This window comes from Netta rufina (assembly GCF_964035555.1).
Source record: "Netta rufina genome assembly, chromosome: 1".
NCBI classification, from domain to species: Eukaryota; Metazoa; Chordata; class Aves; order Anseriformes; family Anatidae; genus Netta; species Netta rufina.
In genome coordinates this window covers 115101654-115171606 of record NC_140123.1, presented here as the reverse complement: position 1 = coordinate 115171606, position 69953 = coordinate 115101654, and the positions used below count along the sequence as shown (strand labels likewise).

At 37.2% G+C, this 69953-nt stretch overlaps 2 protein-coding genes across 2 annotated transcripts; one reads left to right on the top strand and one right to left on the bottom strand.

The window, feature by feature from the left end:
* Positions 1–21093: 21093 nt before the first annotated feature.
* TRAT1 (T cell receptor associated transmembrane adaptor 1) lies at positions 21094–26898 on the top strand (the record flags this gene model as incomplete). The annotated part of the gene is made up of 5 exons (XM_084286574.1): positions 21094–21205; positions 22829–22865; positions 24760–24821; positions 25364–25422; positions 26638–26898. The coding sequence occupies exons 1-5, from the start codon at positions 21100–21102 to the stop codon at positions 26896–26898; spliced, it is 525 nt and encodes a 174-aa protein (XP_084142700.1). The 5' UTR covers positions 21094–21099.
* Positions 26899–31927: 5029 nt separating this feature from the next.
* HJURP (Holliday junction recognition protein) lies at positions 31928–51823 on the bottom strand (the record flags this gene model as incomplete). Its single annotated transcript, XM_084293817.1, has 9 exons — positions 31928–32054; positions 34186–34270; positions 35455–35518; positions 36058–37658; positions 38625–38685; positions 39446–39544; positions 40424–40485; positions 51333–51399; positions 51746–51823. The coding sequence occupies 9 exons, from the start codon at positions 51821–51823 to the stop codon at positions 31928–31930; spliced, it is 2244 nt and encodes a 747-aa protein (XP_084149943.1).
* Between the last annotated feature and the right edge of the window lie 18130 nt (positions 51824–69953).

Below are 69953 nucleotides of genomic sequence, written 5' to 3'. Positions count from 1 at the left end.
ATTTGATCAAGCGTTTCCAAAAACAAAATATCAAAGCCGTTTTTAATGAAAAGTTTAGTTTTTATTTGAAGTGACCTTTTGATGAAAAACTCTTACAGTAAATGTTGTTACAGACTCTAATTGTGAGCTTTCGAGGCAGGTTACTCAAACAGAAAGAAGTGTGTTATTTTCTTTCGCATTGTCATTGTGTAAATACTGAATTGAGAGAAAGAAGTGCCACGGTCAGCTGGGCAACCCTATACCAGAGCCCGGTGCTGAACAGTATTTATCCTGAGTCTGATAATGATCAGCAGCTAACTTCAGATGCAGACATTTCATCTCTGCTTCTTGTGCCACGGTCTCTGCCATTTCTATCGCCACCTCCTTTATGCCTGTGTATACAGAGCAGGGATACAAATAAAGAGTCAGGTCTTCCACAAACCTCATGCATGTCAGCAACCAGGAATTCTTAAAGAAAGTGCTCATGTTATCTGGATTGATTTTTTTTGACCATAGATATAAATGCAAATATCCATAAAAGTTGCCAATAAATAGGTGAGTAACATTCAAACCAAGTCAACACATGAAGTCTCGCTATCTTACTTGTGCCCATAGCTTGGCAGGACCAGACTTACAATACAACAGAAGCATTTTTTTTTTTTCAGACAACTCATGTTTCAAGACACCGTTTTAAGACTTGTAGACTGATTCGTGTAGAACAGCAGAAAAATACACAGCTACACTTTTGTATTTCTGATTAACTTTGTGTTATATCTTCTGTTCCAGTTCAAGAACAAACCCCAAAATTCTACCAAAAAAAGTGTCACGAAGCAGACTATTTTGCACTGCTGTGCCTAAAGCATAATCTGCTGAGAGACCTGCTTGAGCTTCACATTTAAAGAAGAGAGACAACCTTCAAACAGAGAGCAGAAAACCCCAAACATCTTTTTTTTTTTTTTTTAAATCTACCCACATTTGTTAGAATAATGAAAAAGTATTTAAATTAAAGCATATAATGGTTTTCTGCCAGTCACTGTGCAAAGACACAATAGTCACATTATTCATTGCAAAAAAAACCCACAATACTAATCACAAACTTTTCTATCCAATGTATAGAAAAGTTTCTAATCCTAAAAATATTTTATTGTAAAATGTTGAGCTTTTCTAGCAATGGAATTTCTCACTAATTCTCTACTTGATTTCCTTTACTGGACAATATAGTTTCTATGATCAAATTGTTTAGTATGAAAGAAAGAAGCAACAAAGTCTTCTTTCAATACACTTACTAAATGGAGAGGAAATTGAAATGAAGTCTTAAAATGAAATAAGAAAATAGCCTAGATAGAGCATAGAGAAAAGAACAGAGGTCTTTGTCTGGCTGACTTTGCCACTGTCAGATAACTGACAAACTTGGACATTTTACACAGTTCTATCTCTGCACTTCCCCAGTACTGGATAAAAACCAAAGGATGTGATGATAGCCAAAAACAGGTCCAAAGAGAGAACTATATAACCCTAAAGGCTGTTCCATAATAAGCTTTTAACTATCTTTTGGACATCCTTCCATTCACCCTGCAGTAAAAAGAGTCAGTGTTTTCATCAGCTTGATAGATTGCTATTACTAGGCTCAAGGTACATGTATGTAGGCCCTAGTCCTCCACTGACATGTGACTGCTCTGCATGCAAGTGAGATGAGCCTTTGTTTTCCCTCTACCCAATCCCAAAGATTTCGTTGTCTTTCTGCAGCTGCCACCCCTCTACACTGCTGTTTTCTACTGTACACGGGTACCGGGGCAAGGAGGGTTTTGGAGAGGACAATGAAGATCATTCATGCTCATTTGCAATCAAAATTTTTGGACATTGTCCAAATATCTAGAACCTTGTGTGCCACAAGGACCACTTTCCACTTCCTAGCTTTATATAGCAGAGCTCCATTAAGGTGGTCTGTGCGCAGTCTTTCAGTCTTGCTTTGGGGGACAGCTCTTTGCAAGGAAGCATTAGCAGATCAGTATTTGGACAAGAAGCAACCACCAAATGCTATCTGTGACAATGAAGGAAACATCCTGAGTGTGTATTCAAAGTGTCATTTTTAAATATGTAAGGCAACAGAGTTGTTGCCTGGTATAAGGTTATGATGCACAAAAATCTTGCAAGCTTCCTTCTGCTCATGTTTGGTTTTGAGAACCAGTAAGGAGTAGTTTCATTTGTTTCTTACATTCCCCTGACATCCAAAAGAACATATTGAGAATAGCTGAATGGTTCAGACTAGCTTTATTTATGTCTTTTCCCCCTTTCCTCCTAGGAAAGGAGGAGCTTGATATTGTTATGATTCTAGATCTGATTTTTTCCCTAGTTAAGGGAATCAGAAATAAATATAAGCAGTAAAAAAAATGAAAACAAAACAGTTTATCTCTCCAAGTTCCTCTCTTGTGAAACATCTGCACTAAACTGAACCCAAAAGACTGGCCTTGTTCTGTAAAACAGGGTTTGTAAGAGGAAAATCCCCATGACTAAATGAGCTAACTGGTAGAGGGGAAAAAACTACAAGCATGTAGCATTTCACTATCTAAAAGCTGAAGAAAAGAAGTTAACTCCCCATCTCCCCCCCAGATATTTTCTTTTCCTTGATCATCTTCTGACTTTATTCACCCTGTGCATATGCATTAGAGTTCACAGAAACTTAGAGAAGTAGAACACCCAGAATCCTTAAATTTTAACTGTGACATTTGCTGAATCCATAACTTTGGTAGTTACTGGCTGATGGCTGGCAAAAGGTGGCCAAGAAATGATTCTTGTCCTAGATTCCAGTGCATAAACTGCGCACTTGACAGATGTACTGCTACAGTAGGAATTGCTGCTGCAAGCTGTATAAGTTCAAGAGAAAAAAAAAAAAGGAGAGAAGAAAAAAATAGTTGGGAGATCCCACAAACTAACATGTAACAGAAATACTTAAACAAACAAACAAAAACCTTGGGCTTCACTTAGAAATTGAATACCATGATGTATAAACTTATTTTTCCATTAGTGACCTCTGACACATCTCAGCACTAAGTGGTGCTGGTGTACAACAAAAGAGGCAGACTTGTATTTCTGTAAAATTGGAAGCTAGGCAAAGCTCCTCGTTCACATATCATCAGGCAGTAACAGGATAAAGAAGTTACAATGGATGAGACCCAAGTAGTTGTGAAGGTCTCATTGTTAGTCTCCAAACTGACTTAAGGTAAGCTTCTAAATCAGAAAGATTAAGGAAGCATCTAGCATCTTCAAATGTGATTTATTTATTTTTAATTATTTAAAGATCAAAGGTGATGTGCTCACCCTTGTCCCCTCCAAAAAGAGTACTCAAGCAAATGCTTTTAATTCATGAATTATGGATTCTGAAAAATTCAATTTCATGCCTATTCTGGTACCGAACAAGAAGCACTTATGATAGAGAATCAGAGATGGAGACCCAATGCTTAAAATACTTCTCCAAATACAGATACTCCTTCAAAACAGAGGGTGTCAGGTCAGGCTGACCTACAGCCAGCAAAGTGAAGAGTACCCTAAGCACACTTTCCTCCTTTTAAGACAATGCTAAATTTCTAAGATGAACACAGTGTGGTCTATCTGGGAGCTGACAACAAGAATACCCTCGTGATCCATTCCCCCACACAGCAAACCATGTCAGTATAAAGTCCCGGAGGTTTGTGGAGTGTTTCCAGCAAGAAGCACATAAAGCTGTTGGGTAAGGTTATTACAAACCACTCAGCTTTCAGTCAGGGGGCTGAGTGGAGCTGGCACTGGAAAGGACCCATGACAGTCCATGGAAGCTTGACAGCCTGTTCTAAGCTGGTACTGAAATAAACTGCTATATTCAGCAGGCATATCGATGCACATTATGGATGTTACCTATGCCCCTTCTTTGCTGGCATCACTGAGGGACAGAATAGACTGATAAACTGATAAAACACACAATATTATCTATCAGCATATTTAGCAAGGGTAGTTAATAAATCAACCATATTGTTACTGACAAGCAAAATCCAGATTAAGACCCGCATTCAGAACACCAACAATGGTTTTACTATGGGGAAGGAAAAGAAAGGAAAAAGTATAACAATTGCTCATTTTCTTCTGCATCAGTAGATGGTGCTCTTTATATTAGGTATCACAGGCTACTTCTGAGAAACAGTGCTTGCTTGCCTTGGGGAGAAAACTCTAAGTGCTTTTTCCATAGGCCCCTCTTAATCTCCTTAAATTGCCAGACCTTCTTCCCTCTAAAATGGCTAGACAATAATCATATTAGCTCTCAGTGTGTTCAACCAGGATCTTCAGATTAATCTCTTCCAGTAAATAACCAAACAAGCCAAAAACCATGCAGGATTTCTATGCCTCCCTGGAAGGCTACCACTCAGTAAATACTAAAGTGATCCTTCCTTTGAAAGTGCCACAAAAGGCATCTCACCATACTTCTGTCTATGGTTGCCTTGGTAGGAATTTGCTGAGCAGCAGAGTGACACCAGATCTGACAACGCCCAAACACAGTACATGTTGGTGCAGACCATGTTTAGAGTCAGTGTGTAAGTTTGACACATCGCAGACACAGCAAAACCATCTTGCATGTTCCTGTAACATCACTTTCTCCTATTAGACTACTAGAATCCCAAACACCCCAATCACGTTCACATTGAGATAAAATGTCCAAGTGAAGAGTGAAGAAAGCTGAGAAACCCACACAAATACCAGCCTCTTTTACTGATTCCAGAACAGAGGAATTCATGGTGCAGACTGTGGCAGAACCAGATATCCTCACACCCACAGCCAGGCACATAAGTCCTTGTCCTCTGGAAACAGAGCATTTGGACATCTGTTCCAGCGTAACTCAGGAAGGTAACAGAATATCACGCAGCTTTTAAACAGCCTCAGAGCCACGACAAAACAGAACCTGATTCTGGGATAATAGGAGGAAAATAAGTCTAAGTATACACACACACATAAATCAAGCAAGTTGGCACACTTACATAAAAGCGACGCAGTACTGTGCAGGACTCTTTGTCCTTTCCTAGTTGCCTTTTAAGTCTATAGATTTCTACAACTGGCATTAATTTTTTCATGTCTTCTTACTAAGTCTGGCACTACAGGCTGCTTTGAAGTTAATGTGTTATATGAAGTGACCTGGATTTATAAAAAAAGAAATTAACCCATACCAAAAAATGCATCCAACCCATGACAATAACGGCAAGCCCACAAACCACAAACAGTGCCACTGACAGCACTAAAACAGAAAAAAAAATAAAAGAAGAAAAAAAAAAAAAAAAGAGTGCTTTTCAAGCTCTCTCTGCCATCAGAAAATAAAAATAACAAGGTGATGCCTTTTACACTACTGACTTCTTAATTCCTTATCAAACTTTGTTGGGGCCTTATTCTCCAGAGGTCAGAGATCAAGTTCCTTCATCTCTGGTGGGGGAGTTAACCCACAACGAATGGGGGGAGAACAAAGGCTTCCTCAAGAATTGGCTCCTGCACAGCTGATACCTTTTTAAACTTAGAAAAACTCCCCTATTTGTTTTGTTCTGAGTCTTCTGCTCATGTGTACAGAGCCTTCTCTTTGCCCTTCTCAGGAGGTGGAGTATTTCCCCAGAGCAGGCGAGGGAGAGAAGCAAGTAGCTGGACGTGAGGCTATTTAAGCTTCAACACTTTCATAGATTTTTCCAGATAAATAGATAGGCCTTATTTGTCCATTGTCCACTTCCAAGTCCCTGGTCCCCCAGCAGGCCCCCTAGAGATTTTGAGGAGGACATATTAGCTCCATCATCCAAAGCTGTATCCCTCTGGCTATTTTAAAGAAGCATACCACACTTTAAGAACCTTTGCTATCTGTCCTTTATAGAAACAATTTCTGTTCTGCCCTATGTCTTTCTCCCATATCTCTTCTTTATTTCTTATCTTTTCTTCATCTTACATCTTCCCTCTGTTTGCCCAGCAGTATCCCCCATTTGCCCTTTCTAGCAAGGCCTATGCTCCCATTCAACCTTTGATGTAGCAGGCTCATTGTTAAACTCAAACACCAATAACCTGAGGAATTTCTTGAGAGCAAAGGAATTTATCTCCAAAATGTGCTGTTGAAAAGCATACATAGAGACTTAGAAACTCACTGTCTCTGTCTATATTTTCACCAATTCTTTCTGAGTGGGAATATTCACCTCGAGATAGCACCTAATACTGCATAAATAAACAGCTTTGACACCCAGTCCTTTCAACTTCTTTTGTTTGTCATTCTAATGAAAAAACATAACCCCTCAGTACTTTTCTTCCAACATAAACCATGTTTCTGAATGGTGTTTAAGGTACAGAAAAGGATATTACATTTGTGCTGTCTCAGAAATGCCACTCTGCTGTGGTAAACTGAATTATATATCTTGACCTGACATTTTCCAAATGTGTATATGGACTTGTTTTCACTCTGTGCTCTGCTCTCTCAACATAAGCCACCCTTTGAACATAGGAGGAGGAAAGGGAGACAAAAGAGGATGAGAAAAATTCATTGGCACTGCGACAAGCCTCTAGCTCCTGCTGACTGCACAGTGCTAGTTCTGTGCTTAAAGCAGAAAGATGAGAACAACAAAACAGAGTTGGCCCCAAAAGAAAGCATCACTTGAAGAGCTCTCCAAATTAACACAGGTGTCTGCTGAAAGGATCTGAAGTTCTGGCTACTGAGCTTATCGTTACAAGAAAGTCTTCACACACAACAGATGGATGCATCGACTGTTTTAAAATCCTCTAATTAAATAGTAGTTTGGGTTAAAATAGCAGAAAAGTCCTAATGTTTGCCAGAAACCAGACATTGGAAGAAAAGCAGCAGCTATTGATCCCCCTCCAGGATAACAAACATCTTCATCTCTGAGCTGCAGCAAGGCAGCTGCCAATTAACTGGCAGCCTTGGTGAGAGGAATATGGCTGATCTGTAAAAATAAACCCCACAGCTCAATAATACGGGATCACAGGACCTCTCTGACCACTGAAGAAGCCAATTTGCTCTAAGAAGGGTTAATGGCATAGGTAACATCTCAATACTTGCATTTTCTAAGTCTTAAGGATTTGCACACCCTTCCCCCTACCTCCTAAAAGGAGGCATCGGTGACATGCTACTAAAGTCTGGTGTGCTTGGACAAGCCTCTGGTTTTAGCCTGCTGTCAGGTCTCTCACAAAGAGAAGAATAACCTGACCCAACTTTCCCCCATCACTTGCTGCACAGCTTATACCTTGTGAGCTTAACCTCATGAAGTAATGCAGAAGAGAGGCTCCAGGCCCACACAGGAGGCAGGACAGACCGGGGAAGACAGTGCTCAGGACATAGGCTGCCAGTAGCAAACTACTAACTGTGTGTAAGCCCAGGGCAGGAATCCTTCACTCACCTCACAGCCAGGATGGTGGAAACAGGAGGAGTCACATCAGGAAAGCAGAGATGTAGAAGGATGGTACTGTAAGTACTGCATGGGATGCATCAGTTAAGTTCATGTTAATAGTTTTCTGCTCCCCTCCTTTGCTGTTTCAAACTTGAAATGAAACTATCTTAATCACTTCTACTACTATAAAAACACTGGCATCAAAGGGACTAGCACAGGTAGTATCTCAGACTTTGTCGGGCTCTCCACAAACATGGGGTAGTGTTGCTGAGTTGATACATTAGTCATGTTATAAAACACAAGCCTGACAGGTAGGGTAGAAACTCCCTTGCTCCAGATATACTGGAAATCCTAGTACAATGCCCCTTCCTGAAAACCTGGACATATTTAGCTTTTAAATGCATTAAATTACCAGATTTCTCCTGTGCTTAAATTAGATGTGAATTAGTGCTTTCAGCAAGTCATTTAAGGCCTGAAATTGCAAATATAGTAAAGCTCAGGGGAAATACAGGCCCAAGACTCTGAGCATACAACACTTCAAAGGTAGTATAGGTTCACAAAAAGAGAAAAAATTACTCCAGCATATGGAGGAAATTGTGTGTTATTACCCTCTAATCAGGAGTAGCTAGTCTGCATTTCTCATTTGATGGCATCCTTCCATCATGGCCTTAAACAATCTCACAGAGCTGCTGCTGAATAAGAGAGATATTCTATATCAGAACTGACTGCAGTTCTGAGTTGGGTGTACAATCGTGTTGTTCACGATGCACACAGCATTCATTGATTTCAGTTTATGAAGTATTTTTATTGGTTTCAAGGATAGACACTACAGTCCTGCAAGAAGTCTCTTCTATATGATGCCTTAAAAAGGAGTTGAGTACAGATTCCATTCTGTATAGCTTCCCTCTGGATTTCAGCATTGCCTAAGCTGAAAGCATGGGCACATTAAAATACAGAATTCCATTATATTATAGCAGCAAAAAAAAGTTAGTCCAAGTCACAGCATTAGAGTATGAATCATGCATGCAATTATACATGCTTAAGCAGTGAAATAAAAATCTTCTGTGAGCTACAAATGACCTCAGAGGTTCTTTTCTCTCAATTAAAAAAAAAAAAAGAAAAAAAATCAACAGCTTCTTTAAAAGAACTTCCTTAGCCTCTAGCTATAGAGAAAAAAAACACTCTGGTGTTTGCATGTCAATCAAAACCTGCACTTTTGTTCATAAGTGTATTCAGTGCAAACTTTTGATGTACTCTGAAAGTCAGTAATTTTAAAAGAAAAGCAGTCTTCCATACACATGAAGAAAATTCCAGCTTTTCTTCAGACTCCTCAGTCTTGTTACTGCTAATGAGTTGTAGCAGAACTCCAGGAAAGCTGCTTGTCGGGAAAATCAGAACCTGACATCTCTGTCTCACAAAAAATGACCCTCTGTAACTGTTCCACGATGTAAAGCCATTATGTGCACATTTCAAACACTAAATAAAAGCACTCAGTAGGAGAAAGCCACAAACCAGAATGGTCAGCCTTTACCACATTTTTTTTTTCTTTCACCACGTAGCTGCATCACCCAGATTGTGACTGTTCAGCTGAAATAGATAAGTGTTTCCAAGGATTACAGAAAACTATTTGTGCCCTCCTCTCCATTTTAGCGTGGTGCCATCCTCCTAAAATACTGCTTCACTTCAGGTAGAGTGAGGTATAAAACTGATGCTTTATCCAAGATGCTATAGCTCACAGCAAAGATTAACTTTTTCAAGCATATATTTAGTCTTCTATTAAGAAGGAAATAAAGCTTAGTGCACAAAGATCAAATAGTAATACCATTCCCTTTCTTGCCTCACTTCATTTTTAAGCTTCAGGGGTACTTTTTTTCCCCCACTGTCATGTGTATTTCAGGTGTACAGCATATAAACTACCTCAGTATACCTCTCCACCCCCTTTACTACTTAGTAATATGCCTGCTCTGCATCAGGGAGGTTCAGGTAAGGTTAGAAAATGGCTTGCTCTACCTGCCTCCTTGTCTTGTAGGAAATGTTGTCAAGTTTCTGAATTCTATTTATGAATGCCTTTCTTTCCAGCAGCTGCAGAGCATGGCCTAAAGCATTATTCTATGAGTTACTTAGTTTTAAAACACTTTTTGCTAAAACCTCACAGAGTTTTAAAGACAGAAATGTTATATATTTCTGCAGTGCTCACACAGAGGGATAGTATGTCTGGCTGAAACCGAGCCCAGTCACAATACCTTTGCTCTATATGGTCACATCAACTCTCTGATAGAGAGCTGAACCTAAATATATACATCAATGGTGAAGTAGAAGGATGTGAGGCTTTTATTTATCAGTTAAATCAACATCTGAACAGAAGTTTCTAAATAGCAATAAAATCATATGTTGCCTGTCACCTTTAAATACTATGCAATTTTGTTCTTTAGATTACAGAAGGAGAAGAGCAACTCATACAAACATTTCCTACATCCTTGGACAGTACTACAAATAAAGTACTAAGCCATGCAGCAATAAGTTGTTGGCATCAATAATCGCCCATAGGGTAAGTCTTTCCTAAGCATCAACTATGGAAAAAGGAGCTGCACACATACAAAAAGTTGGAAAAATACTTATAAGTAGGATCTTTTCAAGAAAGAGAAAAGCACTTAACTAGTCAAATAGATTCAACAGAAGAGATACTAAGCACTAAACATGAATAGAAAGACTGCAGTGCCCTGGATTAGAAGCTAAGCCAAAACCAAAATCATAGGATTATTCTTGATTGATAGGATATAAATCTGAATTGAAAAGCACAGAGCTTGCTTAAAGCTCATCAGTTTTCCAGCAACGCCATACTTCTGAAATGAAATTACTTTGTTAGACACGGACCTTAGTGGAATGCGTCATGACACTTTTCTTGGGAAAGTTTACTTCCACTGAGGACACAACCTTTGTTTGTGACAGGACAAAGCTGCCAACACCACCTAACTAGTGCCCATGACTACACTTTTCAGTAGTCACATGGAGACATGCTCAAGTCCACATCCTGACTACTTCATCCAAAAACTTTAACCCAAGACACAAAGAAAACACCTTAAACATATAATACTTTCTCTGGCCTCTGAGAAACGTCAAAACGTGTGTGTCAAATATAGAACAATCACTCTACAGCCTTACAACGCTTTGTGGGATGAGAGAAACCTTTTCTGCACACCTGTGCTCTTACTTTCTGCAAACGCTAACAAGTCCCTAGCAGTTTTTGCTATGAGGAAACTAGCACGCATTACTCTGTAGCCAAATCCACTGCTGAGCAGGAAGTAGTAAGAAAACAATGTTTTTAACAGGCGTGTACATGGTGAGACAAGTGGTTTTATCTGCTTACCAGATACTACTTTAAACAGAAAGATGGAACCACAACGTTGTTAAGCTGAAAGCTTTAGAAGTTGAGTGATTCAGACCAAACTCACTACTCCAATGCATCACTGACCACTTTTAAAGAATTATCTTTATAACCACTATTTCAGGTCTTCATCAGAATTTACACGCACATGGGTTGGATCTAAGATGTCTCACGAGTGCTCAGCGGCACTGCAGAGTAGTTGGCTTATTGGCAAACGTGTAACCACAGAGATTAAGTTGAGACAGGCTCATGCTTTTTTTTTTTTTTTTTTTCTTCTAAATTATTTCCTCCTTAATGCCTCTGACTTTACAGACTTAGGTCCATGAACATGCCCCTTGACTCCCAATGCTGTGGTACTCCTACAACTCCAGCAACTGTGTCATAACAGGGGAACAGCATCCCTCAAGGATAAAAAGCAGGTAGGATATTAGAGGAGAAAACAAGGGGGCTCAAATGCATTTACCTGCATTGTCATGGCAAGGAGAGGTGGGAGAAGCAGCGTATACAGTGGAGTCTGACTTCTAAAACATACCCCCAACCAGACAGCCTACCTTAGGTCTCCAGCAGCTTTTAAAGAGCTCAGAAGTTTTGCTGTGTCCAAAAGAGGGATTAGGCCAAAGCCCAGTTAAGAGCCAACATTAGTCATGCTGTGATAACAAAAGGTTGTATGTCAAGGGAGAATTACAAAAATCCTAAAACCAGGTAAGTGGATTATAGCAACTTTACTAGGAAATTCGTTCTTCTTGTGCCTATTGAAAGAAACACCACCAGAGATTACATCTCTCTCAGAATACAGCAGCTGTCTGAGCAGAAAATAAAATCCACTGAACTCAGTGAAAAGGCCACACTTCTGCAGGTTTTGGATGAAGGGGCATCTGTTCTATTTGCTCTGAGCTAGTCATGCAGACTCTGCTCAGCAATTTCACATCACGCAACACAAAAAACCCCACCCAAAGCTGCACAAGTGTGCAGTGTTAGCTTTCAATGGAAATTTTGACAGTGCAGGATTACCAAGATAAGAAGTTTTCTCTTGCTACCTCTCTTAACAGTCTTTGATAATAAGGTTTTGTAACATTCGGAAAAAATAACCTGTGGTTTCCCCACAGGAAACCCATGATATTGCTCGTAATAGGAGCCATAATTTCAGGGGCTATTAATGGGGTAACATTGAGCTTAACATTGGTTTAAGATAAAACAACGAAATTCACAATACAATCTATAATGCACAAAAGACAGTGATTAACTTTACCATAAGTACAAAATTCACAGTATTAGTCAGAAGCACTCTCTGAAGCATTTGAGGGTGGATTCAAAATTCTCCCTCTCCTATCTCGCGTTGTTGCTATTTTATATTTACTACAGATGCAGCACCAAGTCTGCACCTGCAACCTAAGCAAAGGGCCACGTGCTAAGGTTAAAAGAATAGTTCTACTTCCTTGATGTGTTCATGAGATTAGTGTCAGAGTAGACACCACTTTAGCATGAGATCATCTCAAAGCATTTGCTATAGTTGCTTTCCCCAGCAAGTCAGACAAGATTTATGATTATGACATATTCCCACTTCAAACAGAAAGGTCATTTACATCTTGCATTTTTTAAGACTACAACCAGTCTCTCTGTCTTCTCTTCTTTACAAAGGGGTTTTCCATGATACCATCTGGGATCATAAATGACATAATTTCTAAAAGAAAAGCTTTAATATGAGTAGCGATAGAGAAAGTAGGCATTTGAGGCCCGATTCTATTGTCAGCTGTGCAGTTTATCTTGTCTTCAGGAAGCTAGAATAAGTATGCATTCTGAGGTCTTAGGAAAGTAAAACTTACTGGTGACATGCATATATTGCAAAAATGTACTGAACTGAATGAGTTCTTAAGTAAATAAGAGATGTTGATTTATCAAGTCAAATACATTAGAACCTTGTGCTAGCTGCCTTTTAAATTCTTGTTTTCTCTGACTACACTTGAAAAATTTTATATTCTTTTTTAACACTCATTTTCTAAGAAACTGATAAGGCAGTCCCCAGAAGTCTTCTTTTAGAGGCAGAGCAAAGACTTTTTCACTTGAAAACAAGGAGGAAAGAATCAAGGTGGCTTTTTGATTTCTTGGGGAGGAGGAAAGGGGAAATACAGACTGTGAAATGACTTTCAGATTGGTAAGGCTGAAAACTCTTTTTCTTTGAAGTTTGCAGTTGCAACGAGCAAATTCCAGGCTTGGAAGAGACTGCTGGGAACTACTATGGATTTCAGCCACAGTAAAATGTTCCATCCTGCCACAGTTCATCCAGAACCAGAAAAGTACTTTAAACATATATACTCCAGTAATGGTCTTGCTTTTGGAAACTTGCTGACATCCGCTGGGTCTCTGCAGTCTTTCCTTGGTCAGCCATTGCCTTAGCTCCAATGTTTGTGGCAACATACAGTGACCTCATCATAGAAATTGGATATATATATATATATATCACAGAATCACAGAATTTCTAGGTTGGAAGAGACCTCAAGATCATCGAGTCCAACCTCTGACCTAACGCTAACAGTCCCCACTAAACCATATCCCTAAGCTCTATATCTACCATGTTTAGCTGCTGTCCCATATCTCCTTCTCCAACACTGTTTACTATACAAGTTTAACAAACTTCACAGTAAGTGTGTTACCATTCCCTATAACATGAGTACTTAAAAGACAAGTACTGCAATGACTTCTAATTATTCCATTCTGTAGGTTGCACCACATATTTTCAAGACAAAAATGAACAAAGAAAAAGATTTGTAACATATTACTTACTGTTTTGTTTTGTTCCTACACTAATGTCAAACTTAGAAAGACTCAGTTAAGCCCAAAGAAAGAAATTTAAGATCAACCCGCTCCCTTCCCAAGTATGGCTTCCCTTCCAAACATCATCTTTCATAGCTACTTTGGGATTCTCCTGCCTGCCTTTCCCTAAAACAGCCAACAAAATAATATTTTGTAAGCTTTTCATTATTTTTTCAACTGCTCTATCACTCCGTTCACTTGATCATTCAAGTCTTCTGCCAAACCGTACTGTCTGACTCTATTTGAGCACAGATTTACTCCTTCTTATATGCCTGTGCATAACCGTATTTAATAGTACTGTATTTACCATTTCCAAGAACTTGTATAGCAAGAACCATTCCCAAACTAGTCAGTTGTCTATGTGATGTAGAATCGTATCTTGGAGACACCAGCAGCATATGTTTACCAAAGATCAAATAAGTATGTAAATGGTCAGAGATACTTCCCCAGAATATGCCCCCAGCAGTTTACAACTCAGGGACTTTCAAAAATAGAGGAAACATCTTTGTACACAATAAATGTGCATAGAGTGACATTACTTTATGTCATGTCTTTCTAAAATTAGGCACAATTTATCCTTATCTTTATTATCCTGAATAACAAAAATTTAAGCAGACGGTTGGTTCTCTCACTCTCTCTTTTTTTTTTTTTTTTAAACCTTAACACAGGTATAAAAGACAGGAAAGAGAAGTAAGAAGTCATATTCACAATGGATTTTAGGGCCTGCAATGAAGAATTTTTTGCTGTTTAACAGATCTTGCAGTCTGTTGTAGGCTGTCCAGAAGAGCACATCAAACTCGTGTCTAATCCAATAGACTTCACTCCTGTGACCAAATATGCTACTGCACAACAATGATTTGCTGTTGGAGAACAGATGTATTAACATGCTACCAGGGCTACGAACCTAGAAATTCCCTACCGCATTCTCACTGTTCACCTACCCATTATGGCTCTAATTATCTCCAAAGGAGTTTATTACTTGTAAGCTTCTTGTTCAGGCTGGTAAACATTTTATTCTGAATCCTCAGCAGATCTCAGTTTTACACCTCACACTCTTAGCTGAGAAATTAAGCAACTGTCTCCATTTATTAAATATGTATTTCCCATTCTCATCAGCTTCTTCCTCAAATAGAGATTTTCTTTCATCACAAGAGGTCTTTCTGAGTTGCGTACTCTGATCATGTGGCTTCACAGCACTTCTGTTCACTTGAGCCTACGACATGGAACTACTAAATGCAGTTGTTATAACTAGTTCAGTTCTTTTACTTCCCTAAGCTCAAGACAAACCCTTTACTTTCAAAGGTATCAATTGCGGTCACCATTTCATAAAAAATGTATCTTTTTCCCTGCTGAAAGCCAAGGTTTAAACCACAGATCATAGGATGTTTCACTTTCTGAATGGAACTTTCACTGAAAAATGGAATATAGAACTAAATGGGATGGACCTATGCTTTTTGATTTAACACTGATAAAATATATACATCTGTGATTTTGATTCTACCAACATTTATAAGTAAGGTGTCTAAACTCAGTTGCTGGCAAACTCCAAAGCTATAACCATTTAAAAATATCTTGATGAAAAATTGCATGAAAAATGTCAATTATAACCTCAAAAAACATTTTAATCATTTCTATATATTAGTGTCTCATAATCAATGCACCTCATTCTGATAAAGCTCTGAGTAGATAAGGGTCTTTCTTGCCTTCGGATTAAAATGGAAGAGTATGTCATATTAATTAAGGCTAACCTGCACCTGCACATTCAAAGAAGATGCTAAACCAGTAAATTATTTCTTAAGCATTAATCTAAGGCAGTTAATATAAAAATAATATCCTGAAGTAATAATATCCCAAATAAACGTATACAGCCAAGATTGTTTCCTCCTATGTTTCTCTCAAAGAGAAACATTCTACATTGCTCCTTAGATTATACTGAGGATATTTTCAATTTGTGTATTCCAAAAAGACAAACAGTCATGTAATTCACCTCTTTTTCTTAACCAACGCTTCCCACTTCTACATTATGCGTAATTGGAGATAAAACCATTTGCTCTGAAAACAAAGAAAAAAGCACACAAACCCTCAAAAGTTAAAAGAAAGCCTCTTCAACAGTGATCTACATGCATGCTTCCTCTGGAAGAAGCTATGGCAATTCTGAGAATAAAATGTCTTTTCTAGCCAAACACAGGCATGTTTTGCTAAATTAAAAGAAAGAAAAAAAAAATACAAAACACACACAGTAAGACACATGCTGATTTACCCTATTTTTTCCACAACTGTTTTGAGTTGTAAGCCCAGATTCACAGACTTTAAAGAACAGAGGGAGCATATTATGATATCTTAACCTGACCTTCCAAATCTGGCAATGGTGTAATTTCTGTATCATGCCTCTGTGTTGTCTTACTGACTAAACTGTAGGCTCTCTCGGCGATGGACTTCCAGACTTGGTTTAGAAACCTCAAGAAGGAAAGAGTCAAATAGCACTCCTATGTAAAACATTTCTGTAATTGAGTTTAACAGGCATCCAAAATACTTTTGTTAAAAAACAAAAAACAAAAAAAAGCATAGCACAAATAGGAAGCCTTACAGTATGGGTCTCATATGAATATTACCATAGTAGGTTTGTATCATATAAAATTGAACTAATAGTCCTGTACATGCTTTTCTGTGGCAAGACAAGTGGTTATTGTATGCAAGTGCAAATATGAATATTTTATTCCCTCTCAGAGGCGTACACTCAAGGAGACCGTCAGTTTGCTAGTAATGTTGTAAAAGCCTGAACCACATTTCCTGTCTGTAAGAATGCAGGGGAAGAAAAAACGAGAGACTTTTAAGACTGATGGCAACTCTGGAGATAGATTTATGCTGTCAGATCTGAAATAAAAGCACATCCAAGGTCTGCCAACATAACATAACTTGATTTCCTGTTGGATAAAGAGGTGGGGAGTATTCCTAAGAACAGCAAAACGAGGTGAGTCTTTTCTTTTAAGTATAATAAATTTTGAAAAAAAAAAAAAAAAAGAAACAGTAGAAGTGTACTTCGGTTGATTACCAGTCCTTCAAGAAGGTTGCCCTTTGTGCTGAAGTCAAATTATTAATAATAAACATAATGATGAGGATGAGTCACCATCAACAGCTTAAACCTTCATTAATCTTCAGCTAAGTAGGCAAAAGCACTAAGGTTTGTTAATCAAGACTAAGCATTGACATCAATTTTATTCTGAAAATATTTACTGAGCTAGGGACTTCTTATTTTATAGTGTGCTTCTTTCCTTCTGAAATATGAAGTTGATATCTTACAAAGCAATTAGTTATGTATTACTTAATTACATCTTAACAAATCCTTTCCAGAGAATTAATCCTGTCTTAAAAGCTCACACAGGTGGAAGCATTATTAATGTTAATTTAACATTCATCAGTCTCTTAATGGGTTTCTTTTGGGTAGGGGTCATTGGTACAGAATAATATTTACCTCACCATTTAATAGGAGAGGGAAAAAATAATTTTGTTTAATCTTTGTCAAATTTACAGACAGAAACAATGAGAAAAACTGTTTTGTGCTCTAACTTATCTTCTAAAATTTGGTAACGATCAAAGTAATTAATCTGCTTACGTGAATAATGAGTTGATATAATAGATGGCAAGACAGCTCTTGCTACATAGGTATCTATAATCTCCACCTCTTGTTCCTTTTCTGTAGGAAAGTATAATAGAAGGATGATATACTCCTGTTACTCTTGGTGACAGATTCTCTGAATAAAATACATTAGAACAGGAAGGAACAGAGCTTAATACTTCTACCATTTACACACACGTTACTAGGAGAAAACAAATCTCTTTCTAGCCCCAAATTGTTGAATCTGGCCCATTCCACCAAAAGGTAAGTACATGATTAGGAGAGGATGATTATGTTAATTCCTTCAAGTTGCAGTAATTGCAGAATTCATCCAAGAAAGGCTAGGGTGTTTTAATTTTGACTGTTGTTTTTTGTCTTTTATCCCCACCGTAATTACAGTAGAATGGACTCTGCAAACCTATGAAAAAGTCAACAAATGTTTATTTAGTCCCGTGTCCTGTATTTTTTGGTGCAGAAAGTCATCAAGAGATTTAAAAGGGAGAAAAAGCACAAATAACTATGTATTTGGAAATAGTTTTGTTTCCCTGTATTTTGTTGTGTGAATTTACTAAAAAGAGTTGGGTAACACCATCCCTACAGTCAGAAAAGTAGAAATAAATAAATAATCCAGGCAGAGTAAATAATTACCTGAGGCAGATACTCTGCTTGGATGGACATCCAAGTTTGATGCCGTTTCCAAACTAGAATGAAAGAACAGCAGAATAAGCATGTACCAATAATACTAGAGAGATTCTGGTATTAGGTATGTGAAATACTGGCATCTTTGTAATGATTAACTGTAGTACCGCCTCTCAAGTACCACCTCCCAAATGATTAAATGTAGTACCCACCTACCAAGTTCTCCTGAATTAAAACTAGAATTGTTGTCCTCATGAAACCTTTGGCTATACGATGAACTCTTTTCTTTCACAGTGGAGCACATCGTTTTAAGAACAGCTTCAGTATGAGCAAGTTACTATTGCTCTTAGGCTTAGACTATTACAGAAAACTCTGATAAAAATTAGGCTTATCCTATTAGAATAGTAGTGTACTGTCCCTAGGGGCCTATTTTTTCCCCAGGACATTTTTCCGAAAGATATAACTTTTTATTTTTATTTTTAAATCAGTTTGAAGGTAGTTGGGTGGAAACGTTCTGAAAACTCTTCTAAGGGTTCTTAAAAATAAATATATAATTTCAAAACGGTAAATCTAGTTTTGCTACATTTGATAATAGATGATTTAGAATTAAAATTAGAGAATGGAATAAAACTATTTCAGAACACTCTAAACTATAATTAAACTTCTCTTGCTGTCTATCTCTGTCTCCATCCGCACTTGCCTTACCTTTTTTTTTTGCCAGTTAGCTGTCACAGATTGCATCTGCTATCATAATGTAAAGAGAGAGCAGCATAGTTACCTGAGGAGACAAACTGCTCTTCAAACAAGTATTAGCTTTCCTTCTACCACTGCAGTTGTCAAAGTAGTAAATATTTAAATAATGCAATTATAAATGTAAATAGCTAGCATATTGGCAACAAATATAAGGGTAGCAAAAGAACAGCTGAGGGAAAGTTGGGAGTTGTATATCTTTAAATCTGAGATATAAAAACAAAATCTCTTATATTTTGTACTTGAAAATTAAGATTAACTTGAAACTGACGTTAGAAAACCATAGACCAAACACAGAGGCACTCCTGTGTGTCTGATCAAGGCCTTTACTATGGTTTTATGGGGTAACTGAAGATTGATTTTATTTCTGAAATATAAGTAGGGCTGTCTGAAAAACAAGTAGCTCATATTGCAAAGGTAAGAGAAAAAAAAAAAAGACATTTATGTCACATACATGTTCGTGTATGTATATAGGTTAAGTCACATATATTCTACTGAAATACAACACATGTTTAAAATGGCATTTTGGGAAATCAACTTTAAAATAAATTAAATAATGATAAATTAAACTGTTGTTTCCTATCTTTCCCCAAACCTATGCAAGTTTCCAAAGTAAGTATAAGAAAGACCTGTAGTTTGTAAGATTTAAAACATTGGTACATTTAATTAGAAATAAAAGTTGCTTTGCTAGAGTATTTCAGAAGTTCTAGAGAAGTGGAATTGCCCATATACTGTAGATTTTAAACTTAAAACTGAAAAGGAAGAAAACTTTTTTTTTTTTTTTTCCAACATCAACTATTTTCCAGTCAGTGATTCAAATATAACTCAGAAGTTGAAATATGAATAAAAAGCTTTTCCACAAAAATTTGGTTACCTCTTCCACATCAATTAAGAATTCTCCTTTTTCTCTAGAAACACCAAGGGAAAATAGAATTCCTGAAACAGACAAATAAATGATAGCCTTCAATACCTAGAAAAAGGTACACACTCAGATCCAAGCTGTATATTTGTTATCTACTCCCTGTTTTTATTCCAATGAATCACAGGGTTTTTGTACACGTGTCCTTCTCTCAGGCTACAATACTGTTTTTGCTCGCTGAACAAAATACAGTCTTAGGAAAAGCAGTAATAAATGAACATAAGAAAAATGGAAAGCAATCACTTCACAAGAGATAGAACACAAGAAGAAGGAAGGATGATTATTGAGTTAAACTACATTGAGACTTAAAATTTCCTGTCCTTGGCATAGACTTCTTATAGTTTTGGGCAGGCTGCATAGGATGCAATTTTTTTCTAGTGACTCATTATAGAGTAACCTGGTTCCAAACACTGGTTACTCATGATGTTATTACATATTCTCAGGGTGAGATCTCCCTTTTTCTTAATACCTCCTCTGGAAAATTATATATAGTTATCTCATGGTGTTTTCTCTCTTGTAATGAATATCTCAATCATGTATCTCATTGCAAAAAAGTGCCTTTCAACACGAAAAGTGTAATTGCAGTAAAGGAGAGCCCTCAAACAACTTTTCTAGAACTAAACTAGGAGAAAAAAAAGGAATGGGAATGGGATATTTAGTTTGAAAGAATGGAATAAATGCCCACTGGAAGGACTATGTGGAATAAACAGTTACAAAGCTGTCAGGAATTCACAGGTTATTTGTTCTGCTTTGTTCCTTTAAAAAAGAGAGAGAAGGTAAGTGCTTCATAGTGCTTCAAGAGAGGAAGGAAAAGTGCTACAGAAGTCTACGTGACACAGTTTCTTACTAACAAGGATTATCTTATCTTGCTTAATCATCATAACATCTGTGGATTGGAATTAAACAAAACTAAAAGAGATTTTCAACTTTCAACTCTTTATGTAATCAGGGAACAAAAACCAGAAGGGGCAATTTTGAAGGTGAGCTGATGTCAGTGAGCCAAGGAACAAAGCTTTGTCTTCTCAATAGGATTAAATGCATTGTTGCCCCTGCAACATGTGAATGTATAGTGATGCATTCCTTTACTCAGCTTTCCTTTAAAAAGTAAACAAAACATTAAGCCCCTGAAGGAATTCAGCTATGTCAAAGCCAAATAGGAATATTATGGACCTGATTGAATCTCACTCTGCCAGTGTCATCTAACCTCTGCTCTGCTCCAGCTACTTTTTTTTTTATTATTTATTTGTTTTAAAGGCAATTAGAAAAACACTTTCAAAGCTATTCATTTCCTTTTTTTTTTTTTTTTTTTTTTTTTTTTTTTTTTTTTTTAAGCAATTTGTGATTTTTACTCCATTTTACAGGCAAACTAGTACTCCAGCCTTTGGCTGATTTGCTATGAAACTACAGCTCTGTTAACAGTTTATGGATGTTTTTTTCTTGTTATTTTGTATCTGGTTTTGATATTAATTATATAGCTCATAAAGCAATGGCTGCCACAGAATAACCAACAAAAGGCTTGAATTACAGAAAGCAAAAATCAACCAAACACAAAGAATACAGTGTAATTGTTAGACAATACATAATATAAAATGATTTTCCTTCAGTTACAGAAATGGAATGCCATCCTTCTGTCTGGGGAGTTTTGGCCTTTCTGAGTCTGGCTCTGATTGTTTCATTGATACTGAATATTTCACACTATATGAAAAAGAAGCAAGAAAGTAAGTAATGTTGTCTCTGTAAGGAAAGGAATTTGACTGTTTAAAAGTACCTTGAGAGAAACCCATCATTTCTGGGAGATGTCAAGCCAAAAGATTTATTCTTTTGAGTCTTAAAGTTATTCTTTGACAAGAATGATTCTAGCTGTCAGGATGTAACTTTTAAAATTTTTAGGAGAAGCAGGTAAGATTACAGAGTGATTATTACCTGCCCAACGGACTGCTAAAAACCACTATGCAAACTTGTCCTCTGATGATAAACCAACAGAAAATATACAGGGTGAAAAAATTATTTCTGCTTAATGTTTTATTTGTATAGTGTATTTTTAAAGTCATTAATTCATATTTTTTAAGGAGTACATTTCATGTAACTTATTTATCAACTGTACTTTAAATTAAAAATGATTTTAAGTAGCTGTACTAACACAAAATACATCTGAGAAAGTTTTATCTTCCCTAAATTTCTGAATGTTTATTTGAATGTTGGATTTCATAATTAGATTAATATTGATATTAAGATTTAATATTAATATTTCATAATTAATCAGTTTAATCAGTTTACTTTCAAAACAAACCAACTTGCTTTTCATCATGGGATTCTATCTCTTAAACCAAAGCATCACTGACAATAATGAACTCATTTGTTTTATTTTTGTTAGAGGATGACTACACTCATACTCTGTTTTTAGTTAAAATTAAAAAAAAAAAAGTTAATGTGATCGACTATGACAGTACAACCAATCTTCTGCATATAATTCTATAATCAGTTGTACAATCCTACTGCAACCCTTCAGGAAAACCTGTCTTTACAGGGGAAAATTGTACCTTGTGCTGTATGAATATGAATGGGCAGGCAAACACTTATATCGAACTACTTTGAACACTTACATGCATACGTAATCCACATAAGCAGAAGGCTCATGTTTATAAATTGTAATCACCAATAAGAGAAATTGGTATGACTACAGGCTATTAGAAGAGGTGCTGGAGTGTTCTGGGAGGGGAAGGAGAGTGTCACTTCTTTGTTTTGTCTTGATTTTTAGTGTTATTAGGTAGATATGATGAAAAATCACAGTCATTTACAAAACTAACCTTGAGCAAGGTTGCAGTCAGATTGGCTGACGCTATAGTGTTCTGGTATCAAAGCCTTACCATGGTAAATTCTGGAGTCCTGGAGCACGAGATAGAAAGTCAGGCATTCCTGAGTTATTAATCAAGCTCTAGCAATAAATCTCTTAGTGGTTATTGCCTCTCTGCTTCAGTTTCTTCATCTGTGGATCACAGGATCTCTCTCTTTCAGAGACAGAAGAAACTAGTAAAAAAAAAAAAACTAACGAACCCTTCATCTTCTGATATAAACACGATGCACCTCCCTAGGCATAGAAAAAGATATGTTAGAAGTAGGAGGAGGAGGAAACAAGAAATGAATCCCATGTGTTATAGTACATTTTTGGGAGAAGGGATTATATATAATAAACATATATGTTGCTTAAAAAAAATAGAGCCTGGAAGACCTACTTCTGTACAGTGAAATCAAAAGTGTGTCAGTTAGGACAATTATCTGAAGCACTCTTAAATAACATATTTCATTCATTTTTTTTTTTTTTTTTGTTAAAAATTTTCTAGCTAAAATGTATAAAGACTATGAAGACAACAGTCCAAGGTAAGTTGGATAAAAAATTTCTTTCTGAGAAGGGCAAAATAAGCAATAAATTATGACAGATGGCTTTAGACGGAAGACATGGGGGAAATCCATTATCTCACATGGCCTGCCTGGCACTACTGGAGAGCAGGAGAGTTACGGGAAAAAAAAAAGTTCTGTGAAGGGGGGAGGGAAATAATTTCACACAGGAGGGATGTACTCCAGTCATTTACTCAACAATAAATAACTGCATGCTGATATGATTATTTTATGTATTGAAGTAAATGCAAAACATTGAGTCAAAACACTATCACTCCAATTCAATGAATCTACTATAATTAAAGAGAACTCAGAAAATAATGAGAAATTACAGTCTGATATTTAATACTTGGGGAACAGTAACTTGTGTGTATTTACTTTTCATAACCTCCTTTTGCACATTGCATTCAAAAGCCCTAAATCAGTCTGTTTGCGTCGGTTCCAGATGCTGGACAGCTCCTGATCTCTCCCCAGTTTATTCCATATTAAAGAAATTACTTTAGAAAACAGAGATAGAAGGCACCTCAACACAAATATAAGATGCCTTTGAAACAAAAATACAAAAGCTGTTGTCTTTCTCCCCAAACCAATCCTCAATGACGTGCTTACTTGAAATTGGGAAGTCCCTCTGTTCATTACTGTCTGTTCAGCTGATTATACCACTGAAAAAAACAGTCTAAGATTGCATCACTACATCCTCTTTACAAGTCACAGTATAGGGATGCAATGGGAACAGGATCACGCTGTGCTTCACTCTAATGATTCTTGTTTTTACAAACATGCTTAAAAACATTTTCAAGAAACAACAGGTAATGGAATACAGAATACCATTAAATAGCCAAAGCTGAACTTTGTTCTGGTCTTGTCTAGGTGCATTGACATAAGAATTTTAGTTCAATCAGGAGTGCACTTTTTTAAGAACATCCTCCCCAAAAGCACCATTTAGTTCCTTAGTTTGTATTGCAAAGTGGCCTTGGAGGATGTGAATAGGGTTCCCTTCAAATGGAACCCAACTAAGAGCCACGCTCCAGGATTGTGCCTCATACTCTAATTGTTAATTGGATTTCAGTGAATCAAACCAGGCTTGAGCTAAATAGAATTTATCCCTCCTTCCCAACGACATGCAGGTTTATCTACTCCTTAGCAACAATTGTTTGACTCTAAAGTTACACTCCTGTTGTGCCACACTACTATACTGGGCCTCTTTGACCTTCACCTGCTTCCCCCAGACTTGTCAAATTTAGCTTGCAAAGTAGAGGTTCAGATGGATTAAGCAACCTCTGCACATGAAGTTATCATCTGAAAGGGAGCACATTTCTGTAGGTTAAAGAACTTTAGCTTGAGGATGAAGGTGTGTAACTCAACAGTGAATGAATTTTATTTTGGTCTTTATCACAGCAGTCTCTATAAATATGAGTAGCAGAATTAGAAAAGTTTGACGTAGTTCTCAAATGATTATATGGTATGTGAGCCAATAAAGCAAGAGATTGGTTACATTTACCCATGAAGTCCTTTTTGGGCCACTTCTCACAGTTATCTCACTGTTACTAAGAGATCATTAATATTTTTAGAACTCCATCAACCAGTAGCTTAGTAGTCTTGAGACTGCCTTTATACTTACTTAAGTTACAGGAAAGAAGAGTTCTATCCTTGGCTAGATAATAAATTTCTCTTCAGAATATTGACAGTGCCTTTTCTTCCCCTTCTGCAAATACAGTGTTATTACCTCCCATCGCCCCAGATATTCTTCGTGTTGTTTTTTAGGTCATATACAATCTTTTACTGTAGATTTGTGTAAAATGTTCGAAGTAGAATAGCGGGGTCTTAAATAAAGCTTATTATGTGATTTTAAAATATCTTTCCATTCCCATTCTAGCTATGATGACCATTACACAGAAGATGACCCAGTTTACGGCAATCTCAGTCAAGAAGTTTTAGGTAAGCCTCACATTAAAAACGTGTCTATTTGGTGGTTATAAGAAATGTGAAATTGAAAGCAAAATGACCAACACATTCTGTGTTTCTCAGAAAACCTGAGAATCCTTTCCTCTTTTAATTGCTGTACTGATATCTACTTGGGGTAGAACAGCAAACCAAAATACTGCACTGTTTATAAGACCAGGTCATCTACTGAATAGATCACCTCTACTGCCAAACACTTTGGTATGTGAAGTTACCCTCATATGTTCTAGCAGTCTAAAATGATGTCCCTTTAGTGAATAAATAGAAGCTTACTATCCACATGAATAGAACATTATTTTCCATTTTAGAGTATCTGTGCCTGAATTTCTAAGCTACTCTGTAAGCAGAGTAAGAGACTTGTATGTCACTTCAAAACAAGATAAGCTTCTATCAAAGTAAATTGGTGGGGGTAAAGGGGTGGGGTTATTTCTGTCAGGGGGATTTGTTAATTGGATTTTTTAATCCTCAGTAGGATGTCTTTAATAACTAAAACATTTTTCTACTTTGGTAAATTACAGAGGAATGTTGTTATGAGCAGATGAAGTCCCAGCCTCAAATGCCAGTTAACCAGCTACAGGTATCTTCATTTTTAAATTTGGATATCTGAATGAGGGTAACAAGGTCTGTTTCAGACTTTTTGTGGTAATCCCATGACAATAAGTAACTCAAATTCTTACATTGCTCATCATAAAAGTTACCATGCTTGAGTGTTTCAGTTCATCAGGAAATTTAAGCACTGACTTGACACTTAATTCAGTCTAGGCCATTAGAAAAGGAAGCAGGAGAATTATGGACTGCTCATTTCTATCCATATGGCATAATAAAGCTCAGTCACAGGAATGTAGATCAGGCTCAATTAAGCATGCATCTTCTGCCATGGTTTATATGAAGAATTGTATTTGTTTTGGACATCAACCAAATGAAAACATCAACTGCATCACATGATAATCGTGAGTATGACTGACTTACTCCTGCCCAGCACAAAAATCTGTCTTAACAAATGAAAGACAACTGATTTTCTATTGATTTTTATCTTGTTGTTACTTGGATACCTAAAAGCATACAAGCTTCTATTGAAATTTGTCTGTAATTGAAGCATTCCTAGTATCAATTTTTGAATTGATTTCCAGGTATTTCATAGGGAGTTATTTCCAGCCTCTCTCTCTCTCAGGATGCTTCCAGGGGGAAGACACATCCTTTCTTATCTAAAGATCTGTTAACATAAACTTCACAGAAACAGAATCATCTATGAAAATTCCAATGCCAAAAGCACTTAACAATTTGACTTGAAAAACATATAGAAAGTAGCAGTGGATACACACATACACACAACATACATTTTGCACTGGAAATCAGATGAGGTATAGAACAAAGAATCGCCCAGCTTTTGTTTTCCACACAAAGCCTGCAAAAACTGTTGTTGCGAACAGTGGCATTCTAACAGATCAAATGGGGGAAGAAAAACAGATCCAACAATGCCTTGCATCCCAAAGAACTTGGGCTGATTATATAAGCTATTCTTATTTCCATAGAGGGAAAAATACCTTAATTATTTTTTTCCTTACTGCCATTATTTCAAGAACATGAGTCATTTACCATTAGGTTCTTGTTGGTCTGTTTTCTGTGCTGCCATAGCTTAATCATCTGTACTTTCAATTAGTTCATTTACAGCTAGTTTGTGTAAGCTTCAGCCCCAACCACAATAACAATACAGACATACTGGAAGCCTTAGACATAATTCTAAATCAAGCATGACTACGGAATGTTAAATGCAAAGTGAATTTCCTTCTAGGTGGAGCCTGACCATCAGATGTGTTATGCCTCACTTGATCACAGTGTCAAGGGAAAACGCAGAAAACCAAGGAGAAAAAAAGACCCTTCAGTAGAGGATGAAGAAAGATCATCCAAACCCACCATTATCACTTCAAAAGTTAGCATTTACCTCAACAGTGATCAGCTGGCTGCTGAAAACACAGTCAACATAGAAGCCATTCATGATGATCCCATAAGACTAATGGGTTTGATTCATACAACAGATGGAGAGAACATTTGAAGTAGCTTCATGAACCAAATATGCAATCACAAAGTGAGATCTGCTTTGGTTGTTCTGGAGGAAAGGTGAACAATTAAAGATTGTATCCTGTCAAACTAACATACCAAATATAGGTGTAAAACAGGTAAGTTAAATGTTCCAAATTGTCTTCCAAGCAAATCCACGGACTAAGCAAGAACTAACTATAGGTCCAGACTGCCACTTTAAAGGGCCTGTCCTCCTGAAGAAGTTTTGAAAGGGAATTGTAGGAGCAGGATTCACATGGTATTCAAGTCAAAATTAAACCTTCGTTTAAAACAACCATCAACCTTCAAACAGTAACAGATGACCTACTCATTTGTGTGTAAGAACTCCTGCACAGTACGACTGTTCTTCTGTATAGGTTTTCACAATACTTTTGAAAAGAAATGGTGTTTTGCACAAGTACACTTAAGGATTTAGTTGTTTTCCCAGTTAAACACTGATCTGCTGTTCAACATTGTGTACTTCCCCACTGTCAGCAGCCTACGGTATTAAAAGAATATACTTAAAGCTAATTGCAGAATAATTTAACAACTTTTTTTAAGTAGTACCTGTACATCTAGGCAGATTTAAAAGAAACTCATATATCTTCAGTTTCCTTCTGTGAATAATATCAACATACATATCAAATCTTCATTCCTCTACTAACAGTATTTTATTCATCTATATTCAAGAATAAGATATTGACAAATGATCTGTACCAATAAATCTCCTGTAGAGGATTTTTTCCTTCTAAAATTATATTTGATATTTAAATTCCTACAAGGTTTTACAGTGCGTTTATCTTTTTTTTTTTTTTTAATAGGAAGTTTTTTATTTCCTAAGTTATTTACATACTGGTTGCACTCATAAGATAGCAAGAACTTATAGTAAGGATTTCTTTTTGTAGCACATTCTGGGAGCCATTAAATAGTAGTAGCAGAAAACAAGACATGCTGATGTACCATGCCTACCTCTAGATGTCAGAAAGTTCTGCCTTCTCAAAAAAAAAAATATTAGTGTCTTTAAAATCTATGCAGAGCACAGTGCTGAGGAACTTGAAATGCTCAAGGACATTCAGAAGCCTGACAGCATCTCAGGTCCTGAAGGAGACAGCAACTTTGAAAGCAGTTAGAAAAAACAAACAACTTATAGTACAAAGAGCCAACACCTCTGGAAAAAGCGGAAGTGGCTGCCTCTGTCAAGAGATGCAACAAATTTATGAAGAAAAACAAATGTAAAAGTTGTTTGACAGCCTGGCCCACATTTAGTTTAGCTTAGTTAACAGATCTCTCTCACATGCCTTAACTTCTATGCTAGACCAAGAAGAATGACCCAACCCCTGCAGACCAAGCTGCTCAGTGTCTTGTACTAGCATGGAGTTTTATGTGCAGAGATCAAATCAATATGTTTGACCACTAGATCCCAGAAACAAGGCAGACTCAGTAGCATTAAACTGATTGTTATCATGGCCATTGACCGATTAACATTGGAGAAACAGGAATAAATATTTGTGAAGAATCAATTAAAAACACGCATACCACCACTGTAATGGAGCATCATATTAAATGATGATGCTAACTGAAATCCCAAGGAGGGGAAAAAAACACAACAAAAGTCAAATCCAAAATCCAAAGCTAAACAGCAAGATTATAGAGCACAAAGTACTACCTTAATTTGATCAGGTTGTAAAGAGCACATTGTTTTTTAGCAGGAGCAAAGGAAGAATAAACAAGCTATTTACAAGCTCTTGCATAGCTTCATATATCAAAATAGTTTCACTAACATTAATGATACGTAAAATATTTCAATTTAATTGACACCAATCAGATGCAATACTCAGCCCTGTGAAGCAATTAGAAGTGAAAGCTTTCTTAAACAGCCTTCTTAACAAGCTTTCTTAAACAGTATATGAGGAGAGTCCCATGGAGCTTATTGCCATTGTTTTTCCAACACATATATGAAAAAAGGGATGCTATTATTTTCAGTTAATACAATTTGTGTAAACTTAGTTCAAGAGTTGCTATTTCCCAATTTTCTCTGTGTTTTCACTCTTGATTACATGTATGCCTTCACTCTCAAAATTCCAAGATCAAAGAACTTCTGAGACTGATGATTAGAAAAAATATCAATAGAAATGAAGCATACACTTCTCATTGAGTATACACATAACAATAAGCCCACTGCATAATGTTTTTGGTACATTTAGTTTCCTCTGTATACTTAGCTTTCATTGTTCAGTCCAGCTATTTATTTACTAAAATATTCATCTGCTGCTTTTCCCTACAACTTTGTTTCCTAAAAGAACGGAGTTCTTTTGTAAATATCCTCCTTCAATATACACTTTCTTTCCGATTTAATCACTTATCAATAAATTATTCATTGCTGCTCTCACAGCATCAACTTCAGGATCATCTTTTGTCAGGCTTATCAATCCAAGGCATTACTAATGCTGCTACATGTCCAGATTCAGTTTTATTCCCCCAGATCTCTACCTTCTGTTTGCTTAAATAAGGCACTAACCCTCCTCCTCCCCCCCCCTTTTTTTTTTTGCGTGGATTGTTTTTAAGTGACTACTAATTTTTAAATGAAAGAGCATGTTCAATATTGCTTCATCTTCAAGCCATTGACAAAGACTTATGTAAGCTACCATGCATTTCTTAAATTCATTCTGTATAGTTTCTTTAAATCCATTCTGTATAAAGAGTTTCAGAAGTAATTAAAGCAAAATCAGAAAAGGAGATCCTAGGTCTTGTTTTGTACTATCTCAGTAACTTAACCTGTTTTTATAGCATTCTTCACAAATATTTTGAAGCAGACAGATGCAGTTTGAAGCTGTCGTTATAACAGTAATCTTAGCATTTGACTCAATTATCAGTTTGGTGGAAATGTGAAAAAATAAGCCTAATAGGAATATGGTGGCAGAAGGAGAAGACTGCTTGGAATTCAAGAATAGATATCAAAACAGAGTATCAAGTAGCACCATTAAATTTTCAGAGGTCTAGAACAGGTATCCTTCAGCAGTCATGACAGACCCTTGGTGATATCACACTTTTAAGAATCAGAAGACAAACAAGTGGATGTTTTCAAATTCCAAAAATAGTTGTGTAACTTTCTCCCATTCCTTGCTACTGCTGGAATCAAAAAAGTTGCACCGGGATGAGCTTATCTTCCAACACCAGGAGTTTTTCCAAGAACTACCTCTTAAAATTCTAAGCCATTTCCATAGATGGAATGAATTATTGCTAAGTTCTTTAAATAAACTTTTTTTCCTACCTTGGTTCCTTGCTTTTTTTTCCTACCTGTGTAGAAATCATATTTCTACACATGTCCAAAAGTGATTCTAGTTTAGAGTTACTTCAAAACAGAAAACATTAGTGCAATTTTGCAGTCTCTTGGTAGTGGTATCTCAAGAAATACTGGGAAATAATTACCTCAATATTACCTATCGTGCATACCTAAAGCGGAAAGCAGTCTTGAATTTATACAATCAATCTATCAATATTCTACAAGCACCTATACATATGCATTACCTATCCCCGCCTTCCCTCGCTTCTTATGCTAATCAGCCTTTTGGCACCTTGCGCCTGCGTAGAGCCTTCCAAGAATTGTGGGCAGGGGTCTTTGGGAGGAAGACCCCGAGTCTTCCTCACAGTGTACTTTTCACCTTTGGTCAGGAATCTGCTGAATTGGCAGGTTTCTTAATTGCAAGAGCTGGTTGTTGCTAATTCTTCCGTTTGTTGTATCTTTATAATGAATTCCAATGTCCAGTTTTGAGATTTATAGTCCTTACGTTTGTTTCTCTGTCCGTCTGCCGCTTCCTTATCATGAGTTCCAGTGTCTTGTTTCGAGATATACAGTCCATGTCTGGGGATTGTCCTTGCCTCCCCAATACCTCCTTAATCAGTTGAAGACCCTAACATAGGAACAATGAGGGAGGGAACATGTGCATACGCATTGCAGAAGCCACCCACTGATGCTTATTGTCTTACTCTAGAGTAAGCGTTACTGAAGTTGACTTCTTGTTCCATTCAACACCACTTAAAAGTAACAAAAAATCTGGTTTTAAGTGCTATAATAATGTAAAGACAAAGAAATAAGCAAGCACATCACAAACAGCAGAACACCAAAACACAATAAGAAAAAAAACATGCCCAGAAAGGAAGTCAAGGAAAACTATTTTTCCTTTTCTGAAGCCTGGAAAGCTGACACTGGGCAATGCTGATAAAAGAGTGCATTTGACCTAACGCTTACCACTAAAACAACCCCCTTGCCAAGAAGGAGCACAGCAATGAAAGCCTGTGGGATCCTGCCACATTGTTCTCATGTATTTGTTGTAGGCATACAAACTTGTCCTGAGAATTTATACCTAAAATAAAATTCTGAAAACAGGTATTAGTTCAGAGTATGTATTTATTTAAAATATATGGTATGTCAAGTAGAACTTGGTCAGAACATAGAGATCAAATCTAATATTGTATGAAGTTTTATTGTACAATCAAATCTGGTGAGCTACTTAGAAGATTACACAGTAAAATTGCATAGAATGCACATTAAAAGTTACAGTGTATAATACTGCATTTGGACCACCCAGCCCAGTTCAGATTTCTTTCATGCATCTAGTACTGACACATCTATAAAGCACGAAGGGGGTGGGTGGGAATTAAGCAGACACAAAACTTAAAATTGCAGTATTAATAGATTAAAAAGCAAAGTTCCTCAGCAGATAAAAAGATAATACAAATCATGTTCTATTATTAAAAACAATACCATATATAAAATTTAAATGAATTAATACATAGAAAGGAATATTGATTCTTTGCAATACCTGATGAAGCCCAAGGAGTAGGGTGTACACTGTCAGAAGGGAGGAACCAGCTTCTGAGAATTTATATTACAGGGAAGTATAAATCAGGACTAATTGTATACTACAATAATGTTTTTCCATACTATGGATCTTGTGCTTAAAATATTTAAATTAATAATAGGTCTGTGATTCTTGGAAAAAAAATAATAAACAAATCAAAGATTATAAAACAATATTTTCTCTGTAAAAGTCCATGAAGGTTCCTTGACTACTTTTTACCACGACATCATCCAAAGGATTACTAGGATTTCGGTCTTTTCCATTGCCGTAACTTAGTTTTCTTGATACCCTGTAAAAAATATTTGTTTAGAGCATAAAATAAATTTCACAAAAATACTATATTTGCTGACTATCTGGTGAACAGAATGAAAGTGAAACAACACACTAATGCAAGATACATGAACACCTTGATTGTGAACAGTAGCAGGACTCCTTGCCTGCATTCCTATGCGTGTTCAGCTGAAGAGGAAGCTTTTCATCCTATGTCAAGTTCAATATCTCAGTAAAGCTACGATATTAACATAAATTACATTAATGTAACTATGTATTAAATTTTCAGATGCAAACACTGAATGTATTCAGAAGTAGCTAAAAATTAAAGATACAAGTGAGAATACAATTATTTCTTTGCTAGTTACTTAAGAAATGGCATTTAATTTTTTAAGATCTATTTTAAACTAATTTGGTGTACATTTACAATTAAGTATAGCCGTGTAGTTGTAGAACAGCATTCCCATGTATTTCCTTTTCTGAAAAAGGTCTTTTCCATAATCAGCTTCTACATACAGGCAGAGTTCTAGACAGGAAAAGTCTCCTTTCCTTTTCCTTTCCCAGAAGCGTGTCTTCCTCTCCTCTCCACAAACAGTTATTACAACAAACAGCATTTTGGCACCTGGCTTAGGCGTAAAACTTTTGAGGGTTCTGAAGCCATTAAAGAGCTTCAGTCCTGGCAAGTGTATTTCAACCATAGAAGGCTAAGAATATCACACCACAGGCCTAAGGAATCTTGCCAGCTGACAGACCATTTTGGCTACGTATCAGCAAACGTGTGTTTGTGTAATTAAGGAACAGAGCAATAGATTTTCCTCCAGATGGCTTGGCAAGAAAGCACACAGTGACATTCTGATTTCCTACACTTTCTCAAACTTTTCTTGCATGCATTAATGAAAGGAAAACCTTTTTCTTCTTGAGAACAATTACTAATTGAATAGGGAGGGCTATTTAGTGTGGACTCGGGGAAAAAAGTAAGGAAATAAAGGAATTAAAAACGGAGCAGAAATGCACTCAGCTAAGTGGTTATATTCAAGATCACTTAAACATCCTTTTATAGTCACCAACACACCTCCAATCTTCCACTGATTCAGAAATAATCCAAATACAATCTTTATTGGTATTATCATATACTTGTAATGCAAGCTTTTAGGTTTTAATACCATCTTTGCTTAAATTGAGACTTTTTTGATATACAATACAGCCTCTTTCAGATTAAGTTCTCCATACAAATAGTTCAAAAGCGCACTCAGGCTTCCTTAGAAAATCAAAATTTTAATTTGAGCACTGTCAGTTTTATTCTATTTATTTATTTATTTTTAGTATTAGCTGTATGATCACCCTAAGCGTAGTGAAAGCATTTATTGACTTTAAGTTCGGGAAGGCAGTGTATCTGATGGTGCCAAAACAGACTTTTTGGCAAGAAGAATGTCAGAAAAGTTTCATAAAATAAAACTGTTTAGAGAACTTGTAATATTTTTTAAGCCTGCCATCTATTGAATTAGTTACTAATTGCAAAGCGAAGAGATCAGAAACTTTTGCAGAAGTCATATTTTCTAAGGAAAATGGATGTAGTAGGTCATTTTCCAGGGTGCTGAAAGGAGTTTTCTCCATCCAGAGATGTCAATACATTGCCAATAGTAATAACAGAACAGGAGGCAAGGATCTCTGATACCTTCCAAACATATCCATTGCTTGTTTACACAGAGCCAAAATGCACATAACCATGACCAACTGCACAGAAGCTGACTTTTGGAAGTCCATCTAAATGGCAATATACTATGCTCTCCAGAGCTTAAGGATACGAGAAAACTTGTCAGCTCAAGCACACAGCCAAAATCAAAACAACTATATAGTCACATAGTGGCTGAAATAATAAATATCCCTATAACGAACACAAAATCAGAACTGGAGTAGCTGATCCCTTAGGCCCATCTTGTATTCAGTACCACCCACGTTGGTCTCTGGCTAGTTTTGTTCACACTTGCCTCCTAAAGTTCAAGTGTGCAGTCTTAAGCTTGCGTTCTCTCAAGCATCCATGCTCATTTTCATTATAGATGCACTCATTTAAGCAACAAACCCCCTACGTTTAATATAATGTAGCACAGTATGAATTTCCTCTGAAATTTCTTTTATGCAAAGGCACTTACTTTTGATGATTTTTCTGTGCACTTCCAGGACAGCTGTAATGCTGTGTTGTCCTATGCCAGCTAGAGGCATCAGCAGTCCCAGATTCTGGTCATGAAAGACAGTATCAAAGGGGTAAGAATGATGCTAAGTAGCATAAAGAATAAAATACACTGTAAAAATACTAGCCTGTTAAGACACTGGTAATAATCACCACACTTCAGTCAGAAAATTCTCTTCTGGCCAAACTTAATTTCAAAAACATTTTATACCCTTTATTCAAAAGCCTCAAATATATTTACATATAAGCTAACTTTTTTCCAAATACTTATTATTTAATGACCATTAAAAAAAGGTACAAGGAGAAGAGTTATTTCCAGAAAGAAAATGTGACAGAGTATGAGGAATTAAAATTTGAGTGAGGCAAAATAAGACAGATAGGATGCATCTCAAATAATATGTCACCTCAAATAATCAAATTCTTTGTAAAAATTATTTATTGGTAATGAAAATGCAGTAAGGCAAGAACCATACAAACAAATTCATTTCTTTTGCCATTTTCTCTTTGTAAATCAGTTAACAATTTTTTTTAAGTAATCTTCTTCAGTATTTTCCCTTGCATGTTAATTAGTTATTTGATGACCCAACTCATAAAAATGAGGTATAGAAAAGAAATATAATCAATTTTGACTAAGCTGGGAAAAAAGTTGCATCATGTTAAAAACATACTTTAACCAAAATCAAATTATTGAAGGAAAATTATAAAATTAGCATCTAGAATCTTAAACTAATTTTACTGGTCTTTCAGTCCAGAGTTAATAAAATGATACTGTCTTGACTCAGCAAAAGTGGTCTTTTTCAGATCAACAATCTGATTCACCTAAGCAAGTAACAATAGGCATGCAACAATGCAATTGCACATTTTTGTAAAGCTTAAGAAACCACGCAAAAGCGTTTGATTATTCAAGTGCAGGATTAACAAACTATCCATTTCCTACAGAACATTTATATATGGAAAAGTAAAGTTAGAAAAAAAAAGGAAAGAAAACAGATAAATAAGCAATAGTTTAGTAGGAAAATTCCTACAGAAAAAGCTTCTTAAATTACTGTTGTGAGATTCAGGAAACCATTTTCTATTTAGACTCCTTACTTATTAAAGAAAAACAAACATCTAATTATTAATGAGGAAAGAGAGCTGTCACCTAGACAGGGGTTTATAGAAGAGATCTATAGATCTACCCTTTAAAGAAGTGACTGGTAAAATAATAATTCACCAAGCTTCTGAAACTAACCTTTCAGGGAAATAACAGGACTAACAAGAAAAGTTCTATCTGAAGAAGTGTGAAAACCAGAGTCCTGAAAATAAAGCATAAACATACCACATCAATGAAAACACTCTATTATTATTTCTCAGCTTGCCTTAGAAGAAACAACTTGAAACTTGGAAATAAGGGCCTAATTTAAACAAGTCTGGTAATTCCAAAAGAGCTTTTTTTTGGGTCTCACCTTGCTAATGTATATAATGAATAAAACATAATAGTTTCAGAAGGATAATCTGTTAATTAACGGTCACTGTATGAGAGTATTTTAACCAGTGACTGAGTATTAAAAGTAAGAAAAAATCTTTTGCTGAGCATTTTAAAGCCACTTTCCGTGTTAATAAATACAGTGAGCTTCCTCACAGGATCCAGGAGACCTGACACAACTTGTATTTTGTTTAGCAAATAAAATCCTCCCAAGCTCAGGAAACAACTGCACCAAAATAGCACTGGAAATAAACACATGGTCACTAATCTAAAGACCGAATCCGTCTAAAGGCTTGAATCCATTTCTAAAGCATTTCTCTAAATATCAGCAAACAGTACACAATCACTTTTTATAATGTCCCACAATACCTGATTCTGACAGTTGCGACTGTTAAAAAAGCTGGTGCTACTGCCATTGTATGGGCTCAAAAAATCCACATCAACTGTTTGAAGATTTGCGTTTTTCCTGTGAGAAATTTGCTGATGTTTTGTTGGAAAAAAATAATGTTCAGGTATATTTTTCAGTCTCTTTACTGGTGAACAAAGAAGATCATTTTGAAAATTTCCTAGTCTCTTAACTCTGGGAATTGCAGATAAAGATCGAACAGGTGAGTTAACAAGAGCATTTACAGTTTCAGACACCTGTATTCCTTCATATTTCCTTAAATTTGAAGCTCTCTGAAAACCAGGAAGTTTTGAAACTGCCTCACTAGACAATTGCTCATAAATCTTCTCAAATGCTCTGTCATACTGTATATTGGACCTCACAGACCCACTGAAATTATACTTCATTAATCGTCCTCTCTCTTCAGGCTTCTGTGAGTTTGAAAGTGGTTTTGTCAATGTCAAAGGCTTTTGGATTTTTTTGGAACACATTTTGTAGTAGAGTTTTTCAAATGCATCTTCATATTTCTGGGGCATCTTTGAAGGACTGTGCTTTATAGACAACGAGGAAAATGAGTGTCTGCGCTGGAAAGAAATCTCTCTTTCAGAAATTTTTATCTGAGGATTTATGACAAACGTATTTGATGCTTTCGCAAGAGAATGATTTGTGACAGGTGCAAAAGTGCTACTATTGTCATTGAAATAGCAAGTAGATGAACAAAATCCTGAAGTATTACCAGAAGGACAATCAATTTTTTGAGTTTCACTCTCTTTTACCAGAGTAAGCGCTGTTGAGTCTGAACTGGCAGTAGATGTTAAAAAAGGGTATTCCAAAGAACATTTGTAAGCCAAGTTATCACTTGGGTTGCATTTCAAATTATTCAGTGAGACAGTAGTCGGTAATGGATCTTCAACTACAAATGTCTCTCCCATTCTAGCCAAAACATTAGGAAAAGCAGTCCATTCAGGAACGTTTTGTCCCTTTCCAAATAAGGAATGATGATCTACACTTGAATTAGAGCAGTCCGTTTCCATTCCACTACTGTCTAGGTAAGAATATGGTACCAGACCAGATAAATTATTAATAGAACACTGATCATCACAAGGTCCACTATTCACATTTACATTATTTCCTGAAGTTTGATTCTGGATGTCTTTCCTACCACTGCATATGCCGGGTAGTGCTTTCTTCAGTTTAAGTGGTCTGAACCTCCTTATTTTGTCTACAGTGACATTGAGCTTTGGTCTTCTAGGACACCATCTTTTGTTCCTACAGTGCCCAAACATGTATTTAAATGCTTTTCTCTGAATCTGCTTTGTCATGAGCTTTATCAGTGTCTCTACCATTGCAGGGTACAAGTCTGCAAGAGTTATATTGCTCCAGGAACATTCCTCATCTGCAGACTGGTATTCTTCCAAGACACTGTCATAGCAAGTTTTATTAATTTCTTGAAAAGGTTGAAGTCTGGGTACAGTTACTATATCTGGTAAAATCGGGACACCAGAAAATTGGAACTGGTAAGGCCTGGATGAAGAACATGCATTTGTCAGCTCTACTTTCTTTCCGAAAACACTGTCTTGGTTGCCTATTCAAAAAACAAAGAAAGAAACAGAAAACTTAAATCGCAAAAGAAAAATCAGAAAAAAAAATTAGGACATTTCAGTAACGTTACATGACAAACAATTGCAAGTGGTACATATATTCTTTATGTGCTAACAGATTTCATTAAGCTTTTCTGCCAAGCTAAGCGGATGATTACATACAATTAAGGAAAATTAAAATATCTTTTTAACCACATTGAATTAACAGATTAAAGACGATGGAAATTAAGTATTTCTATGGAATTTCTGTAATTTCTGTGGAAATTAAACATTTAAAATATTTTTTTCAATATTTGGAAAATAACTTAATATAAAGATAGAAAACATCTTAATTGTAGAGGCAGATTGTTTCACTCTCTAATTCCTAACCAGGAGGAATAGATTCTACAGATTTTGTTAATCTATTTCCATATTACTTGAAAGCTTGGTACTTAGTACCAGTGCAGCTTCCCTTGAAGTAAAGCATGAGGAGGGTAATGTTTTTTGTAGTCTTTAGGCTTAAAATATTTACACCAAAATTCTACCTAAGGTTTGCTGGGGCACGTTTGGAGATTTGAAGAAAGAAAGCTTACTAGTGAAGTAGTTCTTTGTCTACCAGAAAACAGCAGACCCAAAGCAATTCCTCAAATTTAAAGTAAATAGTACCAAAAAGTCATACTTTCATTTAACTGAACTTAATTCTGCTGAACTTTGTAACTATGCATTTTTCTTGGGTTGTTTAACAAAAGCTGCTTTTATGCATACATGCTATTTATTTTCTGTTTTTCAATTACAGTTTGCCATAAGCAAAATCATATCTAACTTCTTGGCAATAAATCTGCCTATAGAACTGGTCTGTTGGTTAATTAGTCCCTGTGTTTTCAATAAATTAAATACTTATTTCTAATCAATTTCAATTAAAAAAATCATAACTATCATATTCGACCCACAGACAAGAGATTTAGTTGTACCTATCATTACTGGCATTGGTGAAACTAAGTGAAGATCTTCTGACAGTCCTTGAGGTGCTGCCTGAAAAATAAATGAAATAAGAACCAAAATATATAAATCCTGAATTCATCCTTGATTTTTGTATGTCAAAGGTAATATAAAAATCTTATTTGTGAATCCTTCTACCCTCTCTTTACTATGCTTGGTCCTGTGAAGTAAAATTAAAAAGAAGTAAAAAAAATCTAGTCTAAGATTCCAGTAAGAATTCTTGAGAATGACAAGTTTAGTCTTGGAAAGCTATTATAATCTTTGCAAATTCTACATTGTATATAATATTTTATTCATTTTTCTTAAATATTAGATTGTATGCATAAATATGTATATTTAAGTACATTAAAAAAACTATTCTTTATATATATATATATATATATGGATAATTCACGTATCTCTGGCAACTTGAGTAGGAAATAGACGCTGTAGTATGTAATGTAAATAAAATAAATTTAAAAGCTCAATTATTTCCCTGCCTCTACAAACCTCAATATTTAGGCATTTCAGAAGACTTACTGAAATGAAATCCAACTCACACATCAGGGTAAAAAGAACAAAGCATAGAACTCGAAAAAGAAACATTTGCATATTGTCTGCTCCTTTTCTTATAATTGTTGCTGCCATAGATCTGAAATACTGTGATATTTATGTAGACAGCAAGCAGAAGAATTGCAATAATGAGAGCAGCAGATAAGTTATATTATGATTCATTGTGCTGTGCATAGTTAGAGAGTCATTATGTTATTCTAATTAGCAAGTAACTTCTACCAGAACAGGAGAAATATGTTACCGTAATCCACTTGGGAATTCTTCTTGAATCATCCTGTACTATCACATCCACTTGAACTTGAACTTCTTCTGGTGTTTTCACATTATCTACATCCAGATTCTTGGGGCGGGAGGGAAGGATTAAAACACATAAAAGGTATTGATACAGAAGAACACAGACGCATTACTTCAATATGCTTCAAACTAGTGTTATTTGATAAAGATTTCCTGCCTGCATAAAACTTATTTATTTACTGTACATTTCACGTCAAAGAAAAAAACACTCAAGAAGGAACTATGGCAGAAAACAGAAAAATAACGAGCTAGTTAATTGATCCAAGGAAAAGCACATGCTACCTCTTTAAGGTCGAAGACATGAAAATGCCTGGAACTAACTTTTGTTTTTTTGCTAAACAAAAGAGGAAAGTAAATATTTTTACAAACTGAATACAGGATTAGAATGACTTCACACACAAAGCATATATTGTACTTTTCTTCACCACTGTAACCTGTTTGGGTAGTCCTAATACCCATAGTCTAGCTTTGGCAAACAACAGCAGAATATTCCATTCTGCTTTTGTTATGATGGTCATTATTTAAGGTTTGCTTTTTAAACTCATGTTGCTCTGTTCTCCTGAGAGAATCTACGATAAAGAATCATATTTAAAGTGTCTTCACATTGTGATTATTTCTGGTTATTCATTTTGCATACCCATAATAAATTCTATCAGAAGTACCTGTTCTGTACAATTAATTGATGTTTTGGGATTATAAGTATACTAGAGAAAACCATACAATTACTTCATATCGTTCTTCATGACATTATTTATTGAATGTCTCATTTGCTATATTGACAATAAACATGCATTAAGATGCAGACTGCAGAGTCTTATACTGTCAGTGCATTAACTCTTCAGGCACATATATGCTATTCGAATAGTTCAATTATTTCTATTGAACGTGAACTTCTTCCATTATATTAAACACCAGAAATTTTTACCTGGAAGTGGATGTCTTCAAATCTTTTTCTTACTGTAACTAGATCAGCATCACTTTCTACATCTGCAATTTGAACATAAACACTAAATAAAACGTAGTTTAACTCAAACAAAACCAAAATCAAGTTTTTTGGAAATGCTTTGAAACATCTAGTAACTCAAGTGGTTTCATTTCAGAAAAGTGTTTTCTACTATGAGGCTTTTTATCTGTATCACATTCCTTTTAAAATCAAATTGAAAAAACATGATTTATTGACTCAAAAATAATTTTGTTCGGGCAACAAAGAAAAACTAAGATAACTTGTCTGTAACCAGTTCAAGACATATGCTAGCCATTTCAGAAGGTAAAATATTTTCAAAGCACTGCTCTTCAGGAGTATTCACGCATCATTCCCACTTCCATCCTTCTACATTTCTACTTATTCCAGCAACAACAGTAAGTTACAACAGTGTTACTTGCTTGTACCCATGGATCCTTTTCTTAGTTTCTTATTATCAAGACAGCCGTAGAATTGTCTAAAACTTTAACTCAATTTTTAGGTATTCTACAAGTATTTTTGGAAACGATTTTGCTAGAGGTAGCCAGATGTTTCCATTAATTACTAGCCTCAGTCTTTCATGATAACAAAACATTTGACTGTATTGTAAGTCCTGATTTCTCAATTTCCTTGGCTGTTATGTATTTGTCCCATGATTATGTTTACTTCAGGAAAAGAAAGAGGGAAGAATAACCCTGAAAGGGAAAATAATGACTGAAAAAAAAAGTCTTGTTTATGATATTGAGCACATAATTGGCCCTTCATACTTTTTTTAAACCACTTAAACCAAAATGAAAATCTTTTCCATATAATCCCATAATCCTTTTACATTCCCTGTCATTGCAGTCAGTCAGCTCTGTGGGCTGCTGCCATCGTAAAGCTAGGATAAAGATTCATACGAAATAAACTGTTTTTAGAGGAGCTACACAATTCTGTATCCACTGGTGTAAATGTTGACCAGTTAGAGGGCTGGCTTTGACAGTCTAACCTGAGTTGAACTATTTCATTAGAATGGAAACCCATACCTGACAGGTTGCCAGTTTCTACCCACATGACTAATAGAAGACACAGTTGTGGGCATTTTATCCACAGTAAATCAGTTACTAAGCATCCATTGTAGAGAAATTAGTAACAACTTTAAAATTTTAGTTTGGAAAAGTTTCGCCCACCTATTCCTTTGTAACAGATGATACTCTTTTTCTGCTATATAGTCTTCTTCCCCAGTAGTTAAGCACAAAATTGGCAGACTACTCTCTAAACAGTGACTGAAATGACCAGACTAGACTACTACAAATATAGGATAATCCATGAGATAAAGGTCACAGTTCTAGTGTCCAAGAAGGTTTCATTCCATCATGCCAATCACTGAACGTTAGAGAAGAGTTTGCATCATAGAATGAACTGGTCTGTAAACTAATTCAATACTCTACTAGAAACGAAATCTCAAAAAAATGTGATTCTAGTACATCTTCACTGTATTCGCCATCAGATGTCAAAGCACTGGAACATTATCAGTAGAGAACCACGGTACAGCACAGAATGGAAGGAAGTGAAATATTTGCTCCAGGGCATCTGAAGGTGTTTTAAGGGCCAAAAGGGAAGTCAGGCAACACCTTTGTTCCTCAAATGCAGAAGCGAATTAAAACAAAAATGCCCATTTCTCTCTGGAAAATTTGTCTTATAATACAGGAACTTATTTCACTGTAAATGCACATGTAATATATTATTATTACCTAAAAGATCTATTATATTGAAGAGATGAACATTTCATTGAGGGTCTTACCGCCAAATTTAAGTTTTGACTTTGATATGATCCTCTGTTTATCTCAGTGTATTATAGCTTAGATAATTTGGATTCAACTTCCCCCTTTCTCTCCAAATAACATGATTTTTCTGCGATCCTAACAGATGCAACAGGTTTTTAAAGTATCACTATGCTTTGCTATGCTATTTCCTGTGAAACCAAAGGAGGTAGGTCCTAATCATTTTCCCTATCAAGGACAGACCAATACTTACAGGTGTAGGTGAGAGCTGTTTTACTTTGTTTGTACTTGCTGTTGACAGCTTTTGTAAACTTTTAGAACAAGAATAACATATAACATCAGAAGAATCACTGCCTTTACTTAGGAGTGTGAAGCATCCCATAAGAATATTAAAGATGAAAAAAACAACACCAAAAAAGTTTTAGCTAAAGTAGCTAAACTGCTCTTTAAATCATTAAATGCAGGGTACACCTAGTCCTAGTTTAATTTATGGAAAACAGTATGTTTTTACGTGAATGAGAATCAAAAAGATATTGTGCAGTAAAATATTGAAGTATTTTTAAAACAGTTGAAGATTATTATTACAATCAAATAATTATTTGGGAATACAAGATTAAAAACACTAAAGCTTTGCAGACAGGCCACAAGACTGTTACTGAAACTTACAAATGTTAAATAAAATATAGCCAGCCTCCTGAAGACATAGTGGCAATTAAATTTAATATTCTTGTTAACTGGGCCAGTAGAAACTAATGTCCTGTTTCCACTCATGCAAAACTCCTGATCTCACCGTTCCTTTCAATTTATTAAGAAAATGCAATTGAACATCTTCTACATTGGATTTTCAGCATATCAGGGATTCAGGACTGAGATTTAAAGAGGAATGTGAACATTCATAGCATTAAAAGTACTTTGGTCTCTTGTTATTCTCTACTTTGCGAACATGGATGAAAATTACTTTTACTATATCATAGAATTATACAGAGTAATTATTTATAATCTTTTGTTCAAAAAGCTATTAAAAAGTAAATTACAAAACTTACCTGCGTCAGATACATCCACAGAAGAACTCTCAGGAAAATCCTTAAAAGCAGATGAAAACAATTTTAAGACTAAGCATTTAAGCATAAGCTATATTAACTAGCCTGTAGAATTCCCTGCTTGTTACCTGGGGAAAAAAAAAACAAAAAACAGTTGCATTCCAGAAACTATGTCCAAATGACACTATCTTTATCAACAAACCTATACACAAATCTGTCTTACTTCACATCTGATTATACAATGGGGAAAACTACTTTCTTATCAGCCCTTCTATATTCAGAAGAGTAATGTGAAAAAATAAGAAGCTATTATGCAACAAGAACAAAAAAGAATTGACAAATGAATTTTAATTACCAAAACTTTACCAGGAAGTACTCAGGGTTCTCTCTGTTTCCATGTAATTTGCCCACTCAAAGCAGTTCTCTATATAACAATTTTTTTTTTTTTTTTTTTTTGCATAAATACTTATTTAGAATGGAAGAAACTTTTTCAAAACGCTTACAACCCACATCTCAACAGAATTCGCCAGAATTTCTTTTTAAAAAAAGTGAATGACCAATCAGTCTCTTTATAACACTCTTCAAATCCTGACTATTTTCTCCTTAAAATCAAGCATCTGAAGAAGTTACTCTAGACATTTACAGAGTTTACAAGTACTAACAAAAAAAGCTAGCCACACACTGCCTAACTAAGAAGACATCTGATAGCTTAAAGCTTATGTCTAAATGCTATCTTCTACTTTAAATAAACCTCAAACAGCCGGAATTCAGCTAAAATCCATGGCTTATATCAGAGTTAATATTTGATACTCCTAATATCACAATGCGACATGTAATTCTATGAAACATACATAAAAACTACTAAAACCAACATGTGTTACTCATCAAAAATTGAACAAAAATAAAACTGTTAACTTTTAGTAGAAATAAAGAATGTTATTAGTATACTACTACATGGATTCTGCTCAAAAACAAACTATCCTATGTCACTGCAGTTTTAGACAAGTACAAATACTGGTCTTTCAATCTTCTTTGAGACCTCCATCTAAACGAAAAGAAAAACTAATCACAAAACAGACTATTTCTGTCCAACTATGGGCTCCTTCAAAATATTAGAGCTAGATTTTCTTCCTGCATCAACCGCAAATAATAATTGAGACACCCAAAATACTACTGGGGTAAGCATGGAAGGATTATATTCTGAACAAACAGGGACATAGGAAACAACAAAATGCAAATTCACCATCACAATATGTATTAATTCAGCAATTACTAAGTCCTCTAAATATAGTTTCATAGATCAATAATTTTTTAGCTTTCTTTTAAATACAGTTTCATAGATCAATAATTTCTTAGCTTTTAGCTTGTGACTACGTAATTGTTTTTCCTAACAAGGCTTTAAAAAAAGTAGATGAAATAGAGCACCCGCACTTGATGTACTGTCGAATGTCCATCTTCAAGATCACCAGCATGTTGCTTTGACATTTCTTAGTGTGCATATGGAAGAAAAAATACACACCCATTAGATAGTTGACAGATCAATGTTGCACATGAACTCATGAATTCTCCTTTTATACATAAAACACATATTTTGAACATATTTAACTCAAACATTTAACAAATGGAGAACCGGAGCAAAGAACAGACAAGTGACAGAACAACATTATCATCAAACAAAGTAGAGTAATTCTGATCACAGTCATACATCTAAAATACTAGCCGTTTTCTTCTTAACCTATGAAGTGACACAGAAAAAGAAATTTGTCCCTTTTGGTATGACTTGCAAAAAAGAAAGACAACTACAACTTTTTTTGCGCACTTTCATGGCATATGTTGAGAAGAGAGAAAGAGACTAATTCGTCCTGAAAAATAGGGGTAGAATCCCCAGTCTTTTATTCTATGATTCTATTTCGTCATCAAGGGAAGTTCAGACCGATATTAGGAAAAGATTCTTCACTGAGAGGGTGGTCGGGCACTGGAACAGGCTCCCCAGCAAAGTGGTCACTGCACCAAGCCTGACAGAGTTTAAAAAGCATTTGGACAAAGCTCTCAGACACAGGGTCTGATTTTTGGGTGGTCCTGTGTGGAGCCAGGAGTTGGACTCAGTGATCCTTTTTGGCAAGTAAGCCTTCTAAAACTGTTATGCCTGCCTTCTGTTACAGATAGGCCCACCAGCGATCTATTTTTATTTTCTCCATTTATTTCATAAGAAGAAATATAAAAAACAGTCTAAGATGTTCCATATTTCACTAAAAATCATTAAGCTGATTTCCCCTTTTGACATTTCAATCTATATATTATTCTACATTAACTATAACAATTCAAGTACTCAAGCTGATTTCAATAAAATCAAAACATTAGACCCACAGAGAAGCATCTGTCTTCAAACAAATCTTACTTATGCATAGGCTAATTTCACAATTAGCCTCTAAGTCAGATATTGTTGTTATTAAAATTATTCAAGACTGAAAACTGTTTTGACAGTGCTGAAAAAAGTTACATTTCTAACTGTCATCTTGTTAGATTTAAAAAGGGGATCCACAAGCTATAATGTCTGGAGTTTGTATACAGACCATATGATTATGACATGCACCTAAAAATTATTGCCTACATCTAGTTAATGTTCATAATGCACAAGTTACAGAAATGGGATCTTCCCCAAAAGATAGGATCTATATCTTCAAGCACAAGACATGCTTATACTAAGACTGTAGCAGGGACTTATCATGGATGGACGTGATATATCGTTTACGTTAACTCTGAGTCTATGTGCTTTAGCAGATAATGCTTATACTACTCAAGATGGTCATCAAAGAAATTTCTGCTTAATGCAGAATTTATTATTCTTGTTTCCTCTATATTTGTTTCTGGATGAACTGACGGCAAATAGCACAAGGAATTTACTTTTTTTTTTTTTTCTACCCCCCCCCCCCCCCGCCCCCCCAGGTGGTAATGAAATGTATCTAACATCTAACTGAAGCACATGGATATTATTTACTTCTGTAAATATTTCAATTTATTTAATAGTGTTAGGCAGATATCTAAAGATTTCCCATTTCCTAAAAGCTTCAAGTGTATGGAGAGGAACCTAAACATGCCATCTACTCGTTCTGCCCTTCAGGAGAGCAACTATAGCAGGAACAACTACACCTAACTTGCCTCTAGAAGTTTAACCCATTGAGAGCAACTCCATAATCTCTAAGAAACATCTGTCAAGGCTTTCTTTTATTTACGTTTGGAAAGCTTTTCTAATATGTTTAACCTAGGGATTCTCTTTTGTATTTTTTTTTTTAATTCCTCCTTTTTTTTTTTTTTTCTTTTTCTGATTCAGTCCAGTTAGCCAAAACACTATGCAAACATAATGGGACAAAAAACTGATCTCCACTATTTTACACATATAAACTCCAGTAAAGCATTCTTCATAATACATTAGCAATATGTTTTTAAAAGCTGAATAAAGCATTTTTCTGATGTGTCTGAGCTAGGAACACAGAAAATCAAGATAACATGGTAATGTCCCATTAAAATCCCTGCTGAGCAAGAAGTATGAAACGCCACAGAGGGTGTTCTGTTTTACAAAGTTTTCTGCTCAAGGAAAGAACGAGTTTTATATCAATAATACATTACCAAAATATTGTTTTTCCTGTATGTTGAAATTTAACATAGAAGATTCTCCCATACTCAGAACAGCCATACAAAAACCACTCAAAGGATTGTCATGCGAGCATGTAAAATTTCATAGAGCTACCAGGCTGTTTATCTGAATAGTGAACATCAGTCTAGCAAAACTCAGAATTGAGAACTGAAGAAACAACACTAATAATACGAAAAGGGCAGAGGGGGCATCATAAGTATTTGGACACTATAACAATGCTTTATATGTCCACACTTCACATTTAAGTAACCTATTTGAAAACACATGGTCAGGAAAATCTAAGAATACAGAACAAGATGAGGTAAATTGTGCATGCTTAGCTTCAATAATCCATAGCCAGAACCTGTCGGTGATATTTTTATTATTAACACCAACCACAACAAGCCAGTTCAAATGCTTACAGCGTGTACTTCTGTGTTGAAATAGAAAGGTCAGTGCAAGACATGGCTTGCATTAAGTAGAACAAAATCAACGAGATTCTCTAACAGCATATAGAAATATGCATATATAAATAACAATCTGTAAGAAGAGGTTTTTCCGTATGCCAACCACTGCTAACACCTCTGTTATTTCTCCACCTTCAATATTTATATATTTCTTCTCTATGACAACTAAAGCATAACTAATATAATAACAACTAAATAATAAATACTGCTGAGTTGTATTGAAAGCTGTTAAAAGTATTTAGGCTATCAAACTTCTGTTCCTCTACCTCATATAGTGTTCTGTATTATAAATATACAATTAATTAGATCTAGTCTTTGTAGCACTAAGAATCCTTCAAGAGGTAAAGTGCTTTAATAAGAACTTCAATGCCATTCAGACCTTAGGTCAAAAATGAAGACTAACAAACAGACAAAAAACAAAACAAAACAAAACAAAAAACCTCTAGAAGAATTCAGGTACTTTTCTTTTAAAAAACTACCTGCTAGATGCTCTCGCTTTCTGAGACTGTACTAAGAAAATGACTGGCTCGTCAGAACCATCAGCACACATTTCCTAAAAATTTCAGTCAAAGATCTGGACCGTGTTTTTGAAGCAGCACCTTATTTCCCAGCTCAACATTTAAATTCTGTAGGCTGATTCAAAATATACATACACGAACCCTGTATAGACAAATTTCTGGTAGGATTGTAGAGGAGGGAGAGAGGCACACACTGCATTTTGTTTTGTCTCCAAATATTTAACATAAAAGACTCTTGGCTGAATACAATAAAATAAAGAACAGATTGAAAAAAAAGATCCTTAACATCTTAATAAAACAAAGCCCAACATACTTTTACTGCACTATATATCATGTCTCCCTCATCATTTATCCCAGTAAAAAGACATGTATTTTGTTGGAACACAGTTTCTTTTCAGAACAAAGGAAAAGGGAGAAGCATAATCTTCAGATGTTAAGTAGTATCAGAACTACACTTCATGTGCAATCTTGATTTAATTTCCATCATGACACTTGATCTCTAATTAAACATCTACTTTTTCTGCAGGTAGCCCGATACATTCAGTGTACAGAACAATCTGCTAAATTTGTGATCACTCACCACGCAACTTCATGGGATTCTTTCAACACCTATTTTTGAATATGTCTACTTGCCTAATTATTTTCAGAAAGCTAGCAAATTATAAATTCTTCTATACATACACCCAGGTAACTCAGGGTAGGATTTTTAGATTCAAAGAACGTCTGACAAAAGCTAAAAATACAAGATAGAAAACTGTCTGTACAATTGATAAGGGGAGATAATTTTAAATCAAGTTGTGATGATATCAACACCAATTATAAATTACTAATTTTAAAGATTTTTGGCTACATTTCAGAATCCTTATGCACCTAAGTGTTGATGTGTTTCTTTATTTGTTTGTTGTTTGTTTTTTAAAACCAGTGAGTATCCCAAGGAATTTGACATAAAAACGTTATATTTTCTATGAAGTCAAGACTCTTTTGGATAATTTATAGCACTTGTTTTTTCAAACACTTTACCTGTATTCCTTTGACTTCCTGTATGATTCTGCAATTATAAACAGAGGAAAAAAAAAAAAAACAAATGTCAGAAGAACCTTAGAATAATAAGTTTACTTTAACTGAAGCATTTTTCTTTGGTATATCTTACAAGTTGTCACTTTGTAAATAACCATTCAGTTTCCTTCAGCTTTTGCACCACCTGACTAGCAAAGCAACAAATACTTGGTAAAACATACCTGATCATTCAATTCTTGCCATGCTGTTACTATTAAAAGCACTACAAAAACATAAGCTGTAGTTGACTTAACACACATGAGAGGCTACAACAGAATCCTTACAGTCCTTAATGGATTTAGACTGTAAAGTTGTGCAGCCACTTGTTGCAATGCTTAGATGATGCACAAGATATTCCCAGAAGTTCAAAAGGAGAGAAACACAGCCACATTTGCCGCCATTAAATCCACTTACACCTCAAGACTGAATTTCACTCCTCACACCATGGGGTTCAGAACAGCCTCTGTATTAACTAGTAAGGCACACTACTCAGCTTTACTTTCTCGACAGGTAACATAGGGAACAGAGAAGCTAGGTGACTTTTATATGGTTATTGAGAAACACGGTGCTTTTGACCAAATTCTCTGTTAAGCTCTTATGAAGGAGTTTAGGGAACAGATTAAGAAGTGACTGCTTGTTTAATATGAATACTTAGAAAAAGAGCATACAATAAACAGGCCCACAACACTACATATGGGAAATACTACTCCAGGTTAACAAGTGGTATTAACCAGTAATAAATACATCATCTATTTCTATCCATCTCATCTGATGTTCTTAAGCAACCTATCCTAAATCCCTATTTTAAGGTAGTTAGTGACTTCATTAATACCTCCTGCAAGTATTATATGGCATAGCAAGATTAGAATCCATTCCTATATAAAATACAGAAAAAAAAAAAATTACTATATTTTGACTGCATAGTGGGACTATATTAGATACCTGAAGTAGTTTCTTCTTCCATTTTTTAAGACTCCTGTTTGATACTTCCCCCCATTGTTTTGGTCCTATAAATAACAAGAGATGTTTATTTGAACAGCTTTTCTTGTAACACTATTTATCTACACTGAGTAGAACTCTAACACATAGAAAGAACATATTACATAGTAACAAAACATTACTGAATCTAAACAATCTCCAATCCAGTTGTTGAAACAAAAACTTATAGGTAAACAAAACAAGATAACATTGTAATTACAAGTCATAATTGAGAAGCTGGTTAAAAAAAAAAAGTAAAAAAGAATCAAATAAATGAGTCTAACAACACTCTGCTAAAACCTAAGAGCATTAACAACCCAGATATTATGAAGATAAAAAAAAACAACATATATTGTTTTATTTGAAAAAAATAAGTTGTACTTAGCGCATGCAGGCTATATGGCATTTGAAGTTATTTAAAACCATAATCAAGGCTTTATGGACTAAGATCCATATTCACAGAAAGCATATGCAGAAGTTACTAAATCAAAGCCATAACCAAGCCTTTTCAAATCCAAGACTTTATATTACACTGTTGTATTATATTACACTGTTTTATGTATGCAGGAACCTCACCCTGCCCCCAGCATTTGGTAAATATTTGGTACAACAATTACATTGGACTTGACCCTGTGTTAGTACCTCTTGGGTATGCGTAGGAAGCTGTTCTTTAGGAGAATTGACATGGCAATTACGCATCGTAATCCACACCTCACTAAGGATAAAAACTGGCAGAACATTTCATCTCGCAGTAACGCCACCCAACTACTAAGTCACAATTCCCGCTAAAACTCAGAGAAGTCAATTTTCAAAGTTTCTTTCCCCTCAATAAGCTCTTCGTAAGTATTATTCACTGTGTAACAGATTGACAGTTATAATGAAACACTAGAAAAATATGACATGGCATAACACCTTATAGATTTATGCTAACCACATGAACATTCAATGAAAAATTAAAGAAGACACTATCTACCCATTCCACCCTGACATTTGACGTGCTGGAAATTTATCATCTTACAGCAGCCTTCAGAATGCTAAGCAGACCTGAAACTACAGAATCCAATCATGCATATCAACTTCCTGCTATTAGCTCTGTTCCTTTGCTTCCTCTCATCCTTCTCCATTTTTATTCTTTCGTTCCAAGTTATTCAAACATTACCCATTGTTTTCCTGTACTTTGCTACTAATTCTTTTCCATTGCCTAAAACAGAGCACACGATGGACTAAGAAGTTGCGTGTGAACCATCTCTCCAAGTATTTCTAACCAAAGTTTACAGATGAGATACCACACCTGAGTGCAAAACACCCGATATTTGGTGAAATCTCATGTTATGTAACTGCTTGCAGTTGTGTAATATGCAGTACGCTTCGCTAAGTCTAAATACAGCGAAGTAGCATAGCTTAAAGAGGTTCTTACCATCAGGGGTGTCAAAAGTGAGGGTTTCCATGGAAATAAGAAAATCATCTTCAAAAGGACGATTATACTAAACAAAAAGAACCACGCAAGATTAGAACAAATGGTTAACAAGGCTTTCAACAGGCATTTTAAACAACTTTGCTTCGAGCCAGGCATGAAACTGACAGCGTGCTGCTACGTTATTGACATCAGCCGGGAGCCAGCGATCTGGAAACAGGAACTCCAAGAAAAATAAAGAGATAAATATATATATTTATATAAAACATTATACATATATATACAGCAGGCACGCCGCAGCCCCACCCGTCCCGCTACCCAAGCACCCGGGCTGGGTGAGAGCAGCCCGCTGCCAGCAGCGGATCCCCGCAGGACGCCCGGTGCCGGCCGGCCGGGAGGCTGGGGGGAGGCCTCACCCACTCCAGGATGCGGTTGATGGAGGCGACGAAGCGGGCATTGCTCTGCCGCAGCCGCTCGCCCAGGTCGGCGGCCATGACGCGGGGCCAGGACACCCCCGCCCCGCCCCGCGCCGATTCAAACTGCGCGCCGCCCGCAAAGCTCCTCGCTTTCCATTGGGTCTCGGTCACGTCACTCCCGGAGAGACAGCCTATCGAAGCGCGCAGCGTCAGCCCTCCTGGCTCTGATTGGGTGGTAAGGATGCCGAGCGCCCACCCGCTGTCGCGTCACAGTCAACACGGCTCAAAATCCTGCCATTGGGCACTGCGCTCACGGCTGACAGCGGCCGAAAGTCGTTGTTCTACCTAGCAACAGACCCACCGGGAGCTCCCATTGGCTGCGGTGTCAGCTGCGGGCTGCGCCGCCCGCCCGCCCTCCGGCAAGAGGCAGAGCCGCGCCGTTCCGTTCAGCGGGACTCGCAGTGCCTCAGGCGGAGCGGGGCCGCCTTACCAGCGCTTCCTTGCCCGCTGTTTTTTGCCATTTCAGTTTACAAAAGCACTTCCACGCTCCCCCAGCCTCCTCGCCCGGACCCTTACTCTGTAACAACCCCCGACAGGGCGCTCTGCCTGCCCCTCAGTGCAATAGCCAGCTGCCCAACTCACCATGGGCGTGCCGAAACGGCAAACCGCGCTGCTATACACAACGGGCAAAACGTAGTTTAGCCTTAGCTGTGTCTTGCCGAAGGAAAGCATAAAAGGTCCCCTCCCTGCAGGGCGATGGAGAAATCCTGGCTCCGACTCCTGGGGATGTGCTGCTTTCACATGGGCGTATCATTTACTGCACCGTTCCTTCAGAAATTGAACCCTCACCCCACCCCAGCTACTTGTGTCTATACCTAAAGCGTGGACACCGAGCCACTGCAGTTGTATCCTTGATATATCAAGGTTTTTGATATTCCAAGCTTGTATGTCCCTGTCAGCAACCCTGCTTGGGCTAGGGAGCACAACAGGCAAAACGTAAAGTGCAGAGGCAGCTTCTGAGCTAGGCTGCGTTTCCAGTTCACCAGAACTGTTGGTGTGATGTGGTAGAAGGCCAATATTTAAACATATTAAGTGCCATTTGTGGTACAGGAGAAGCCTTTTTTATTCAACCAGCTTTATCAGGTCTCCCCCAGACAGCAGGGCCTGGTTGTGAGGCCCTGCCCCTCCACCCACCATCAGGGAGCAGCCTGTAGGCAACACCACGCAGAACATAAACCTTTCTGCTGGATTCAGCAGAAACGGCCAGAGAATAAATGACTGGAGAACTGAATGCGAAATGGCTGCCAAAGTTCCTGCCCTTTGCAGTCATTCTCCAGCTAGCCCTCAGGGTTGTGGTACTGGGGTCACAGAGGAGGGGACTGTCACCAGCATCACTGAACGTGTCACCTGGCCACCAGCACAGAGTTTTCTGGTACCATCCTATACCATGCCATTCCTCTCCAGTATTCTTCGAGAAGCCATTCCTTTTCTATAAATAATGCTAAATAAAATAAAATAACACGATATCAGCACATCAAGTGCCCTGGAACTGTCCATTATAAAAGCATTTGGTGTTCTGCCAACATAAAGACATAGATGCATTTTTCATAATGGCTAACTGTCTAAAGCTGATTTATATTTATCTATTTACTATTTGTGAGTTCAATTGTAATAAATCTTATTTGAAATGAAGACATTACTGGCTGTTTTAAGCATTGGTACTGTTATGTGGTGGCGTTCTGTAGCCCACAAGTTCTGCAGTAAGGCTTTACTCTTCTGGTATCAGCAAGGCTCAAGTTTTCTGTCACCGCTGCATGAACCCCTGTGCTCAGCGGTTAAATCACTTCTGTGGTGAGCAAGCCAGCCACAAGAGCAGTGAAGTGGATTGTACTCAGGCCTGAGAGGTAGCACCTCAAGTACTGTGTTCAGCTTTGGGCCCCTCACTACAAGAAGGGCATCGGGGCCCTGGAATATGCCCAGAGCAGGGCTACGAATCTGGTGAAGGGCCTGGATCAGAAGTCCTATGAGGAGCAGACGAGGGAACTGGGGTCATTTAATCTGGAGAAGAGGAGGCTCAGGGGAGACCTTATTGCTCTCTACAACCACCTGAAAGGAAGTTGTTGGGAGCTCGGGGTTGGCTTCTTCTCACAGATAACTAGTGATAGGACTAGAGGGAATGGGCTCAAGTTGTGCCAGGGGAGGTTTAGGTGGGAAATGAGGAGACATTTCTTCTGAGGAAGAGTAGTCAGGCATTGGGACAGGCTGCTCAGGGAGGTGGTGGCATCACCGTCCCTGGGAGTGTTTAAGGAGATTTTGGACATGGTGCTTAGGGACATGGTTTAGTGGGTGACATCTGTAGTAGGGTGATGGTTGTACCAGATGATCTTGGAGGCCTTTTCCAACCTTTATGATTCTACGATTATATGATTCTATGATTTGTGTCAAAGTACTGAGTGTCCTCTGTTTTTGGCAACTTAATCTGAGATGCAGAGAACCTGATTTTTTCCAAGTAGGTACTGTTTTTAAAAGTCTTACAAAATTTATATAAAGATTTATATTGTCAAAGCATGGCTTCAATCAAAGTGAATAGCAACAGAAAGCACGGACAGCTTCTGCAAATCCATCCCCTCATAGAGTGATGAGAACTTATCCAAGACTACTCAAGTTAGGTGATCACCAGTGTGATTCTGGGTCTGAGGCAATTTGTTCTGCATTCATACCAGTGGGATGAGATTGAGAGATGTTGGGGTGCAATCTAGTTTGTCGGCTTTGAATTACCAATTCATCCTTTTGAATCATAGAAATCATAGAATCATTAAGGTTGGAAAAGACCTCCAAGATCATCCAGTCCACCTAAGGTGTAACAAAAATAAATAAATAAATAATCCAAATGAATTCAAACCTTAAGAATCAAAGTCAACATATATTAGGTAATGCCTAATGCCAAGGGATGTGTTTATGGAGAATACAAAGCAATGTAGTGTATTAACCTGTAATCAAGCAAGTGAAGGGAACCAAGAAAGAACAATGCTAAAACTTTGTCTGTTAAGGTCCCTATAAGAAACAGAGCAGCTGTCATTTGTCTTGCATGATCATGAAGTTAGAAATTTTTTTCATAGTGTTCCTCTGTATTTCCTTATGCATCTGTTGCTTGCCATGCCTTGCTTAATTATTGAGATTGTAAATTAACAAGGAGTACCCATTCGTCTTGCATTTACATAACACTTACCATAACAACATCCTTTTCTTAAGTTCTACTCCAATAAAGATACTTAACAACTCGTTAAAGCTATTTCTGAAATCACAAATGAGCTGAGTATTGGGAAAAGTGTTTTGCAATCCTCATTTGAGTGGGGGTGGCTGGGCTGTGTGCTGTGAGGAGACATGGGTCTTGGACAGTACCAGCAGAGAAATGACAACGTCCCAGTCCTGCAGTCAGTATGCACCCAGACTTCTGAGACTTTGCTTTTAAATAGGTTCTCACTCGTGTTCTGCAGTAGGGGAGGGGCATGCTGATACCAGCAGGAAATTTCCCGTGGTATGAAGACAGCCTACATCTTTTTAATCTTATGATTAAATAAACATTGAACATTGTGTCTTCCTTTTTTTTTTTTTTTTTTTTTTTTTTTTTCTTGCTATAAGAAAGAATATTGCTATTTAATATGATCCAGAAGCCCAGACATTTGAAGAATTATTTTTTTTTGGTCCCTGTGAAGTGCTAGGTCTGCAAAGAAATGGTTGACAGAAGACTTAACCTCAACTTCTCTTTAATTAAGTTTGGCTTAGAGAAGAGTAATTGGTAGGATAGAGCTGTTTGTGCCATTGCTCACCCTGTGGTGCATTGCCATGTGTAATTGCTTTATTCATGGTGTTTACATCACTCATATATTTCAGGACAGCTATGTTCTCTCTAGCTCCTCAGTTAGCCTCGCCTGAAGCTGTATTTTGTCCCTTTAATCTTTTATCTGCCTTTTTTTTTTTTTTTTTTAATAAATCAAAACATCTGTGCTAAGTGATCGTTTTTACTGTTCTGCTCTGAACTCTCTCCAGTCAGTCAATATCTTTTACTATTTAGGCATCTGGAGTAGTAAATCATTTTCTGGAAGCAACCTCTGAAGAACCGTATAAAAAGGAATTTACACATTATTCTCTGTAAATGTTGATCTTCAGATACAGCCAAAACATTACATTGACTATTTAAATGGCAAACTCATCTCTCTTCAGTATATTTCATTAGGATTACATGCTGCTCTCACTCTTTGTACAGGGAAGTGTGCAGGCATAAAATAACTGCTCCTTTTCAGAAACCCTTGCAGAGCTCAGCTTGTGTCAAGTCAGTGACACAATATAACCAGTGACACAATATAACCAGGCATGAGGAGGCCATGCAAAACCACAGGGTGGTGGAGCAGGGCGTAGCTGTAGGCAGGGAGAAGAGCTGGCTGCCTGTGGGAAAGGCAGCGTGAGCATCCCAGGAAAGCACAGGGTACCTCAGTCTGTGCCTTCCATGCTCTTGCAGAGGTAGGACTGACACGGTTTTGTACTGCCCCATACTCACAACTCTATCCAGAGTCAGAAATCAGTTCCTTTATGTCAGGCAGTCCTCACATGAGTGCCTCAGTTAAAAGAGTCAACTGGTTTCAAACCATAAACACACCCAAGCAGTCCATAACTGCTTTTATATATATAATATATAAACATCAGTGCCAAACCAACAGTTGGCCATCAGGAAGTCATCAAAAATCTTATCCATCAAGGCAAACAATGTGCTGAGCTCCCAAACACAGCAATGGGCTGAGAATGGTTATTTAGCACTTACCGCTGAAGAATGTGTGCAGGCCTGCTGGAAGGGAATTGGAGCAGCCTCTAAGGCTGCCCTTGCTGTTTCGCCCATTCTCTGAATGCTGTTTTCTGCTCTCTGTTGTGCAAAAGCACGTTTAATTTTGTGGGGGACTAATTTAAGTGGTTCTGTCTTAATCACTCCTCTGCACAAATGGGGCTTTTGGCTTTAGTAGCTTCTTGCTATTTTAATTTCTTTCCTGGTGTGCCGGGTCATCTTTGAGATGATGTTCATTTTCCTTATAGCAGCCCCTACGGTGCTGCGTTTTGGATTTGTCATTAAAATGGTGTTGGTAGCACACCAATTAATACTTTGGCTGTGGCTGAACAGGGCTTGCACTGTGTCAAGGCCTTCTCTTTTTTTTTCCCCCCACTGTCCCCCTTGCAAGTAAGAGTAGGCTGGAGGTGGGCAAGAAGGTGGGAGGGGACACAGCAGGACAGCTGGCCCAAATTGGCCAAAGGGATATTCTGTGCCATATAACATCATGCTCAGCAACAAAAAATGGGATAGAGGAAGAAGGTGGTGAGGGTTTTTCTCTTCCAAGATGGCCTTTCCTTGGAGACCAGCTGGGCATGCCTTTGCTTGTGGGAAGGAGAGATCCATTACCTTTGCATCCCTTGTTTTGTTGTTTCCTCATCACCATCCTGTCCTTCACTTGCCCAAATGTCTTTATCTTGACTCAAGATTTCTCACGTTTTCTCTTCCTATTTTCTCCCCTGTCCCACTGGGGTGAGCAAGTAGCTGTGTGGGTACTTGGCTGCTGGCAGAGCTCAACCCGCAGTACTTGGTTACTTCTAAAGCCTTCTGAAGGCTGAAATATTTGTAACTACAACCTTATATAAAGGCAGGGCCAAAGTTCAACCACCATGTCTGAGAACAGAGAGACAAGCAATTACCTTGAAAGGGTCAGTCTTCTTTTCATCAGCTGTGGAAATGGAGAAGCGAGAATAAAAGTCACTTTTTATCATTAAGGAATCAAAGCACAAAGCTCGGGAATCAGACCTAGTAAGATTGTACTGCCCTAAAAGCCAAGAGTGAGAATTTCCTCAAAAAGGAATGAGTGCTTCTTGCTCCTTTCACTACTCACCACTTTCCCCCATTTCTCAGTATCAACTAAAACTAACTGGATTGACTTTTGCTCCAAATCCTTCATTCTCTAGCATTTTCTAGAAGGATCTTCTTCCTTTATTGGCAAAGATCTGAGTGTCATCAATGTGCTGAATGAATGCCACCACTCAACAGTCACATCACAGCTCTCCTACATAAATTTCAAACTGTTTCAAAAAATATAGCAAGAATTATTATCCTTGCTTGATAAAAAACCTGAGGAACAGAACTAAGTGATTTGCCCGAAGTTACGCATGTGATTGGCATATTGGTCAGTAGGCTGTCAGCATCTAAATTCTAGTCTGGCATCCTGTTGCTTGACAGTATTGACATCTAACTAATTGTAGGTAATGCCTCTGAGTGCTCTCACAAACATCAGGATGGAAGGCTCTGGGTCTGTCCCCAGTGTGCCAGTCGTCACGAAGAATGCATGACTGCCTGCCACATGCCTTTAGGCCTTGCTTTAAAGGGAAGGAAGTGACCAGTCTGCATGACCCAAGCCATTCCTGCTAGCTTGCCCAGATGAGTGATCATGATCAGATGGCATTGGAGGCGATATCAAAACATACTCGTCTGTAACAGAGGCCAGCAAAAGATATGCTGTAATCAGTATGGCTACCTAACCTCTGTCCTGTGTAGGCAGATTAAATTGTTTTGAAATGTTTGAACACAGCACCCATTGTCATCAATGTCATTCTGTTGATCACATCAGCGGGAGTGAAAAATAAAGCCACATTTACTCAACAACAAATATTGGCAGTGCTTCTGAAACAGGCCAAGGGCTTATTGAAAAGAATATTGATTGAGCCAAGAAAACATCAAGCAGTTATAAAAGTTTAATCATATTCTCATTCAAGCCTGCCTTCAGTGCCAGGAATTAAAATTCTCACATCTCCTGAGGATGGAAGATACATTTCCATAATGTTCTGTAAGTTCCAACGCTCTGCATCTGTACTGAACGGTAGAATTATTCATTGCAAATGATTTAGCTGAGATACATAGCCCTTTCGACTGCAAGCATACAAATTATGCATAAACAAGCTGTGATTTTTTGAATTTGTTTCTCATTTGCAATCGTTCAACAAAGAGCTGGGCAAACAAGTGTTAGCCCGCGAGGTATTTTTGAACTGGTCGAAATAAATATTTGGTCTGCATCATTCAAGAGCATATGCCCGGTCACTTGAACCAGATGAAATTATGGCTGTTCCTCAGCTAGAAAAGATTAGTTACATTAAAAGGACTTGTCCGTATCCTTATTAGAAAATTGGTCATAAACATTTGCAATTCCCTGAGAGAACTGTAGTATGCAGAGAGTAAAAGGTCGTTTTTGGAATGGCATACTTTGACACAAGCGTTGCTGTGGAGCCTGGATAAAGAAGCATTATGTGGTTTAAGAGCACAGAAGAAGTTGGTGCTCGTCAGGAGAAAACAGGAAATGGTTTTGCTGGGCTGCAGTCATGAAGGTTCACACCTTTCTAAGCTAGGCTCGCTGCTGTGGAGAACAAAAAGAAAATAGAGCTGTACCTCAGCACTTCTTTAACTCTCCTCCTTTTTCGTCTCTCTGCTTCTCGTACAGTTGTGGCAAACTTTTTGGAAGTTATCTCTCACCAGCTCTGCCCTGCAAGCAGAGATGTGAGCGTAGCAGGGGCAGCAGTAGCTCAGCAGCTTCCAAACAACTAGAAATGTAACATTAGCAAGGAAGGTAATGCTGCAGGGGGCACGAGCACCCCCTTTTTGCCCCCAGGAGCCCTCGAGCACACTACTGTATGGTCACTGTGTAGCTAAGCTAGAGTTGGGTGGCATGTACTCCCACAGGTTGTAAAATTGTCTTATATCCTATCCAAAACAAGGTGCACATGTGTAAGGCCCTTCCTCTGCTACAAAGCTGGTAAAAATTCATGGCTACGAACAGGGAAGAGTTAAACCATCCAGACACGAAACCTTCAGTTTTCTTTGTGTGGCTTATCACTTCTGAAATACAAAGGCCAGTGGCATTGGTGTGTGGAATTCTGAATTTCTGATCTTCCCCTTCCTTGCCCCCTGCCTCCTTCTGTGGGATCTCTTCAAGCAATTGTGAAGATATTTCATACATGAAGATGGCTTTAAGATTAAGACAAGGTCTGCGTGAAGGTGGCTGGAAGATTGGGTTACAGAAAGAGAAATTGATGGGGATGGATAAAGACTTGGTAGCAAAATGCTAGGGCAGAAAATCAAAAAAAATTTGCACATTGGTAGTGGTAGCCTGCATGGAGATGGGTAAAAACAGGAGCAGGGCCAAGAACAGGGAAAGCCAGGAAAACTTCCTTGAACCCTCAAGAGATGGTTCAAGTTGGGATGCTTGGAGGCCCTTTTCTCAAGACATGAGGAAGAACCATACTTCTCCTGCTTGAAAACAAACAAACAAAAAACAAACAAAAAAAACCACCAAAATTATTATTATTATTATTATTATTATTATTATTAATTATTAATTATATTAATAATTTAATATTATTAATTTAATTTATTATTTATATTAATTATTTTATTTATTTATTTATTATTTATATTAATTTATAATTTAATTAAATAATTTAATTAAATAATAATTTAATTAAATAATTTATTATTTATATTAATTATATTATTTAATAATTTATTATTAATTTATTTAATATTAATAATTTAATATTATTATTAATAATAATATTAATAATAATAATAATATTATTATTATTATTAATAATAATAATAATAGGAAGATTTAGACTCAGTCCTCTCCCAGTTTAGCTGGGAAGGAAGCAGTCAAGTGACAAGCGAGGAGCTTAGGCTTTTGCACAGCTGCTGTGTCCTGAGGCACCCTGCCTGCTTTCGCTCATCTCCTCTGTCTCTAGCACTCAAGGATTTGTACTGGAGTACCACTAGCTCCAGCTGTACACCTGCTACACAAGCCACGACAGTGTTTCCTAGCGTCACCTCTGCTTAAAAAAAACGGTAAGAGCATCATAACAAGATAGGTGCTGGGAAGGAACAAAGGAGCTGTTATACAAAAGTTTCTATGTCCTTCTTAAATGTCTTAAAGGCCTTTGGTGATATCATAAACAGATTAGCAGCATGTGGGAGAACATACGATGATCAGGAATCCTGCACAGATACAGATTCGGATTACTTTTAGAGTAGAAATGAGAGCTGGATTTGTACCTGGTGACCATACTACTGAAAAGTTTATAGTAAGGTTAATTTCAAGCAACGGGTCCTTTAAAAAACATTTGCCTTCATTCAGGCTTTTCTAACTTTGCGCTCATTTTGGTATCATAAAAACATGTAAAGATAGATGTGTCGCCAAATACTAATCTCATAAACTCCACAAATACTAACTAACACCATCTGTGGCAATTTTTACTGCAAATTATCCCAACATGGGAAGTGTTTCTTCAGTCCGATAAGCAGAGCCTTGCCATGGGAATAGTGTCACAATGCCTCCTTGCACCATGGCTCACATTTCCAAATATCTGTTTTAGATATATATGAAAGGACACTTTATTATCTCTTTGCAATAAACAGGAAAGTTTATCTTCTGAGTGCGCCTTGAATGTCAATGCAAAGCAGAAATCAAAGAAATCAAAATAAGCAGCAAGAGTAGCACATCTGTGGGTAAACAGTTTTCTCCAGCAAGATGCTACTCCCCAGATGCCAGAAAGCCATTTCTATCTGTCCTCTCCTGCTTTCTGTCAGGGTTTGACTCCGTCTCCCTTGAGCTACCAGTAGTACTTTGGGTAAAAAGAAGAAAGCAGAATGAATTTGTAGGGGGAAAAAAAAAAATCAGCCACAAGCAGATGGAAACTGTGGCAATAGGACAAAGACAGGGACAAAAAAGCCATCATGCTCTGTTCATATCTGACTTGCTTATGTCATACAAAACTGATATTCCTCCTAGCAGCAGATGACCACACCACAAACATACATTGCCATCATCACTGTCATGAAAAACTCTGGGGGGCTGCAAGGGGGCCTTGCTTTGAGGATTTCTCTGCCAGCTGAAGCAATTGTATGGATTATTTGTTGTACTGTTTTCCCCTAGCTTGTGTACCTGCAGGGCATGCACTTACGTCCATCTCTTTCACCATCCCCTTCACTATGAGCTGTCTTATATCATTGATCAGCACTTACCTTCAGTCCTGGGAGCAGCTTCTTGGCTGTTTTGTGCATTTGGCTTCTGTTCAGACACCTGGCAGCATTTGGCGCTTTTTGAGACAGGAGACAGAGAAGCTGACAGCAGAGCACATCCTGTATCTGAATGGGCACAAATGTGCGTTCTGAAATCATCAAAACCCACCAGGAGACACCAAATTAAGATTTATAATTGTGTTTTCTGAGGCATTCACTAACCCTGGCAGGCAGAATACATCCTTTTTAGAGCCTCTCTTTTTCTTTTCAGAGCAGTATTATGCCCTTCTTTTCTTTGATTGTTCATATCTACTTCTTCAGACAGTAAGTAATATTGATGCTCTGCCCTGTGGACACAAGTGCTTTCTCTTTCTGCCATCCTGGGAAAGTCAGCTCTTAAAAATGAGCTTGGATGCTCAGGAATCTTACCAGTTTGGATACTTTGGAAAAAATGACTGACAATTAGGAACCTTGGATTTTTCATGTATTTGTTTTCTCTGTGCACTTTGAAGTCCTAGAGAAGAGCCTAAACTTTCTTGGAAAACTGAAGAAATACTCTGCTTAGAATAGTAGGTAGGTAGTTCTGGTCACAAATTATCCTTTGTGTTTTGTGAGCTGTTTGATGTTTACTATTATAGAATGTTCTTGGAAGTAATTTCATTAGTTAGAAGATCACTGACTTATTATGATCGTCACTGTTTGCTAGCTGACACTACCATCAGAGGCTGAGCTGGTGAACAGGACATCAGAAGGAAGACTGACCTAATTAAAAAGTAGTTCAAGACCCTCTTTTGACATAATAAACCTTTAGCATATGAAAGGAACAACACAAGAACAATAAATAAATAAACTTAATTATAATTGTTCAACTTTTTCCTCAAAGTATTAGAAGCTTTTAAAAAGTGAGCTGTGTTTTAAATTTGAGAGGTTTTGAAATCCTGCAGGACAGAATGAGATTGTCAAATACATGTAATTTACATAAAAATGGGAGGAAATGCATCAACTCCTCCTATATTGTCTGAAATTATTAAAACTATGTGCCAGAGGTACACTGCCAATGCAAAAAATAAAATAAAAAACCCAAACTGAAAAACAACCAACCCCACTCTCCCCTCTAAAAAACAACCCTCCCCCAGTATTTATTGCCTTGTGGACAGAAATGGAAGGAACGTGTGGTTGGATGCTAAGAATCAAAAGTAGTGCCTAAAGTTGGATAGCAGTTTAGTTTCTTTTGAAACACACACAAAAAAACAAGTTCTTTCCATAAATATTTCATTGTTTTTAACAGGAAAGTAATTATGGCATTGATACATTCTTGATATATTCTTTTATATTCCCAGAGTACTTACTTCATTCTTTCCCGACACCTGTCCACAGTAGCTCATAGAAACACTGTGCCGCATAAAAGGTTAATAAGATTCTGAATAAATCAAGAGTTTGATATATCTTTAGACATTATTTGCAGAAACTCTGTTCCAGTTTGCAATCAATAGGATCATTGACTTTCATGGGACCACAGAGGCTCCATAAGTCCACATTCATTTAGCATTTTGAGTGTACTTCGGCTTTTCCAAGAAAGGTAGAGTTTAAGAGATCTGAAATTACCATGGTTAAATTACTATATTCAAAAAGCCAGAAGACTAGATGCCTGATGGGAAAGGAGAATGGAATACCAAGCATTTTCTCCGTTGACATTTTACCAGTCTAAGTTGTGAAAAGCAACGTTTGAGTATCATCGCCATTCAGGAGGTGCTTAGTGACCTGGGAAAAGAAGTTAATGTGCTTCATAATAAGTAGTTTTCCACAGTGTGCAAATTTCTGCTCTGTGTTAAACAAACACACTTGATGGCACCCTGATATCTTGGACAACTAATTAAAATCATCTGAAGAGGAATGAAAAAAGATAAATTTGTATTGCTGGGCTGTTGGACCTCCTCTCTGAAGAAAGAGAAGACATCTTGAATGGTTAATTCCTTTGGTATCTGAGAAATAAAGTACAGTTAGCACTTAATTAGAACATTGGTAGAAAAATGCTTGTGCAAATTAACACTATTTCAATGTCTGATTTGTGACATTACTAATCTGATTATTTCTAGACAGTCTCAGAAGGCAATTTTGGTTTGATGGTTTAGCAGAAGATTGGTGTATACAGGGCTGCACATGTGACCTCCTCTGGGTTCTTCCTTCAAATTTTGGTAAAGATTTTTAATTTAGTTAGGGCAGCAAGGCATGACAGATATCATCTAAAATGAAATACTATTTACCTTCTGTTTAAACAGAACAACAGTGAGTATTTGCAGAATTAACCAAGTTGTTAAGTAGAAAATCAGAGAATCATTAAGGTTGGAAAAGGCCTCCAAGATCATCTGGTCCATCCATCACTCTACTACAGATGTCACCCACTAAGCCATGTCCCTAAGCACCGTGTCCAAACTCTCCTTAAACACTCCCAGGGACGGTGACGCCACCACCTCCCTGGGCAGCCTGTCCCAATGCCTGACTACTCTGCCTGAGAAGAAATGTCTCCTCATTTCCCACCTAAACCTCCCCTGGCACAACTTGAGTCCATTCCCTCTAGTCCTATCACTAGTTATCTGTGAGAAGAAGCCAACCCCCAGCTCCCAACAACTTCCTTTCAGGTGGTTGTAGAGAGCAATGAGGTCTGCCCTGAGCCTCCTCTTCTCCAGATTAAATGACCCCAGTTCCCTCGTCTGCTCCTCATAGGACTTCTGATCCAGGCCCTTCACCAGATTCATAGCCCTGCTCTGGGCATATTCCAGGGCCTCGATGCCCTTCTTGTAGTGAGGGGCCCAAAGCTGAACACAGTACTTGAGGTGCTACCTCTCAGGCCTGAGTACAATCCACTTCACTGCTCTTGTGGCTGGCTTGCTCACCACAGAAGTGATTTAACCGCTGAGCACAGGGGTTCATGCAGCGGTGACAGAAAACTTGAGCCTTGCTGATACCAGAAGAGTAAAGCCTTACTGCAGAACTTGTGGGCTACAGAACGCCACCACATAACAGTACCAATGCTTAAAACAGCCAGTAATGTCTTCATTTCAAATAAGATTTATTACAATTGAACTCACAAATAGTAAATAGATAAATATAAATCAGCTTTAGACAGTTAGCCATTATGAAAAATGCATCTATGTCTTTATGTTGGCAGAACACCAAATGCTTTTATAATGGACAGTTCCAGGGCACTTGATGTGCTGATATCGTGTTATTTTATTTTATTTAGCATTATTTATAGAAAAGGAATGGCTTCTCGAAGAATACTGGAGAGGAATGGCATGGTATAGGATGGTACCAGAAAACTCTGTGCTGGTGGCCAGGTGACACGTTCAGTGATGCTGGTGACAGCCCCCTCCTCTGTGACCCCAGTACCACAACCCTATGGGCTAGCTGGAGAACGACTGCAAAGGGCAGGAACTTTGGCAGCCATTTCGCATTCAGTTCTCCAGTCATTTATTCTCTGGCCGTTTCTGCTGAATCCAGCAGAAAGGTTTATGTTCTGCGTGGTGTTGCCTACAGGCTGCTCCCTGATGGTGGGTGGAGGGGCAGGGCCTCACAACCAGGCCCTGCTGTCCGGGGGAGACCTGATAAAGCTGGTTGAATAAAAAAGGCTTCTCCTGTACCACAAATGACACTTAATATGTTTAAATATTGGCCTTCTACCACATCACACCAACAGTTCTGGTGAACTGGAAACGCGGTCTAGCTCAGAAGCTGCCTCTGCACTTCATGTTTTGCCCGTTGTGGACGGCCATGGTGAGTTGAGCAGCTGGCTATTGCACTGAGGGGCAGGCAGAGCACCCTGTCGGGGGTTGTTACAGAGTAAGGGTCTGGGTGAGGAGGCTGGGGGAGCGTGAAAGTGCTCTGTAAAAACTAAAACAACAAAAAACAGCAGGCAAGAAAGTGCTGGAAATGGGCCTCGTCATGCCCTGCTCAGCCTCATGCATGGCAAGGCCTGGTGAAGGGTAGGGCCTGAAGCACAGAACAAATACAACATGAACATGCTTCTTCACAGCCTCTTTTCTTTTCCATACTCTAACATTTGGCTATTTCTCTACAGCACGCTCCTTATGAGACAAGGTTATGACACCTTGGTGTTCCTTCACGGGGCCTGCTGACCTCTGCTTTTCTACCTCTTCAGCTTTCCTTCTCTGTTTTCCCCATGGTCTTCTCTGTTTTCTTTCTCTTGTTTTCCCCATGGTCTTCTAGGTTGTTCTGTTCCTCCCTCTCTTCCGCCCTCCCAGTATTTTGTGTGTGAGGGGACATAGTTTCCTTTTTTTTTTTTTTTTTTTGGATAAATGGTACAGCTTTAAATGAGACAAGAACCTCAGACCTTATTTAAAGTAACTAGAACTTCAAACTGGAAGCAATTGAATTTGATGATTTTACAACTCAAAAGATAGTATTTCATTACAGTTTTGATTATAGGCATAGTAACAACTCTGTGGTTAACAGTCTTAAATTCTCTCTCAGCTCTACTGCAGAGAAAGGGGAAATAAAAGCTAAGCGGAGTTACAGGAAAACACTTAGAAAAAAAATTCTTTGTCAAATAAGTTACCTTTGATGGCTGTATCTTCTCTCACATGGCTGTTGTAGGCAAAAATCAGTGCGACATCACCTTTCAAATCAATCCTTCTGTCTTCAGAGTCATGAGCCAGAGGTTTGTCCACTGCTCAGCGTCCCAATTATAATGTAGAAGTAAAAGTGTCCCTGCCTGCTACACATACCAGCCAAACCATGGCTCTTTTCCTAATCTTTAGATAAGAAGTTGTCAGGTCACTGGAGACCAAAGCAAGGGTTCACCAAAGCTTTATTGTTAGTGTAGAAATGTTAATGATGCAAACAGTTGGGCAGGGACTGGAGAAAAGAGCCTGTTCCATCCAACAGCTATATTTTACCACATTAAAAAACATGTCTTTGAGCTACTTTCTCCCTAAGATTTCTAATAAAGGCCTATCAAAAAAAAAAGTACAATAAAAAGCTACGTCTCCAACTTTAGGAATATTCCTCTATATTTAACAGAATGTTTAAAAATGATATTTAAATATCCCTCCTTGACTTCCTCAGTAGTTTCTATAACCCCTCAAGACTTTTTGTAGATACCGAGGCAGTTTCTTCAAATAAGTGGACATATGTCCTAGCACACAGGGAACCTGAGGCTTGAGTGTTTAACCGTTATGCTCTACATGATACAGCTAATCTTACGTAAGGTCAAAAATCAAATGCAGCTATGATATCTTCTCCACACCACAGCAAGCTTTCCTCCCACTTTGTCAGGGATGCATAACTTGGCATAAGGCTTAATCATGCCTGTTAATGCTTAAGCAATTTCATATCTATAAGAAAAGGTAATTTTCTTGTCGCTTTGAGTTCCCAGATTCTCAGAAGAAAAAGTGCCTATTTATTTTTCTAGCATATTAAGCTACCAGAATAGAAAAGGAGATAATGTTAGGACAATTATGAATTGTTTGAAAAAGAGAACTGTCACACTAATTACCTTTAGCTGTTTGGATGCAATAAAAAGAGCATAATGTCAAAAGGATTTCTTAACAGAAAAAGAGCTTATATTAGAAGAGAAACTACCAATTACCCTGTTGATTGGCTAAGCTCACCCAGCTGCACAGAGTGAATTTGAAACCTGTGGTTCTTTCCAAGGTGAATACGGTGACAAAACGATTAGCTACTCTCAGGGTGCATTTATCCTAACTAAAACCTACCCCCCTGTGATGATGATATAGGCAGCCCAGCTTCTCCAGACTTTAACAGCTGGCATCTGCATCAGTCTTGCTGACAGAGACATTTTTTGAGAGCATATGCTATAATGTGGGTTGTTTTTTTTTTTTTTCTTTTTTTTCCTCCCATGCAGTGTTTTGTAGCAAAAGATCAGTGGCTCATCACTACCCCTTAACCACTTACATATTTGCTAAGGGGTAAATGTAACATGAGCTAACATTTGGCTTGCTTTTTGCTTTTCTGCTGTCTATTAAATCAGCAATAAGCATTTGAACAGACAGGTCAGCTTACAATATTCCTTCTTTACTACAAAGCACCTGTGCCGTGATGAGCTGCAGCTTCAGGTTGTTTCAGAACAAGACTCTGGGGAGTCAGATTAGACAGGCTTTGCACGTGCCACCTGATTTCACTGATACACTCAATCAACACCTGACAAGTTTAAAAGACTGAGATCAGTAGAAAATTGTGACAGTAATGCATTTATCTCAAGCACCTGTATATTGAACAGTGCTTAAGTCATTAAAGGAAACTTACACAAACCTAGATGAAATCTTATGAACAGTCCCGAAAATGTGTGGAATTATTGTGGGTAAATATTTAAGGAAATGTGCCACAGTGTTTACATTAAGCAGAAAAGGTACTTTTTCTTAATTATATAGATTTCTGCTAAAGAATTGTATATTGAAGTGTATAAAGTGAGCATGTCAGGTACTCCTTTAAAATTTAGTTTCACACACACACACACACACAAAGGCTAAGAACTTCCTTACATACATTAGTTTTTAATAGAAAACAACGCTCCCCTTGATTTGGTAATTCCCGTCATATAATTACAGTTGCACAGAACAATTAGGCAAATTTAAATGGAAATACTCTCTTTTAAGATCCATTTATTGAAAGAGAAAAAGAGAGAGAGACCAATATACATAGACAGCAGTCAAGTTTCAAAGTCAGAAACTTCATTATTTTAAAAGCAACAACCCAAAACCCAGCTGTTTTTGTATACCCAAGTTGCTTAGATTGGACCACTTCATTTTAAATATTTTAGAGCCAGTTCTGAAGACCACCATCCTCACAGAATCTAAATGCAAAACAGTAAATAAAGAAAAGTGATTTTCTGAAGTCTAAGTGTGAGAAAACTGATACTGACAGTGAGATATTAATGTGTCAATGATGAAGAAATACAAGAACTTAAAGTTCGAACCCACCAGCAATCTCATACATCATTCTCTTTTTTGGGAAAGGATATAAAAGATTCAAATGTCAGAACTATAATGTCAGAGCTGTTTATAATGTCAAGTGATGCTTGTTGCATACTTCTAGTATATTCCATTGATCAACCCAGAACCTGGGATAATAATTGCAGATGATGGAGCACATTTCTGTGTTAAATGGATGCAGACTTGTAGTGACTTAGGAAAAAAAAAAGCAAAACTTTTTCATATTTAAGTCTTAATAAGTGTTTCCTTCAACCTGCACCTACCCATGCACAAATGATTTTGCATTAAGCTGATGTTTCTAACAGCATCTAGTATTAGTGTGTTGCCTTCAGGGCACTGCCAGCCAAGGAGAACTTATTCTTACAACATAACATAATGACTTGATAGAACTGGTTGCAGACTTGAGACAGAATCCATTGCAACAGAACCAGAGAGAGCCATGATTTTCCCTTTTCAGACAACTCATGCAGTTACATTTCAGCTCAAAGAATTAATCTTGTTTGTTAGAAAGTAAGGTTGAGTTGTTTTTAGCTTGGTTTCCTAAAAAAATGAGACATATGTGATCATGCATGCCATCTGTGAATCCCTTCTCTGTACTCCTAACAGCTACCACATTCAGAGATGATTGCAACCCAGTTTGAAAGAAGGTAGAAGTCTCAAAGAGACTAAATTGCTAAAAGCTTTCGCCCAGGTATCTGGGCAGGACAAAAATACCGTAGTACTCCCTGACAGGGGAAGGCAGGAAGAATTCAGCTGTTAAACAGTCTGTTTGGCAGAAGCCAGCAGTCCCATCAGCATGAGCTAGTCATCATACATCTTACCTTTTGTCTCATGAAGCTGTGGCAAAGAGCCCAGTGAAGATGAACTGTTTTGCAAAGGAGGACATACAAGTCAAAGGACACATCTCTGGGAAACCAGATGATATTAATTCCAGTGCTTACAAAATGATGTGTTTTAAACATTCTTTGAACTTCTAATGCTACTCTACAAAGATAACAGAATTTCATCCCAGTGCTTCTATAAAAGTTAATTTGAAAGAACGGTAGCTGGACCTTGTGAAAAACATCAAAACATCATGTTATTTTATTATACAGATGTAATGAAATCAAGAGTGGTAGATGGTTTGTTAAAGAGGATGTACATC